The 72,089-nt window shown below is 42.5% G+C and overlaps 1 protein-coding gene and 1 non-coding gene across 3 annotated transcripts; one reads left to right on the forward strand and one right to left on the reverse strand.

The window, feature by feature from the left end:
* Positions 1-7,183: 7,183 nt before the first annotated feature.
* Positions 7,184-38,463, reverse strand: Lyplal1 (lysophospholipase-like 1). Of its 2 annotated transcripts, NM_001105986.3 has the most exons (5): positions 38,329-38,458; positions 35,069-35,168; positions 20,905-21,074; positions 8,672-8,787; positions 7,184-8,022 (listed from the first exon to the last, which is right to left on the reverse strand). In NM_001105986.3, exons 1-5 carry the CDS (start codon positions 38,420-38,422, stop codon positions 7,795-7,797), a joined length of 708 nt encoding a protein of 235 aa, NP_001099456.2. In that variant the 5' UTR covers positions 38,423-38,458; the 3' UTR covers positions 7,184-7,794. The 2 variants fall into 2 exon arrangements, with proteins under 2 accessions (NP_001099456.2, XP_063128253.1); XM_063272183.1 differs by lacking the exons at positions 7,184-8,022; positions 8,672-8,787 and adding an exon at positions 8,800-13,362 and having other exon boundaries at positions 38,329-38,463.
* A 1,072-nt stretch (positions 38,464-39,535) lies between these two features.
* LOC120096370 (U7 small nuclear RNA) lies at positions 39,536-39,597 on the forward strand. The gene has a single exon (XR_005492804.1). It is a non-coding gene; the product is annotated as a U7 small nuclear RNA (small nuclear RNA).
* Positions 39,598-72,089: the final 32,492 nt, after the last annotated feature.

A 72,089-nucleotide genomic window follows, 5' to 3' on the forward strand; every position in this document is an offset into this window, starting at 1 on the left:
GCTGAAATGGACAAGGGTCAGACACTGAAAGGTTTCCACTGAGAATATGGATGTTCTTCCAAGGGCGGAATAGACTGGAAGCTTACAAAGCCTGTTAGGTGGTGGCACAGGCCACTGGCTTCGATGGCACATGGTAAACCAAATAAAAAGAAGGGATGAGGGGCTGGGGATTTAGCTCAGTGGTAGAGTGCTTACCTAGGAAGCGCAAGGCCCTGGGTTCGGTCCCCAGCTCCGAAAAAAAGAATCAAAAAAAAAAAAAAAAAAAAAAAGAAGGGATGAGAGAGCAGAGGCAGGGACCACTGGACTCAGGATATGAGTGGGGACAATGAGTAGAGCTTAGAGGTGACAAGAAAAGGTCTCAATGAACACAAGAATTGCCTGTTAGCTGACATGAAGAAAGCAAGAGAGGAGGAATAGTAGGGGTATAGAGATGCGATCATGAAAAGGCGGTGGAAGCATCTCAAAGAGAAAAATGCTCTAGGGCAATCCGCTAAAGCAGTAACTCTGGACTGCTGGAACATTTTAGTTCAGTTTACAGATCCACCAGAATTCCAATCTTACAACTCTGAGAGAAGCAGGGAATAACATTTAAGAATCCCTTTATACACAAATCTCTACCAGGACTGTAAACAGGGATTAAACCTGTTCTGATTACACTGGGGCACAGGGAGACCAACCAACGCATCCCCTTGGCAAGCCAGCAAAAATCATTGGTCCCCAAAACCATGAGTATACAATGTGTACAAAGGAATGGAAATAGCACCTACTGTAGAAAGTCTTGTTTTCATGTAAACTTTTAGCTATAGTTTCCATCATGGAAGGTAGCATAGTCAAAACAGTACCACTCAGGGGAACTGTGTGCGGGTCCTGCATATTCAGGACCCTGAGCATCCACTGTGCCTCTTTATACCTCAAGTTTCCACCCTTGTAAAGTGATAATCTCTGAATTCCCTTCCAGCAAAGAAATACTCAAGGCTTCTATGGCAGAAGTAAGACATTCTTAAGCAGTTGCCCTAAAACACACTTGACATTTCATAGCATAATTAAGATGCTAAAACAGTCATGTCAGCTACTATTTGAAATTAATAGATTTTCCATTTGCTGTTTAAGAAATTCCTTTTTTGACTTACTACAGGTTTATTGCTCTTGAAAGTATTACAGAGGGCTGTTTACTTGCTCCTGTCTGATACAGCTTTCTCTGGACAGCCCTAGCATTCTTGTCACATAATAGAGAGCAGAGAGGGATACCTAATATCCAAGGGGGTTCCATGTCTCCTGAAAACTTCCATCCCAAAATTTCATCAAGTCCACTGGTAAAAGAAAGCATGCCAGAAACTTCTAGCTGTAACATATCAGGTAGCTAAAATGTCAACTATACTTTTTCTTCTCAGTTGGACATGTGTACGGCTGACTAGGAAAACTGGGGGTTGGCTTAGAGACTGAAAATGAAAGCACCACAGTTTAATGCTTTAGAACTTCATACATGTATGTAACACGTTTTGATCAAATATGCCCCTCATTTCTTCCTGTCTATTCCCTTCACTACTTTCCCCTCCTAATAGTGCATACTCTTATTTTAAACTTAGGTACTGGCCCAAGTGATCCCAGTATGTACATGGATATAGGATGCACCTAGAGCATAAGTAGCTTCTAAGGGGCTGCATTGTAGAAGAAAGCTTCATTTCCAACAACTATCAGTTGCTAATTCCTCCCCATCTAGGGGTGGAGCTCTGTGAACCCCTCCCCTTTCATGCTGGGATTTTTGCTGGCTTGGTTTTATGAACACATGGCTATGAATTTGTGTACAATTGTCCTGTCATTTCTAGCAAATAGTTTCACTGTAGAGCCCCACTACCTTTGGATATTATAATCTAATCTTTCCTCTTCCTCTTCTAACATAATCTCTGAGCTTCGCAGGGAGAGATGTTGTCAGAAGTCATCTAGGTAAGGCTATGGCAATTGAGTTTTCTGGAGGTGTCCAACTGCTTTGCATGACTATGATAATGGGTGAGCTCTGAGACGTGGGGTCCTCAGGATCCCAGGATTGCTTCTTGTTGCTGACGTGCCTTTCCTGCCTTTCCCATAGCATAATGATTCCTGGGCATCAGCCCGCCTTATTGTAAATTTCTTACAGATTAACATGAAGATGGACTTTCATAAATTAATGCTGTTTAGATGAATCAATAACCTTATAGCATTCTTGATTTGATTCAAATAATTTTAGGAAGAAATTTTAAGGAGATGTTTTAGTTGTTTTGCCAGAGAGATATAATGAATTTAGAATCTAGAATAGAATCTGACCTCTCATAGAATAGCAAGTGAAGACTGCATAATAAGAAATACAGTGAGCTTTCAAATTACACTAAGAAGAGAAATAGGCTTGGGACAAATTTGTGATCAGGGTAAAACATTCATTTTAGGTCAGGTCCAAGGATGAAGCCCCAGGTGTGCACTATGATAAAGCAAGGTATGTGAAACTGTTGTTTTAAACTTATAATGAGCTTATAGAATGAAACACTGCTTTGAACTTACTATAGACATCCTTCTGTAACTCCCCTTCTGTGTAACACTTTATCTGTGAGGTAATTTTATAAAGAGCTTTCAGAGAGAAGAAATAAAGTGTGGCCTTTGGGGCTCCATTCCATCCATCTAATGTCTATATGTATGAACATACATAAGTATGTAGGTATATGTGTATGTATATAAGTATGCATGTGTACTTGTGAAACAGGTGGTCAGGCCATACCAGAGAGTCTCTGTCTCTCTCTCTCTCCCCCCCCTCCATCCCTCTTTCTCTCTGTGTCTGTGTGTCTGTCTGTCTGCCTCTCTTCTTCCATTTCTTTTCTCTCTAGCTCACAAAGAGTTAATGAAATCTGAGCTTCTTGTCCTTCAAGTGAGGATCCCTTTGAACTACAGAGAAAAACTAAGTCTTCTTTCTTAATCACCTGCTATCACCAGGAGTTAGTTATATTACCAGAAGCCAGTAGCTTCTTAGACCCCGTCAAGTTACTATTCAGATGTCCCACTTAGAGTTGAGAACTCCACAGTCTCCTATTCTCTACATGCTGGCCAGCTAAGGTTCTCTGCATTCATCACCATTAATTACTTTTCCATTTGTGTAATAAAACACCATGACCTGGGGCTAGGGATTTAGCTCAGTGGTAGAGCACTTGCCTAGCAAGTGCAAGGCCCTGGGTTCGGTCCTCAGCTCCGAAGAAAAAAAGCAAAAACAAAAAAACACCATGACCTAAAGTAACTTATAAAAGAAAAAGTATATTTAGGCTTGCAATTATTGAAGAAGAGTCTGTCGTTTGGGGGAAGTATAGCAACAAGTGACAGACACTGTGGCAAGAACAGAAAGCTGAAAGCTTACATCTTCAAACCAGAGAGAGTGAACTGAATGCGACCTGAGGTCTTTAACCTGAAAGCCTGCTCCCAGTAGTACAGCCCCTCCAGCATTACATGAACCGTCACAAACTGTGCCACCACTGGGGACCAAGTGTTCAAATGCTTGAGACCAAGGGAGATATTTGTTATTCAAACCTCCACAACCAGCTACTGCAAAAAATGTCACTTATGAGTACTGATTGATGCGTTTGTCCAGGGGAATTAAAAAGACTTTAGAGAACAGTTTAATGTTGTGTCCATTTAATAGATTGATGAGTGGTATTAGGTTCTTGGCCTGTGATCGTGTAAGCCATGGCTTTGTGGCTCACTTAACAGTATCAGGCATGAGTCCCATCTTGTGGAACAGGACTTAAAACCAGTGAGAGATTGGTAGGTTTCTATCATGATGTTCATGCCACTCTAGGATACCAGTGAGCATACTGTGCCAGGCCAGATGTCATTCTGATTTGCAGGGAGCAGAGTTGGGTCAGACTGCTTGTTAATTCAACTGTGCCATTCATAGAACCTTCCAGTACTCTGAAAGCTGCCTACTGGGGATGAGGCTTTATGTTGATACAAGGTTGATTTTTCTGTAGTACCCTGTGATAATTATGTGTTCTCTTCAAAATATAAAGTCTTAACATCGAGTTCTGGAGAGCCATCAAGAGCAATAGCCTGTAGGTTGATGTCATTATGCAGGTGAAGGCAGGTACAGGATAGAACAAGGCCTGTCATTGGATGAGAAGAAAGGATGGGCGGGAGAAAAGATTTAGAGAGGGGGAGGAGACTGGAGCGAGGGAGAGCAGCTGGAAGAAGCAACAGGGAAGCAGACGTGAACAATCCTCGCTGCGCATCCTTACATAGGTACAGGTTGTTATGCATGTTCTTAAGGGATGGACGTGCACAGGATTTTGTGTGTCTAGATGAGCAAACTGTATCTTATCTAGGTGGGCGGTTTATATCCTTATCAATTGATTGGAAGTTAGTTGGGTGGATGTATTGTTGTGGTGTGAGGCCACACTAGCACGGCCCACAGAACGCGATGGTAACAGCCTGTTGAGGGGACAGTGAGTGAAAGCAGCTGACAGAGAAACAGCATGAGCGCACAGATCTGTGCAGAGTGGGAAATTTAGGAACCAGGTCGAGTGCCTTTTTTAATTTTACTGCAAATGACTTCAGTCTTTAACAGACATTTAATTTGCCTGTGTTTTCATCTTGGACTTCTTAGTCTCTTTACCTGTGAAATGCAAATTCCGTTCTCTAAATTTCCAGACTAGGACATTTTGTTATACAGTAGAAATGGACTAATGGCGAATACCTAATACTTCATGTGCAAAGAGGGGAGTTCATACCCTTGTTAGCCAGACCAGGAACAACACTGAAGCCACCTGGTTTACCTGATAGTGAGGGTGAGCAGCATATACAATGCCTCCAAAGGAGAGTCATCAACCGTGTCCCTCCTGTCACCTGTCAGGCTAACCAGAGATCATTCAAAGATGGTACCAGGGGCTTAACAGTCTTGCTCTCTCCAGTTCCTGTTATAGCAGCTGTGACCATTTCCTAAGACCTTTGGTCCTTTCAGAGGGCTCTGAGACCGACTGTAATTAGCAAGCACAAATGATGTGGCTGTTTTAGTCAGGGTTCCACTGCTGGGAAGAGACACCATGACCACAGCCACTCTTATGAAGGACGGCATTGAACTGGGGCTGGCTTACAGTTCAGAGGTTCAGTTCCTTATCTTCATGGCGGGAATGCATGGCAGCATGAAGGCTGACATGGCAGGAAGTGACTGAGACACACTTCTTCCAACTAGGTCTCTCCTACTCCAACAATGCTACGCCTCCTATTAGTTTCCGTGCTATGAACCTATGAGGTCCATTCTTATTTAAATCACCACACTAACATTACCCTCTGCCAAGTTTACAATGGAAATGAAGCTGATCTTCTGAAAAGTAAGGGAAACTCACCTCCCAGAGTTGAGTAGTTCTTTTAAGCAGCTGAACCCAGCTCAGAATGAAGTGTGGTTTTCTCCCTGCATGGAACTGCTCCAGTGCCCTGTGCTCCTCATCTGTCTGTCCCTCTCCTCTCAGAAGTTAGCTGTCTGAAGGAGACAGATTATTGGGGACCATTGGGGCACAGGGGACAGAAACAACTTACATCTGTTATAATAACCAAGGGAATGTTGGGAAGAAGAGAGTCTCACTTTGGGGGCTTGCTGGGTACAGGTATTTGTTCCATAGTTCCATGGAGAGAATGTATACCCGTATTTAACTGCTAGGGTGGGGTAGGTTTCCCAGTCAGGGAGAGAAGAGGATAAGTATGCCTGTGTGGCTTCACTGCTACTGCTATGGCTTCTATGATTAAAGCTGGAAATGCTACTGCGGCTTTATGGGCTTCTATCAAGAATATGTATAAGCAACCAAAATGATGTTACTTGAGAAGACCCAGGTATAGCAAAGTGTTGAGACTGCTGGGTCTTCACATCTTCAATGAGTCCCTGAATCACAAAACTCTGCAACTGAGAAAGTTATCAACATGGCAAAGGGAGGAGGCTTCTACTCAGAGGTATCCCATATTTGGACTCTGATTCCCTATAGTATCAGTTATTCCAACTTTTGAAATGAGGCTATCTCTATCTATCTATCTACCTACCTACCTACCTACCTACCTACCTACCTACCTACCTACCTACCTTACTGTTGGGCTTATGCTGAATTGGAGTACCTGACCCCTGAAGAACTGTATCCTACTGCCCAACTAGAAAAATCCAGCTCACATTCAGTGACTGGTAAAGAGAAAAGGATTCAAAGGACCTGTTTATCAAGTGGAACTGGTAAAACTGGTTTTTAATCATATAAAAACCAGCCCTTCTAGATGCAAAAGCTACACCACAATCACATAACACTGAGACTCCATCTCACCCAGGTAAGGGCAGCTGCCATCGAGAAAAGAAATGATCACCGATGCAGGCAGGACATAATCACTCCTAGGTGAAACAGAGACTACTTAAGCCACTATGGACATCAATACAGAGCCTCCCCTAATCACAGAGCTCCCGTGTGCTCCAGTGAAACCATTGCCGGGCCTCTGCCTGAGGGGTCTAAATCACTGCCAGAGAGAGCTGCGCATGAGTGCATCCCGAGGTACCATGCACAGTGGTTAAGAGATGGAGCCAGTGCATAGCCCTGATGGATAAAGGATAAAGGGATTTCGAGTATTATATGGATGTGAAAAGGAATTTTACTAATTTTCCATAAAGTGATAGAAAGTGGCGAGCACGCTAAATGTCACGGGCATGACATGCAAAGAAGAACTAGTGCATCATGTTCTCTCATATGAAGAGTCTAGGTTTACATACAGACCAATGTGAGAGCAGAATGGGACTATGTGGGGGCAAAAGGAGATCCAGAGGGGAGGGTGGAGAACCTGAGAGGGAAAAAAAGATCAGTGTAACATGATCGTGGGTTCTCTTACATGTAGTACACACACAAAGTACATATACACACATGTACAAACAAGGTACACACAAACACACAATGTACACACATAGAAACATGTACATAGAATGAAAGCAGAAGGCTAAGTGGACCAGTAGAAAGAGGTACAAGGAGGTTTTTGAAAAATGAGCAATACACACGTGTGGAAACCACAAAAGACTATTATCATACACTTACCTTAAAATACTTAAAAGATCTTTAAGTGTCTATAACCAGTTATCTAAAACACAATGCACAGCTATTGATCTAAATTAAGTCTACCTGTAATAAGATTAAATTATTCATTATAGGACTAGACATTTTAATAAGTCTTCAAGTCAGTAAATTATTTATTCATACTTTGTCATTATAACATGGCAGTAAATCACCTTCACAAAGATAATTCAGAAAGAGATTGGGGAGGGCAAACTGATTTTCACAAATCTGGGAAAACCCCTTAGTGTAGGATTCTGTACCACATCATTGGCACCAAGCAAACAAAACTCAAAACACTGCATGAACACTACACAACCACTAGAGTGGACAAGATAAAAGTCGGGCAGAACTCGGCATCAAGAGCCACCACACTGCTGCCTGGAATGGGTGGCTTCAGGAGATGCGACAGCGGGTCATCCAGCTCTCCACCCTTAGGGAGATGTTTACACTTCACAACAGCCCTATTTATGATAGCCTCACACAGGGAGTCACCCAAACCTGTGGTGAATGGACAAGCAAATCCCAGTGTGCCCTCTCAATGGCACCTGTGCAGTGACAAAATAAACAGTTGACATTCACTTTGTGATGATTTTCAAGACAATTCTGCTGAATAAAAATAGATAAGCAATTTCATTTGTATAACACGGGGGTGCTGGCTGTTTCAATGATCTTAACTTTTGTGAGGATAAGATAAACTATCTGGGTCAGGACTCATTCACTCTGCCCATCTGTCTCTCCTGGCAGCTTCGTGGCAGTTTAGCCTCTCCAGCTCAGGTCTGCTGAGCTCATGGTAAACATCTGGGAGACTGTGAAACGTTGTGCTCACTCCCAGAGACTTCAGGTTTGAGTTGGTCTCCTCACCCCACGCATGAAGAACTAGGTCATCCGCTGTGCCGTGACACTGGAAGAGCTCGGGGAACGCGCGGCCACCTTGCTGAAGATCCTAAAGGAAGACATGAGACAACCGGGTTAGGCAATCAGTCAGAGAAGAACATGCGTAGTTCACTACAGCGCTGTACGTGGTACAGAGCGAGGTGTGCACCGTACGCCAGTGAGAAGGCTTCTGTGAGGGATGTGTGGGTGTGTGCACTCCGTTTACACCACCGAGGACTCTTCAAAGGCCAGTGAAGCATTCCCATAAGAACTGGATGGAAAGGCAAGGACAGACTTCTTTGTGGGGAGAGTAGGACGAAGAAATAGAGGTGAGCATAACTGGAGAGAAAAGCCACATCCTACTACCCTGGTCAACTTTCAGTCATGAAGCTGTAGCGCATTATAGAGCTGCAGTGGCTTTATAATTGATTTTTGAGTAGACTTGTAACGAGCAAGTCCGACCGTAGCCTTTCCTTCTAGTTTGGTATAATGGGTTCATATAACACTAAACATCTTCCTCTCTGACTGTCCTTTCCATGGTGTGCTAGCTGAACACAGAGGCCTCCTGCACTCGACATGACTCACCTGGCCATGAGTTCCAGGCACCATCGATCTGTGTCAACTAGGCACCACATCTTATTGCTTAATTTCAACTTTAGTTTCATTGTGTTTGTTTCATGTTACATTTGCTTATTTGTTTTATGAGTTCCAGAACTTACCTGGTAAACAGCAGAGGCTTTATTCAGAAAACCAGAAAGAACAAATACTCCTGCCACTCCTGGGTGTTTTCTGTAGGCTAAATGCATCGCCATGCAGCCTCCCATAGAAAATCCCCCTAAAGGAAGGAATACACAGGCTCATCAGAAGAGGAGGGGTGCACACATGGTCCCAAGGCCCTTCAGAGTAAAACAGGTCAGTACCAATCTTTCACGAGCATTTTAAAGGCTCTGGATGTATGAAGGAAAGACTCCTAAAGAGAACTTCAGTCTCCATCTCAGGCACTGCTCTTTGGCTGAAGAGACACCATAGCATGGCAGCTCTTCTAAAAGAAAACCTCAACCTGGCTTAGAGTCCCACAGGTTAGTCCGTTATCGTCAAGGTGCAGAGCATGGTGGCAGGCAGGCAAACAAACATGGAGCTGGAGAAGCAGCTAAGAGCTACACTCTGATCCTCAAGAGGAGAGATGGGGACAGGGTGTGGGGGAGTGTGCCTGGGCCTGGTGTGGACACTTCAAACCTCAAATCCCACCACCAGCCCAGGGATACAGTTCTTCCAACAGGGCCACATCTACTCCTCCTCATCCTTTCAAATTGTTCCACTCTCTGGTGACATAAGAGCCTGTGAGGGTGATTCTTATTCAAACCACAGGTCGTCTTCAGGTCTCAGAACAGGTCCTGTTGTGAGTGAATAATGCCAAGGCTGGTGGTAAAGAGATGTATTATACAAAGAGACAGACTTAGGAGGGAAATCACATACATCAAGAAAAAGCAGACACCTGACTTAGTTACGCTTCCAGTGTCTACTTTAGTTTGGGTCTTATTTATAGGAGCCCTCACACCACACCTGCAGTTAACACGTTCCTCTCTGTACCATTTGCTGTGCTCCACCAATAGTCATGTTTCTGCTCTCTTCCCCATAACAGAGCCTGGTAACGTCTGCATTAGGAATGAATGATGGTTAGAAACAATGGGGAGCTAGCAAAGCTTTTTTGGAATACGATATTAGTTTGCAAACTGAGGAGATAGAATAAAATAAACTCACTCATATGAGAAAAAAATCATTTACTTAATAATTTTACTTGATCCAAGGCCTGAGATAACTTAGCCAGCCCTTGGTGTTGGAACAGAGTCTTATTATGTGACCCAGGCTGGCCTGGAACTCATGCTTCTCCTGCCTTAGTCTCTTTTAGTGCAGAATACTGCACTCGTGGCTTGAACTAGGCAACTTAAGGCACACAGAGACCCTGCTATTTCAGAGCACAGCTGAGGTAACATATGTATCACGGATTAGGGATGCTGTGTTGGGAGTGAGGCCTTGCATGGCCAGAGCTCAGAGCTCCACAAGGGGTCCTAGCCTTCAATGAGAACTGGAGCCATCTCATTTGTATCCTATGAAAAATAAACAAAAGGAAACCACACATTTACAGGCTTTAAAATTACATCTGGTACACAATTCAGTCTCCTAATTTTCAGCCTACTGCCCTACTTCACATAATAAAGTACTATCTGAAACTCATTGGAAACCATTATGTGAATTTATGAGATACTCCCTCTCTACATCAAGAAGACTGAGGCCTGAGGAGGCAGGTATGTAAAAGTACACTTTATCTGCCTGAAGCAACTGTTGTCTTACTGACTCCATCTGCTAACCTAGGCCTAGTCCTGGAAGCGTCTAGTCTCTGTACAATCTAATCTAGGCCTAGAATATTTTGTCTATCTTGTTCTCTCTCTGCAACTGGTCTCCACAACTCTCCCAGTGAAACTGCCTCTCTCTGTGCTACCCCTCAAGTCGCTTCCCTTTCTTCTTGTCTTGTGAGAGCTGGATGTATCTTATTCTGTCAAATCTACCTCTGATTCATCACTTTGTCTGCCACTCAATTGGACATCACTTTCAAACATGGTGTTTCCGTCTACAGATTAACTTTGCTTCACTGTTTGTGATTAAAGGTGTATGCTAAGGGCTGAGCCATACCACAGCTAGAAACAGGTGTTTCCAGTTCACAGTCTCGGGGTTCACAATGTAGTCAAACATCTTGCAGCACAGGTGGCCTGCTTAAAGGTGTGTCCTTAATTTTGGGTATAAAGTAAAGCTTCTGGGTTGCAAATCACTGTGACAGAACTAATGAACTCCCTCTCAGCCTTCGAACCTGTTCTTCCTCTGGGGAAGGCAACTGCCATTAATTAGGGCCCAGGATTCAAATATATATAAGAAGGCTAGCAAATTGCGAAGTTTAGATTTCTCCTAAAAGGCACAATCTGCAAATAATAATCATGCATGATAAGGATGAATATTATGCCTGTACTTTTATTTCTCCAGGAAAAAATGAGAGGAGCTCACCAGTAGCACGGCAGTTTTGAGGTTTAGTGACTGGACCTGCGCAGACAAGAGACACCTTAAAGGATGATAGGACCAGCGCCATCCCCAGATGCAAGACAACAAAGGAAGTTTTCGGAGCAGCTTTGTGCAGGAAGAAGGAATGTGCACACCTCTAGCTGTGTGTCTGTACAAGGCTGCATCCTCCATGCGTCTCCTTTGGACATACAGACTCCACACAGACCTGGTCAGCATCCCCAGCATGTGAACACTCGTGTGCAGAGTGGAGCCAGGGACTTACTACTTCATGCGGTTTGTCGTGGTTCTAGCTTCAGGCCTTGCCCGTCTGAAGTCTCTGCACAGTAGCTGAGCAAATTCTCCTCTGCTGGGACACTCTACTGTGCTGGGGGCTACGAACGTCAGGAGGAAGAGGCATCTCTTTCCTCAAGTGTCAGAATCCGCCTGAGAGTCTGCAACCCACTGAGAGGCATCCCTGCCCTCCTTTGCGTATACTCATTAGCTCTTTAAACACCCAGCCACGTACAGTGCCCGCACAGGATGGCAACTGAATCCTTAAGTCTGTATAACCAAATCCACATTTGGTGGTAGGCCTCCATACTGCCAGCTCAGAGAGGGAGGCAGGATGATCAGGAGTTCAAGGTCGACCTACGCTTGTCTCAGAAACAACCAACCAAACAAAAATGTGATGATTTAATATCTTAGAAAGCTTCTCTTAACATTTTCCTATCTTAAAATTTGGATTAAAATGAGGATTAGATTGAAAAGGTGGGAAACTAACTTCTAGTCTGCCTGAGACATAGCCTACCTAAATGTATGAATGAATTCACTAGAATCTAGGACTTACTTTCCAGGAAAACTGGAGAGCTACAGTACATAGGCTTAACAGTTTCCACCAGGCTTCTACACAGAGTGTGACGTTGGTCAGCACTAACTCTTGAGTCTTCAAAGGCTTCAAACGTTTACATTTCTCTTAACTATACAAATCCATTCTTCGATGGGGAGTGATGATAACTCTCCCTCAGGAGAGAATCACAGCTGTCCTACCCTCATGGACTGATGCTGGGAATGCTCACTTCTAGCTCTTCCTTTGTTCTCATCCATTTATAGATATTGTAAAGGCAAACGCACTGCTAAACACATGCTGTGTGTGTGTAGGGGTCAACAGACACACAGAGATGTACACAGAGAGACAGAGAGGGGAATCTGGTGGGTACACAAGGCTCAGAAGAAGAGGGAGGAGGCAGGCCATCTCATTGACACAGTGGTAAATCAGTCATAGATGGAGGTTTAACAGTTCCCCTCTAGCAAGGCAATATTCCTTCACAGGAGGAACCATAATAAATCATACTAGAAACTGTTCCTAGCATTAAATTTCTTGCTGGAATTTATTAAGTGGATCTTTATTAAACATAAAATTCAAAAGCCAGACATTGTGCACACGGCCACTTCTGCGACTGACACTTTAATAAGGTCTTCAGTAAAGAGCATAAGGACTTAGCATTCACTGGAGAAGAAAGATCCCCCTATGCTTAGAACAGGGCTGGGCACAGCAGGATCTTCATAAATATTCACTGGATAAATGAGGTTCATGTAAACTGAACTTTGAAAAAGATACTTCTGCAAGGAGGCAAGTTTACTGTCAGGAAATGACATTTCTGGCAACTTAATTTGATAGGATAATAAAGCTGTTAAAACTATGTATGGTTGAAGCTGGATAGGAAGGGTGGCCCTCAGGTAGAACTGAAGCACTTGGGAAAGGGCAAGGGAACTGAATTTCACAGCAACTTGAACAACAATGCTCACAAAAGAAAAGGAAATCTGGAATGGGGAGAAAATGACTAGACTGGAAAAGTAGACTAAAGATAAAAAAAAATGAAAAAAGAATATGAGACTCAGTCATGGACCAGTAGAAAAATCTCATCACATATGTCTGATGTCTAACACTCTTTAACCATGAATTGGATATTTGGGGACCTCAGCTGTCGGTGAGTAATTCCACACTAAGCATTATGGGTTAAGTACAAACATGGTGGTGACTGGAGAAGGATCAGTCTTCTGTGGACAACAGGACTACACCAGGGCTAAGCAGCTGTTCTTTCCTGAGAAACACAAGTCCCTGAATCAAATTTTTCCCCAAACACTGTTCATGAGTGTTTCAAAGACAGCCACTGTGGCGTGGGAACCAAATTTTTGTGTTTAATTGTTAGGTAGCTTAAATGTGAGCGTAGAGAGCCATGGCCGGCGGTGGCAGCTGAACGTTACGAGGGATAGCATCTAACTGTACCAGAGAAAACAACCTTTTTAAAATCCAACTCACCGATTCATTAAAAGATAATCCCGAGCCTAAGATAAAGATCTAGAAAATAAAATACAATAAATCAAACAAAGAGGCCCAAATATGCTTTAAAGTGATTATAAAACTTTACACATTAGGCCCCATTGACAGTTCATTTGCATTAAGTCAGAAATCTAGTGAGTTTGTGTGACTTCAGTGTCCTTTGATGAGACTGAAAAAGAACAACCAAAGAAAGAGGCTGGGGTGGGGGTGGGACAAGAGGGGAGAAGAAGAAGAAAAGGGGGGGGAAGCACATAAAAGTTTCCTCTGAGCTTTTCACCCATGTTTCTATTTATCACAATGGAGAACATATGCATATTAAAATGTCATTTTAAGTCCCTAACCCATTTAACTGTCCAGTGAGGTAATCATAGCTCCCCACTTGCTAGCTTTGACAACACTGTCACCTTTAGCGTGGGTCCCTGTGAAAAGCAACTTTGTATATTTTCTCTCAAAGAAGAAAACTGAACACAAAGGACCGGTTATGTGAGTCGATTTTCCATCTAGAAGTCTAAACTCCAGCCCACAATATACTACTCAGTAAATAGAAAATAGTAAATTCATTGTCGGTAATGGTTATGGTGGGTGTTTATAGTTGCTGGTGAAGTATTTAAAGTAGTAAGAGGCAACAATTTAACAGAGACTTACGATTAACAAGCTGAATAAAACATGTTAAAAATAATAAACTTGGCTTTATGAACTCTTTGTATAAAATAAAACAGAAACAATCTATAAAAAACTCTATACTGGGAAAATTAACATGTTCTATCTCAAAGCAAATTCCTTAGGACAAAAGCATGAAGTTTGCTATTAAGGGGACAGAGTTTTTTTTAAGGTAATAAAATTCTCAGTCCCTCTATTTCATTTACATGGTACTCTGCAAACACGAAAAGGCTCAAACATCCTGGGAACCGACATCTCATGGTCACCGTCTTCCTTTCTGCACTCCCCCCTACAAAGCTCCCACGTTCTGACACTTCCACTCCTCTACAGACGCGTGCTAGGGCGCCAGTCCCAACTAAGCCGTTGGAGGCCTGGTAAATGTTGCTAGAAGATTCTGAGTTGTTTTTAATAAGTAAAAATACATTTATCCGCACATATATAGAATGAACAATATTATCATTTCACATGTTTGCCCCAGGAAGGCCTTGGGGGCTCAGAAAATGATGTTGCTAGGCTGTATCCTGGGATTCCAGATGCCCCTCTGTTTTAATTTTATTTAAAAGCCTATATTTTAAATCCTATTATAATGTTAACATCGAAACTACAAGTCATTCTGTAATGTGTTTCCTCCATAGACAAAGCAAAAAAAGAAACCAATCCTGAGATTCTTAGTATCCAGGAGGTTTTCTAATGTTTTAACAGCTGAATACGCTCTACATTGGATCCATAATGTGAGAAGCCTTTGCACGTGATTACGAAACCTATGAAAGTTAAAATCTAAATTCATAATTTGATGAACACTCGTTGAGTGACTTCTATGTGTAGTGAATTTATGCAGTTTTATGATTGGACCATAATTATTTAATTGTGCCATTCATGGTGAGTATATAGGTCACACATGTAACATATGTGTGGTTATGTAAGAACATACTTCACCGTACTGTGAAATTTTGATCATACACTTATAGTACCAAAATTCTGGTAAGAGTCAGATTCTATACATCCTGGATCAAAATTGAACCTAAATTATATCAATATCTTCTCTTAACAAGTTATCACCACCTAGTGGCCATAAACAGATTCTGATCATGGTAGAAAGCGCTTGACTAAATTGTGGGGCTTGGGTTCTAGGTTTCCTCTGTGCTGCCCATAATCTCTGAATTTTAATCCCTTCCCTGGTGGAATGGAAACAATTATATCCTAATTTCCTCACTGCAAGGCTAAGCAGGACAGCTGCATATGGAAGGAAAGCTTATGAAGACCTTCCGTACAAACAAGAGTGTCTACGACGGCTGCTATGTGCTAAGCTGGAGTCACCATCATCTCTAGACTTGGCAAGCATAACGGCGCACACTGGAGACTCTCGCTCTCCATTTTGATTTCTCTTCTTCAGTAAAAACATACGAAGTCCACGATGTAAATCTGAGAGGTATGGCCTGGCTATGAAATGTGCTTCTATTTTACACATGGGCACTCATGGTGGATGTGTGAGAACTGCAGAAGGCAAGCCGCGCTCACTGTTGGGCTACCTCACGGTACAGGAGTTAGAGCTGCTTCTACTGAACACATCTGGTCAACTTTCAGAAAGTAACTGGGAAGTTCAGAGCTGCACGCTTGTGCTTCTTCTAAGTTTCATCATAACCTTTATAGACTCATATGCTAGATATGCTAAAAGCGAGCAAACTAAACACTGTCTTACATCCTTAAGTCACCCGACGAGGATCTGTGAATGTCTCCAGAGACCACTCTTGCACTGACGTACCTGGGTATGCAGATGTGCACCCCTGGCAAAGCTTTATCTACTTCCTCCTTTACAACGGAAGCTTATTCATGCTTCCTGTTAAGGCAGTAACGCGGGTCTTTGCATAAAACTTGGAAAACGCATCCCTCATGGCTCATTCCACAGTCAGCTGAAACCTCCTTTGGAGCCATCGTTCTCTGTCTTCTCAATGTTCTGGTGTCAGTTCATTGGTCCATGACTCCTTACCTGGTTGTTTCCTTTCTGCTGTCCTAGTAACCTGCACATGTCACCTCCACATTATGGTTGGTATTCCTCTATAGTGGACATCCCATCACGGCTGACATCCCTCTGCAGTGAACATCCCATCATGGCTGACACCCCTCTGCAGTGAACATCCCATCATGGCTGACATCCCTCTGCAGTCAACATCCCATCATGGCTGACACCCCTCTGCAGTGAACATCCCATCATGGCTGACACCCCTCTGCAGTCAACATCCCATCATGGCTGACATCCCTCTGCAGTCAACATCCCATCATGGCTCACATCCCTCTGCAGTCAACATCCCATCATGGCTGACACCCCTCTGCAGTCAACATCCCATCATGGCTGACACCCCTCTGCAGTCAACATCCCATCATGGCTGACACCCCTCTGCAGTCAACATCCCATCATGGCTCACATCCCTCTGCAGTCAACATCCCATCATATCATCCTTTCTCTATGTCTCACTTGGTGATGATAAGTCCTAGGGTACATGCCACACTTTTCCTTTCTTCCACAAACAGGTTTCTCTTTTGTTTACCAAATCCTTTCCTGCTTTATGATCAGGTAGAGGTCTATTTTTCTAGGAGGAAGATGTTTTTAACCACTAAGGTCTATTTGCTGCCTCCGTACTACCTGCCCCACATCTTCCACTCATGTCGCCAATGATACTTCTACATTCGAGTGTTTGACTTCTGTTCCTAGCCCATTAGAGTTTCTGAGAAATGTTACTACTCCAACACTTAAGTTTTATGAACAACCTGGGCATAAAAAGTTAGTCTACATACCACTCCAAGGCAGATGACTCCCTGGGAGAAGCGGCAGACCACATACAGTACAAAGACCTGTTTCTAACTAAGCTCAACACAATAAGATAGCATCAATCAAAATGACACACGAGGAAAGGATGGACCTTTCCTCACCTCCTCAGACCTGGAGCAGCATTGGTTACAAAGTGTCAGAGGTTGAAGCTATAACCTCAGAGACACATCTGATTATACACATTATCCCATACATCAGAACCCTGGCCATTGTTACACAGGAAGGATACGGAAGCCGTTTTATAGCTAGTACTTCCTTTTTGTATCGAAGAGATTTCCTACTGTACAACTACCTGCTTTGACAACATAACTTCAATTTTCAATATGGAGTGTGTATGTCACCCAGACACAAGTGAATGCATGCTCACTTGACTATATTTAATAAAAATTCTTTTGAATCAAAGTGCACAGTCCTGATTGCCCACTAAGTCCTTCTACCACAACGTTACAAAAAGCACTGAGATTTCAACAGTTGGTATACACTCTAACAGATACATTAGAGTAAAGCTAGCAGAAACACATTTTGTAGTGATTTGTGTTTAAATGATCACTGAACAATGACAATGGTAGAGGGTAGAAAAGCACGTATACACCAAGGGACAAGGAAATATCCACAAGGAAGAACTGGTGAGCCATCTCCAGGTCTCTGAATGGCAGGCAGTGTCATGCCAGGACAGCCACTCAGGCTTCTAATGGCCATCAGAGTAGGTGGTTAAGAAGGACAGACAGACAGGGTCCTATCTGCACTTCTGATATCCCCCACGCGCTCCCTCTCAAGCTAGGAAAGCAGTTTCACGGAAGTTGACTGGCTCGTGTTACAAATTCTAACAATGTACTCTTTCTGTTTTAGATTTTCATAAGTTATATTATTCTACAAATGTTATGCCATCATTATAAACTTTAAATTTTATAAATGTATTTATAAACTTTCCAAAGACATTTTTTTCTTTTCTCATAAATTCTATGGAGTCCTGATGAAATACTAATTTAATCACAGACTGTCTTATAATTATATATGAATTAACTTTTTAACAAATTTCTCTTTCTGCTTCAGGAAATAATAAAAAAAATCATTCTATGGAGGAAAAAGAAACTAAATTCCAGGTAAATCAAGTATTAAATGTAAAAATAAATTACAGAAAAATAAAATTAATTTGAATGAATGTTCATTAAGTTATAGAGAACGAAAGAAAAAGGTTATAAAATGGATAAGCTAATAAATTTTGTTAAAAGTCTTTTTTTGTTAAACTAAAGCAGAACTGAAAGTAAAATAGCAAATTAAATGTAAATTAAAATTAGTTATTAATACTTATTTAAACTTCTTATGGAAAAACCCACTCAAGACTGGACCCTTCAATACAGATGTAGTAAGTAAGAAAGAGTTCTAATGTAGATGGTGGAATTTTTTGTGAAGAGATTTTGACAAATACTATGAAGTTTTAAAAAAATACTTGGGTTTTATGGAAGAATTATGGCCTTTAAATGTTCTTCTAACTTTTTTTTTATCATGGGGCATTACATTGAGTAATAGACATAGATTCAAAATATTCCTTGTTTCTCTGACCTTAACAAAATTCACTGTCTTCATGGCACTGAAAAATGCCAGAGACAGGCTACTGGGCTCAATGGCGCATAGGAAGGGCAGCCAAGTGATAACCGGCAGAGGTGAGCATTTGATGAGACATGCGCTCCAGCTGATGGCTCCCCAGAAGTGCGCAGGGTATTGTTCTAAGTTTCTCCTCCCAGAGGTTCTGTGGTCTTATTTTACAACCTAATATTCTCAACCCAACGTTATCCTCCGATTCCATTACTAATACTGGTAAAGTGGAGGACTGGTTCCGTGCTTAGTGTAGAATGCATATCTAGTATTATTTAACGCTGCACATGTGGGTGCTTTGCCTACATGTGTGTTGATTGCTATGTGCACGCCTGGTGCCCATGGAGGCTGGAAGATGGCACCCAATCCCCTGGAGCTGGAGTGGCAGATAGATGTGAGCTGCCATGAGGGTGCAGGGAATTGAGCCAGCGCCTCTGGAAAAGCAACCGGTGCTCTTTTAACCAATGAGCCACCTCTGGCACCATACCTAGCTTGTCACTGCTTTGGAGAGAACATTGTCTAATGCACAGAATAGTCCTAAGAGGACCTACTAGGAGTCAAGAATGAGCCAAATACGTCCTAAGTGCCATTTCCCTACCAAATAGTTGTGTTCTCTCCACTTTACAGAGAGCACAGGTATCTACAGTACTTGTGGGCTGGTCTAGCCAGGCACGTTGGACTTCAGTCTTGGACACATCTGTGTCATTCCTATCCAACTATACCACTTCAGACTCTTAACCTGGCCCAGTTGGGCAGCTAACTTCGTTATGGTGGCTTGTGTCCAAGACCTAACCAGCAAGCCTGACCTTTTCCACTTGCTATTTACGGACTGCCTGGACTGAGCCTGGACTGCACAGTGTAATGGCTAAGTTTTAACAACTGACACACCTCCTGTGTCACTGCCATCATCCTCTGGTCCTCACCTAAGGTCCCCAAGTGCACGTGACCTTTCCTTCATCTAAATTCCTACAATTATAATTACTCCAGTCAGGAGTTTGCTCACCAGTCATCTATGGAGTATACATTTGTAATGTACTCGGTGCTAGACCTCGTGCTAGATGTTCAGGGCAGGGAGTGTGATGGGGCACCGTCCCTGACCATTCCTTTTGGATACCTGTGGGTCACAGCGGGCCCGGGTGCTCATCACAGACAGCGGGATCTGTTACTTCCTTAAGTAACTTAGAGGAAGGAATCTGTGATACCCAGCTTGCTTTATTTGTCTGTCTGTCCCTTTATGTATCCAGAAAATGTCCTGCCACCATGGTAGGGACATAGGGGACTAAGCTGAAGACCGGATGGTGGGTCTGTGACTGCTCCCTGCTGTTTGCTGAGGTTACAGGCTGAGTTGTGTCTCCTCCGTGCCCTCCCCAGGCTTCCCTCTCTTCCCTGTGGGATACTCAGTGCTAACCACGAAAACACAGGAGAACACGGGCTAGGAGCCTGGGGGTTAGAGAGATGGAGATGCTGGCCTGGATGCCGTAGCCATTCTTAAACTGAAGTGGAAAGCAAAGGCAGGCGAGGGATCGCATCCCCTGTGCTATGGATGCTATGCATCCCCTGTGCTATGGGGCCCTGGCTACTGACTGACAGCTCGGCACCGGGAAGGCTTCAACGGCTGCCGAGGGACTTTACAGTACGAAAACTGCTCTTTTTGTCTAGTCTCTGGGAGATTTCTCGGTATATTTTGATGTTATTTAGCACATGATGGACATATTTAATTTATATTGTACTGGCTACAAGTTTGTACACTGTGCAAACCATTTGTACAACTGACATTCTACACATCTTGTCTTACGTTTGCACTTATTAGAGAAGTAGAGAATTTTGCAGGTTTGCGTATGTGATAAGTTCAGACAGGGAAAGTATTCGATATGGAGTTTACAAGAAGCTTTGAACGCCCTTGGGAACGGGGCCCACTGTGACATACTTAACACAAGGTTACCAGTGTCTTCTGACGCCTACCGAAAGGCTGTGCTCATGAGTCTGACGGCACACTGTCACCATGCGCCCTATTTTATCTCGGTAGGAGCGGTTTAATCTTATGGGCATGAAGTCCCAACTGCATGAAAGGAAAAACTATAATGGTCATGGATAATCTCAGATGAAAATTAGAGAAATCGTTATCATTAAAACAACAGTGAAATAGCTGGGGTGTGCTGGTACATTCCTGTAGCCCAGCACTCGAGAGCTGAGTGCAGAAGAACTGGAATGTTGATGGAGTCTTGGTTCTATAGTAGTACCTTGTCTAAAACAAATAAACAGGCCAAAGAGAGTTATTATTAGAAATGAAAATCAATGAAAGATTCATGAGCTGTTTTTTATGACTCTAATATGTTTGAAAGCTGCACATGTAGCTTATCCAAAGCTGCGAATGGGTCAAGCGATATTCACGCACTTGTAAACAATGCTACAAACACAACTCAGAACATATAATTGGTCTACAGTGAAATACATTACCAATGTCGTAAAGTCCTCACCTATTAATATCCTGCTTTTCTCGATGCCATTTTTTACTTCGTCATCAATCAATCCGGTGAGCACTTGACACATGCTATCGATTGATTCGAGGTGCTCTGGGCAGTCGTTAGATATTTTAAATCTGTCAAACCACACATTGGAGAACCCTCCCTTCAGAGGAGTATATGGCCTGATTAAAACAAAGGAAAACAACAGGAACAATTTTAAAAGTTGGCTTAATTTCTGAAGGATTGGTAAACGATTTTTTTTTTTTGCTGAACCTTAAAGAATTTATATGAAAAAATGCCCTATAAATATGTCATTAACTTTCTTTTCTAAAGCTGGTTCACCATCTTTACTCAACTGTCTACTTGGTGTACTTGTTGACTTGGGGGAGGTGTGGGATGGGCTATGTGGAAGTCAGAGCACAACTGGCAAGGGTCAGTTCTCCCTTCCCACCTTGAAGATTCCAGGGGTGGAACACAGGTCTTCAGTCATGGTGACAGTGCCTTTACCTTTGAGTCACCTCGCAAGCCCATTAACTATTTATTTTTAGGAGAAAGAACAACTATGGTGCCATAATTCTTTGTCCATTCATGTACATTAATGCTACACAATGAACTTCATGTTCTATACACATACTGTGAGCATTACAAATATTCCAATTATAATGTGGTTAAAGATTTCAGGTCTAAGTTCTATGTTAGCAGAGGTTTAAAAAGTGTGTGTGTGTCTGTGTGTGTGTGTGAGTGTGTGTGTGTGTGTCTGTGTGTGTGTGTGTGTCTGTGTGTGCTTGTGCATGCACGTGCATGCATGTGTGTGTAATGAAGACAATTTTGGAGATGCTGTGTTGTGGGTCTAAATGCTCTTCGGCCATAAGGTCCACAAGGGCAGTAGGAGCAGAGAGGACAGCAGTGGGGTTCAGAACCCTGTGAGCATGAACAGGGAATGACCACAAGAATGACCACAATGGGAACAGCTATCAGCACACAGATCAACTTTACTTAGGGTGATTCAGGGCTTATAAAGTTTTCGGGGACTAAGAGTAAGAACATCCAGGCTGGGCAAATGTCATTGGCTGAAGGTTTAGGGTACCGAAATGACTCCTTAGCATGGGGAAACATTTCAGGAATCCTAGGTGTTGGTTAAATTGATTTTTATAAAAAAAAAAATTAGTTCTGTAATCTAACTAAGGCTATGGGAAATTGCTCAGGTAGACACATATGTACAGGCTTAGAATTCCCTAACAGACTGGATATGTAAACAGGACACAGCATTTTGCTGCATACAGGAAATGCACCTCAGTAACAAATATAGACACTACTTCAGAGTAAAAGGCTGAAAAAAAAAAATCCAAGCAAATGGTCCCAAAAAACAAGGGAGCAGCTATTCTAATATTGAATAAAATTAACTTTCAACCAAAGTTATCAAAAAAGAAAAGGCAGGACACTTCATACTCATCAAAGAAGATGAACTCTTAATTCTGAACATCTATGTTCCAAAGGCAAGGGTACCCACATTCATAAAAGAAGCCTTACTAAAGCTAAAAGCACACATTGAACCACACAGAATAATAGTGGGAGATTTAAACATCCCATTCTCATCAATTGACATATCATGGAAACAGAAACTAAACAGAAACACAGAGAAACTTACAGATGTTATGAACCAATGGATTTAACAGGTACCTATAGAACATTTCATCCTAAAACAAAAGAATATACCTTCTTCTCAGCACCTCATGGTACCTTCTCCAAAACTGACCAGATAACTGGTCACAAAACAGGCCTCAACAGATACAAGAAGACAGAAATAATCCCATGCACCCTATTGGATCATCAGGGACTAAGGCTGGTCTTCAGTGACAACAAAAACAAGAGAAAGCCCACATACACATGGAAGCTGAACAATGCTCTACTCAGTGATAACTTGGTCAGGGAAGAAATAAAGAAAAAAATGAAAGACTTTTTAGAATTTAATGAAAATAGATGCATAACATACCCAAACTTATGGGACATAAAGAAAGCAGTGCTAAGAGGAAAACTCATAGCTCTGAGTGCCTCCACGAAAAAAATTGAAGAGAGCACACACTAACAGCTTAACAGCACATCTGAAAGCTCTAGAACAAAAAAAGCAAATATGCCCAAGAGGAGTAGACAGCAGGAGATAATCACAAACTCAGGGATGAAATCAGCTAAGTAGAAAGAAAGATAACTGTAGAAAGAAGCAATAAAACCAAGAGCTGGTTCTTTGAGAAAATCAACAAGACAGATAAACTCTTAGCCAGACTAACCAGAGGACACAGAGAGAATATCCAAATTAACAAATATTGGAAATGAAAAGGGAGACATAATGGAATCTGAGGAAATTTTTTTAAAAAAAACATCAGATCCTACTACAAAAGCTTATGCTCAACAAAACAGGAAAATCTGGATGAAATGTATAATTTTCTAGACAGATGCCAGGTACCAAAATGAAATCAGGATCTGATAAACCATCTAAACAGTTCCATAACCCCTAAAGAAATAGAAGCAATCATTAAAAGTCTCTGAACCAAAAAAAGCCCAGGACCAGATGGGTTTAGTGCAGAATTCTATCAGACCTTCAAAAAAGACCTAATACCAATACTCTTCAAACTATTCCACAAACTAGAAATAGAAGGAACACTAGCTAATTCATTCTATGAAGCCATAGTTACCCTGATACCAAAGCCAAACAAAGACCGGGCAAAGAAAGAGACTTTCAAACCCATTTCCTTTATGAATATTGATGCAAAAATAATCAATAATATTCTCACAAACCAAATCCAAGAACACATCAAAATGATCATTCACCATGATCAAGTAGCTTTCATCCCAAGGATTCAGGGATGGTTCAATATACGAAAATCCATCAATGTTATCCACTACATAAACAAACTCAAAGAAAATAACCACATGATCATTTCATTAGATGCTGAAAAAGCATTTGACAAAATTTAACACCCCTTCATGATAAAAGTCTTGGAAAGATCAGGAATTCAAGGCCCATACTGAAACACAGTAAAAGCCATATACTGCAAACCAGTAGCTAACCTCAAACTAAATGGAGAGAAACTTAAAGCAATCCCACTAAAATCAGGGACTAGACGAGGCTGCCCACTCTCTTCCTACTTAGTCAATAGAGTACTTGAAGTCCTAGCCAAAGCAATCGGACAACAAAAAGATACAAATTGGAAAGGAAGAATTCAAAATATCACTATTTGCAGATGATATGATAGTATACTTAAGTGACCCCCACAAATTCCACCAGAGAACTCCTACAGCTGATAAACAACTTCAGCAAAGTGGCTGGGTATAAAATTAATTCAAACAAATCAGTAGCCTTCCTCTACTCTGCTTAAGGATAAGCAGGCTGAGAAAGAAATTAGGGAAATGACATCCTTCACAATAGTCACAAATAATATAAAATACCTCTGTGTGACTCTAACCAAGCAAGTGAAAGCTTTGTATGACAAGAACTTCAAGTCTCTAAAGAAAGAAATCGAAGAAGATCTCAGAAGATGGAAGGATGTCCAATGCTCATGGATTTGCATGATTAATATAGTAAAAATGGCCATCTTGTCAAAAGCAATCTACAGGTTCAATGCAATCCCCATCAAAATTCCAACTCAATTCTTCACAGAGGTAAAAAGAGCAATTTGCAAATTCATTTGGAAAAACAAAAAACCCAGAATAATGAAAAGTATCCTCAACAATAAAAGAACTTCTGAGGGAATCACCATCCCTGACTTTAAACTGTACTACAGAGCAATAGTGATAAAAACTGCATGGTATTGGTACAGAGACAGGCAGGTATATCAATGGAATAGAATTAAAGACCCAGAAATGAACCCACACACTTATGGTCACTTGATCTTTGACAAAGGAGCTAAAACAATCCAGTGGAAAAAAGACAGCACTTTCAACAAATGGCGCTGGTTCAACTGATGGTCAGCATGGAGAAGAACGCAAATTGACCCATTCTCATCACCCTGTACAAAGCTCAGGTCTAAGTGGATCAAGAACCTCCATGTAAAACCAGATAAACTCAAACTAATAGAAGAGAAAGTGGGGGAAAGGCCTCAAGTACAAAGGCAGAGAGGAAAATTTCCTGAATAGAACATGAATGACTTATGCTATAATATCAAGAATTGATAAATGGGACCTCATAAAATTGTAAAGCTTCTGTAAGGCAAAGAACACTGTCAATAAGACAAAATGGAAAACAACAGATTGGGGAAAGATCTTTACGACTCTCCATTAGATAGAGGGCTCATATCCAATATATACAAAGAATTCAAGAAGTTAGACTCCAGAGAACCAGAGAATCCTATTAAAAATGGGGTACAGAGCTAAACAAAGAATTGTAAACTGAGGAATATCAAATGGCCAGGAAGCACCTAAAGAAGTGTTCAAACATCCTTGGTCATCAGGAAAATGTAAATCAAAACAACCCTGAGATTCTATCTCACACCAGTCAGAATGTCTGAGATCCAAAACTCAGGGGGCAGAAGATGCTAGGGAGGATGTGGAGAAAGAGGAACACTTGTCCATTGTTGGTGGGATTACAACTTAGTTCAACCCTCTGGAAATCAGTCTGCAGGTTCCTCAGAAAATTGGACATTGCACTACCTGAGGACCCAGCTATACCACTCCTGGGCATATACCCAAAAGATGCTCCAACATATAACAAGGACACATGCTCCACTATGTTCATAGCAGCCTTATTTATAATAGCCAGAAGCTGGAAAGAACCCAGATGCCCTTCAACAGAGGAATGGATACAGAAAATGTGGTACATCTACACAATGGAATACTACTCAGCTATTAAAAACAATGACTTCATGAAATTCACAGGAAAATGGATGAAACTAGAAAATATCATCCTGAGTAAAATAACCCAGTCACGAATGAACACACATGATTATGTACTCACTGAGAAGTAGATATTAGGAAAATAAATCTTGAAATACCCACGACACAACTCATAGACCATATGAAGTTCAAGAATAAAGAAGACCAAAATGTGGATGTTTAGGTCCTACTTAGAAGGGGGAACAAAATACTCAAGGGAAGTAGAGGTTGAGAGGGACTTGGGAAGAATAGAAGAGGGGGAGAGGGAAAGGGGGTGGGGGCAGGATCAGATGTGGGAATAGACTGGGGAGATATACAGAGGGTCAGGAAATTGAACAGAGGTGTGTAGCAGTGGGGGATGAGGAACTGGGGGTAGCCACCAGAAAGTCTCAGATACCAGGAGAGCAAGAGGCTCCCAGGACCCAGTGGGGATGAGAGTAGCTGAAATACCCAACAAAGGGGAGAGAGAACCTGTAGAGACCAAATCCAAAGGTCCCGGGTTAGACACAGGTGAGGGATGGGGCCACCCACCCATCTCAAAAATTTTAACCCAGAATTGTTCCTATCTAAAGGAAACACAGGGACAAAGAGTACAGCAGAGACTGAAGGAAAGGCCACCCAGAGACTGCCTGACTTGGGGATCTATCACATATGCAGAGACCAAACCCAGATACTACTGCTGATGCCAAGAATTGCTTGCTGACAGGAGCCTGATATAGCTGTCTCCTGAGAGGCTCTGCCAGAGCCTGACCAATACAGATGTGGATATTTGCAGCCAACCATAGGACTGGGCATGGGGGCCCCAATGGAGGGAGTAGTTAGGGTAAGGATTTGAAGGAGCTAAAGAGGTTTTCAATCCCATAGGAAGAACAATGATATCAGTCAACCAGACCCCTTCAGATCTCCCAGGGACTAAACCACCAACCAAGGAGTACACATGGAAGAACCCAAGGCTCCAGCTGCATATAAGCAGAGGCTGGCCTTGTCTGGCATTAATGGGAGGGAAGGCCCTTGGTCCTGTGAAGGCTCAATTCCCCAGTATAAGGGAATGCTTGGGTAGTGAAGCAGGGGTGGGTGGGTGGGTGGGTGAGTGGGGGAGCTCCCTCATAGAAGCAGCGGGGAGGGAGGGATGGGATTACTGGTTTGTGAAGGGGAGACTGGGAAGAGGGATAACATTTGAAATGTAAATAAATAAAGTAACCAATAAAAAATTAAAAAAAAAAAAAGAATTCCCCAGATAAGGTCAGAGAAAGAGAAGCCCTGCTAAAGAAGGGAGTCTCCATATTGTGTGGAGCCCCAAAGATATCCAGTCATGGTAGACTTCGACTTTAATTGGCAGGATTTTCCCACACTTTGTGGAAATCATAAAATATCTTTGGTAAAACATGGAGAAGGAAGGGCTGCTTGAGACTAGAGACAGGCCGCTGCCCATTCCTTAACAAACTCTCATTTTCTCACCTAAACAGCAAAGTTTGTAGTTTGCTTTATGTGCAAAAATGCCACAGACGAGCTAGACAGCAACACCAGGACTGAAAAGCATCTCAACCAATCACAGTGACTCTCATCTTACCTCTTCCCGTCCTCTCTTAACTCAGTTGTGCACTTGCTTTACAAGCCGTGTAGGTAAAAGCATGGAACTTGTAGCTTAGAGAAGTGAAAGGCAGGGACAAAAAGACACCAGCCAGACCAGGCCTGCTTCTTTGCCCTCTCTGAGACCACCACAGGTGGGGACAAGCCACCACTTCCCACGCTGGTAACAGCACAGCAGACAAAGGGACCTTCAACCTGGAAGCCTGGTTGTATTTAAAAATTTCCCGGGAAAAACTGAAAGAAATCTAGAATCAAGGAAGATGCCTGACTAAAATGTAACAAAATCCCATAAATGTAACAAAAACCCATGCACCTCTAAGGTAACAAAACCCCACACACCGCCTTCGGATTATTAACAGAGCCCTTCAGTAGATGCTGCTTTGGAATGAGCCTTCTTGTATCATGATACATGCACTGAACATCCCTGTCAACGCAGAATACCAAAGTTCCCCTGCCTTCTGCATGTATGGAATTGTTACTGATATGGGAGTGTGTTATTGTATATTACTAAGTGTATACATACATATTGTTTCAGTCCCTATATATGATTTTGGTTTCTGAGAAAACAGATTCAGTTTGATTTTTGCTCATTTCCTCACCTCTGCTCTTACAAGACCCTTTCTCCGTGGTAGCAAACAATCTTAGCCAATCGGAACTACACCCTCAGTACTTTCACATATATACTAAGACATAACCTTTCGACACCACTCTTCTCCTGAGCACTATGGCCTTCATCCCTCTGGACAATCCTCCCTGTGCACCTTCTCGTGGTGAAGGCTGATCTTCCTCAATTCCATCGGAGTCACCGGGCATTTTGGTCCCTGCCAGCCCGACCAGCCCCCTTCCCTATGTATCAAATAATTACATAAATAAATGTTGTTTATGCTCACAGATAAAGCTATTTGACAATTGAATTGCTCTTTCTCCCCATAATGTAGATTCCAGACTCTGTGGACAGGGTCCAAGCACCACCTCTGGGATGACAAGGGGCGGGGCACTCCCTTTCCTAATTGCGCCCCCACCTCCCACCCACAAACCCATTCAGACAGCAGAGTGCTCCCATCCATCAGTGCTGGTTAACCTTGCCTATGCTAAATCATCATATCAATGGAAACAATGACTGATACCATTCATTCTTTTTTTCTAGCAGGATTTAAAGTTTTTCTCATTAATTCAGAAGAGCACTTCTATATTATTGGCAAAGACTTGCCTTCTGTTTCAAGAGATTTTTTTCCTAAATGTATTTTTCGCATTTAAAGTATCCTTTAAATTATTTTATAATTTAATTGGAATATGATGACATCATTATAAAGTATTCTTTTTATCAGATAAAAGAATTCACACTTGAAAGAATTAGAAAGGTCTTCATTAAAAGGTTCATGTTCTGGTTTCCCTGATTTAAATGCTTTTTCCAAGCACACAGATCTTCACACAGAAATAGTCTTATCTAAAACAGTCTTATCTTGATAATCTTGTGTTTCTATTTTTCACTTTTCAAAAGTTAGGGAAACCTTTTCACATGTGATATGACTCAAATTCAAATTCATTTTATCCAATTTGGACAGGTAACTGTGTAGAGAGAGAGGGGGAGGGGGGAGGGGGATGACGGAAGGAAGCAGGCACCATTCTTAGACAAGTGGAACCTTATACCTAAGGTACACTCTATATACAGGGAATGAACTACTTGTTTAATCTGCTAGGAAAGTACAAATTCTGTACTAAGCTTAGGAAAGTCTATAAAAGCATCTCTCAAATAAATTCCAGCATTCCGTGACACCGCAAGGGCAGACTCCTCTGCTGATCTATGCATTTGTCCGTGGGTGCTTCCTGTCCCCTCTTCTTACCACCATCACACTGGACGTCATATACTTACTACATTAGGCAGTCATTCTTTATTTAGTCAAGAAGTCATTCAAAACATTTAGAAAGTTTAAAATATTCATAAATAACTCCTTTTTAAATGTCTCTGGAGATTTTTAGTTAATCTACGTTATTATCCGAGGTTAATGTTTTAAGAGAAAAGCTACGGCGGAGCGCAGGCTCCTGTAGACCGAGCCCTTGGGCTTCTCCCGGCTGTTCTCTATCCAGGTCCTCACTTTCTGTGGGAGAAACAAAAGTGCATAGCTCTGCTCTCACCCCACTAAGTCACCTGACCCCCGAAGCTGCTCCGCTCCGCTCAGGAGACATCTCAGGTACAGTGAAGGCAGAAGGCATCCAGGCCTTCCTCCTCCCAGCCCACTGCACAGGAAAGCAAGGGTTCTGTTCTCAGTCACTGTCACACACGGGGAAGCACCCGGTTCATTGAGACTGAAGTCACAGTGAAGCCCAATTCTAGAGCTGGTACCCAGCCCTCACTCTGGAGTTCCAGTCCGACTGTTGACCTCTAGAGTTCCGTCGACTTCTCTCTCCATTCCCTGCTACTTCCCTCACTGTTTGTCTGTCTGTCTAAGCACTTAAATAAGGATGATATCATAGGCTAAACTGTGAATCATTCTGGGAACTCGGCCATTAATGGGAAAAAATGATACTCGCTAACTCTGTCCCCTTTGACAATGCTTTAGTTGATTAATCTAGGTAGATGCTCCACTGGGTAGAGCCCCGTGTAAATTCCCATATACTTGTCTGTACAGCTTCGGGACTCTCATTTCTCTAAGAAAAAATTAAAACTTTCTGTTTAAATGGGATCGTTAAGATAATTTAATGAGATGAAGAAGACTTTAGAACTCTTTTTGCTAAGAAAACAATCGAGCGTACATAAATCTCCAAGGATGTTAGAATAACCTTTAAATAAAGCATAAAAGATTGTTATTTAAACAGCTAAAAGACTTGGCACATGTGTTATATTCATTCACTTTCTTCCTCAAATAAATCACTTTATTAGCTGGTATAAAAACAGTTCAGACATTACCACAATAAACAAATATGTTCGGCAAAGAACATCTGTGCGGCTCCTAAACCAATCAATCAGTCAGCCCGTCACACTGGTGAAGCTCTGGACTAGAATACATGTCCAAAGCTTTTATTTTTTTAAATAAAAAGGCCCTCAATTGAATACCCACTTCTGTTTTAATCTGTATTCCCCTAAAGTTGTAAGAGCCAAAAGATTATCTGCATCCTTTAGGATAGCAATCTGGCTCTGGTCTCTCTTTGTCCCCATTTCTGAATTCCCCCAGCATGCTCTAGGCTTGAGTGCCATTGGACCAGCTCGGCAGTGACTCGGGAGCATTACATCAGTGTCCTCGCCCAGCCAGGAGCTCCCCATCATTCCCTGTGCTGACTCTAGGCTCCAGTCAGATGACGTCATCAGACATCCTCTCCCGGCCAGGTGCTCCCCATCATTCTGTGTGCTGAGCTCCCACCGACTGAAAAGTCAGCTTCTAAAGGGATCCTTTGACTCCTCGTTGTGGCTTCTATTCTGCAAGGACTCTGTCTCACTAATGTCACCGCTCTTCACAGCATTCATCCCTATCTGAGATTATAATGGTTGCCTTGTTCAATTCAGTCCATACATGAGCAGTGGGCCTCTGGCCTCCTCATGTACACAAATACAGCTGCATGTGTATACCCTTATATGTGCATTCCCCTTGTGAGCATGTGTAATAAATAAGTATCTAAATCTACTGTAGAGTATACGTTTACTGAAAATGACACGCACTCGTTTTTAGGTGGGAAAATGAACAATCCACATGTAGAGGCACACGCAAGTCTGACGGGTTTTAGGATTTTTTCAAATTATCAACAGAATTTATATCATAAAAATTATAAATGGACTATAAAACATTGTTATTTTTTTTAATGGAAGTTCTGTTATTAAATCCAAACTAAGAAAGCCTGTGGTTGTAAACACAGTTAAAATTATGCCATGGAGTAAAAATATTTATTGGGTACTTCCAATTAAAGAGTACAAATCAACATAATGAAAAATACTATTCTAGTTTTCCATTTTAATTAATACAACAAACTATTGTGGACTTGCATTTAATATACTCCTGCCTACCAATTTATAGCTAAGGGAAAGGAGCACTTACGAACAAAAGTGTGACTAATGATTTAATGAAAACACAAGGATAAGCCATTAGAGGCTACGCTGGACAGCATAACAAACAACTATTCCGCTCTTAGATTCTCGGTGGCACTTATGACTATGAAAAATAAAATTATACCCTTGTTTGCCAGCGTTCTGAACATATGTAATGAAAGACATGAGAACCGTAAAAGGGAAGGGAAATGAGGACCTTGTAATTGGAAGTTCTAAAGTTCTGTTAAAGTGGTAAATATTTGCTCTAAGACGGAGAAAAGTCTGTAGTTTGTATTCTGCCTTACTGCAATCAGGGAACAAGATGATTAAATTGAAATATTAAAATGTTTAAATAGTGCAAAAAATGAGAAAAATTGAACACAGGAGAAAAGACAACTGATTTGTAGTCAAGCCTATAAAGTCAATGTTACATTAAATATAAATGGCTAAACAAATCATTTAAAAGACAGAAACTGTTAAATAGATTGAAGATATAAACAAAGCCCAATTGCACGTTGCCTACAACAAACACATTCTAAATACAACTGATAGACAAGCTAGAGATAAAAAGACTGAAAGTTTTCCGTGAACACTAATCAAAGTAGCAAAGTGACAGAAAATAGAAAGTAAGTGTAGGGAAGCTGCTGTGCAGTATACAATTGTTATACAAATTACGCTTTGGGTCGTTATGAGAAGAGTGATGGTTTTGTAAGAAAAAGGTGATTATTAAAGTCCTTTGCTCATGACTCCCAGAACCACTTAAAAATAATTATCGACCATATATAAAATGTACGTTAATACTATCAGCCACCTTACACTATCCCAGTATTTTTAAATGCTGTAAATAACAGCATCAATGAAGAGTCACCATGGTAAAATTTATGAAAAAATTCTTGCCATAAAGTCCTGGCGAGAAGCCAAAGACTGGAATTATATAGGATATTTTATCTGATAGGAGTGAAATGAAATTAGAAATCAGCAACCGTAAGACAACTGAAACAACCCTCAATGTATGAAATTACCAACAGACACCTAATAGCTTCCTGGTTAAGTGTCCGGGAATTTTTTTTTTTGGGGGGGGGGGGTCGAGTTAGAACAGTAACCACACAAGCCCTTACCATAGTCACTGACATTTGCTGAGAGGCCAAGGCCTACACTCTTCCTTTGCATCCAGGCTGCCTTCTGCGTTAGCTCTACAACTGTTACCTTCCTTACTCTCCGAGGATTATCTACTCTGGGAACAAGCTTCCAGGCTCCTACAGAGCCCGAGACTACAAACGGTGGGCTGGAGAGATGTGTCCCAAAGGTGTGTGGATCTGAGTGCAGGAGTGTTGGCCCTTGTCTGTACACCCAGGGCTGGGAGTTGGGAAGAGGTCAGAGAGGGGCTGCTAGGGTCTAGAGCTTGCTGGCCTCAAAAGCAGTTTAGTCAAATGGCTGAGCTCCTGGTTTGGTGAGAGACTGAAAAGAAAAGGTAGAGAGCCTTTAGCCTCTAGCCTCCAGGCACACACACGTCAACATGCACACACACACACGTCAACATGCACACACATGCAGCAATAAAATAAAATGAACTCCAAAGGGTAAAGCCCAATGGAGATGTCCCAGTGCAGAGACTGCAGGAAAGCCCCAGCCACGACCAGCATCAGCTGTTGGCTGTGTGACTAGGCCCTCAGATGAGGGATCCAGTCCCCAACAGACAAGTCAGGAGCCCCACCCAACCTTCAAGCTTTTGCAGGAGAAGCCCCAAGAACAACAGAATGCGATTGAGTCACCACTGTCGTGTCCTCTCTGAATTCCTAAACCACGAAATTTGTGACCTTAATAAAAGTGTTGCCTGGGGGTAATTTGTTACACAAGAATTACACAGGGAACACGAAGGTGATAGAAAACCTTCCAACAAAAATAAAACAGAAAAAATAAAACATTGTGAGATTTGGCTAGAGTCGTGATAAAATTACTGCTCTGATATAAATGGGAGGGAAAAAGAAAATGGGCAGACATAAATGAGACAGAAAATGAAAAGTAAGAGAAAATGGTGCTGGGTAAGATGGAGACCACCGGCCATTCCAGCACTCAGGACACAGAGATGGGTTCCAGGCCAGCCTGGGCTACATGAGACTCTTGTCCAAACTAGAACCAATCAGAGAAAAGAACCAAGCCTAAACTGGCTCTAAAAAAGATTCATGAACTGGTGACCCTGGCAAGTTAAAACATACACACACACACACACACCCCTACTACTACTACTACTACTACTACTACTACTAATAATAATAATAATAATAACAATAACAACATCAAATATTACTATGAGAACTGAAATGAAATACATGAGCAGAAATTTAAACATTAAAAATAAGTATCTTGAAGTCAGTGACAAATTCCAGCAGATACAAATCACTGACTTGAAAATACATAGAAAATCTGAAAACGTGGATTCCACAAAAGAAAACAAATTCATTGCCAATAACTCACCCAAGAGGACCTGAGGTGCAGGTGAGCTCTCTAAGTTCTATCAAACATTCAAAGACGAGGGACACAGGCCTCTAAAGACCGGGACGGATGAACTTTCCAGACATTGGAAGAGGCAGCACAAGCACCACCGGCAGCCCCGAGCACATGACAATATGGAGCATAAAATACTACTGGTTTAAAATTTGAAGAGCAGGGATACAGAATTCATGTTACAACCAGTAATGCGTGAGAGCCAAGGCATGAAAACCATTACATTCTTAGCAAGAGATGCAAACAGACAGATAAGTTCTTAGAATCATGTCCCTAATGTCTTTCTTATTATTTAATCACTCACATTTATGATTAGCCTAAAACGGTCCTTCCAGTGTCCACAGAAATGTCAGCATTCCCTTTTAACGCCCTGGAAACTAACGACAAACGAGCTCTTTTGGAACTTGAGGTGCCAGGGTTAGGGAACACCCAGGAGGGCCCCACCCTTTCAGAGGAGAAGGGGAGAAGGGATGGGAAGGGACTCTGTGAGGGGGTGACTGGGAGGGGACAGCATTTGGGATGTGAATGAATGAGTGAGTGAAGCAACAGAAGAAACAACAGAAGCAAAAACAAGACTAGACTATGAGACATCAGACTTGGTTGCATGACACGAGACAATATTTGGTTATGCAAGAAATAAATTTGTAAATAAGGCCATGTGGATGGTTATTTGATATTTATAAAAAGCAGTTCATTGCCTCAAAACTCCTTCACTCCTGTCTTTATAATTTCCATTAAATGCACCTGCAGGCATCCGTGCCTCATGTCTATCCCGGTTCACTGATTCAAAGAACCTGGGTACTTAGTTAACATCCTTTGAAATTTGGAAACAATGTTACAAAGTTCCTTTCCGGGAATGGGAACCCAGGTCAGAAAGACTATCTTGGCCCAGGTTATTAAGTTTTGGGGTGTGTGAGGTGGAAGGGGGTGTCTGAGAGATGAGCTTTATGCAGACTCACGGGAAGCAGGGTCAGTCAGAACAGCTGAGTTATTCCCAGAGAGGAGCGGCCGGCCACCTGGGAAAGCTTGGCCAATGAGGCCAAGATCAAAGTAAAGTCTGCATTTTTACAGGTGGGAGGTGAGGCCCCCTAATTTAAAATCTCAAATACGGAGTCAAAGGTAAAAACATCAAGCTGGCACACTGATATATTTCATTCCATGGAGTTATACCTCGAGGCCAAATTGAGCGTAGCGTACCTGGAGGGAGCCGTTGGATAAATAATCTTTATGTGCTGGAATGTTAGGTCTTGGTTTAGTACCTGCTTGATCCACTGTCTCAGTCCTTGGCCAGAGTCACCTGACAAAATTACAAAATCCACCGTCAGATAAACATCTTCACAGCACAACGCATTTGAAGGTACTGGACATCTCAGGTCACTGGAGGGCTGGGACAGAGAACCCAAAGAATCCCCACACCACAGGTCAAGGAGAGCTGCTCTTACAGCGGAATGAGTTGACTAAGCTCACAATCTTCATTACTACACGTCTGGAGGCCATGTTTATCAGTTAGAAGGCGCTCCTCATGCTGAGTTTCATTTCTCCTTGTTGACAGTAGACATAATAACTTCTTAGAGAGCGGAATTGCTTTGAGCTGTTGTTTGACACTCTTTGTTTCTCATCTTACCCTTAAAAAAGAATCCCAATGTGACTTACACCGCTGTAGCCGGCATGATCTACAATTTTCCCGGTGAAAACAAGTCTTCAAGGGGGTGGGTAAGGCATTCACTGTACTTCAAATTTAAATGTGAAGGAATCGGATTTTTAACTGTGCAAGACATACTTACATAACCTAATATCACGAGTCTATATTACTCAAGGCCGGAAAGGAAATACTGTAAGAATTAATGTATGCTTATCTGCATGAAGACAGGGAAAGAATCTAAGTGAGCCTTATGTATCACTCAGGAGAATGGGTGAAGGGAGGTGGAGAAGGTAGTGGTTACTGGATGAGGCTTCCACTTCCTGGGGTTTAAGTTCAGCAAGATCTGACTGAGCCCTCTCATAAACACAATATAAGGAGAGAAAGTGACCAAGACACACACAGAACGACCTTTATCAGCCTTAAGGATCAGTGTGGGGCGCAGACATCCATTTAGGAAATCACAAGTATGAAGGAAATAATGGAGCTAAGGGACGCATGTGGGAGGCTGAAGCCAGCAAAGGGACGACCATCCACATCCGTCACCATAAAAGGCACCGTCCCCCCCACCCCCCCAGTTTGGAAGTAGAAAAAGGTTCAAGTACACGTGGTGCAAAACAACATTCATCTGTCCACTCACAAAGTTCTCTTTCTTAAAAACTCGTACGCATTCTACAAGTAGGAAATTCTCAAGAAAAAAATTAAAATGACAAAAAAAAAAAGTTTGTAACCTTATTCCAAAACCGTGGTAAAACTGTGTAATTAGTTTGTTTATATTTGGATTACCTAGAAGCCAAATACTTCCTATTCCTGTAACCCGGACACAGGCTCAAGGCCACTGTAAAATTGTTACCCCCTAATCTAGAGGGCCAAGGCCTTATTCCAGCGAGGTCTCTGATGCTGTAATGAAGCACAGAACCGAACCAACTTGAGAGAAAAGGGGTTAAGTTACTCTCCTAGGTAAGAGTCCAGGACCGAGGGAGGCCGGAAGTTAAGTAGGAGCAGAGGCAGCAAGCACAGAGCACAGCTGACACTGGCTTGTCCCTGTGGCTCATGCTCAATCAGTTTTATACAACCCAGAACCATACGCCTAGGGGAGGCAATGGTGGAGCCTCCTAGTCAGTCAAGACCATTCACCACAGACATAGCCACAGGCCAATCTGAACTGGGCAACTTCTCAACTGAGACTCTCTTTTCTCAGGTGACTCCTGATTCCAGGTGACAATAAAAATTAACAGAACAGGTCAACTCCTAAAAATCCTTTTTTATACATCAGCGGAGATGCAGTTATATAAGAGTGATATACCTGAACATCTGGAAGAATTATTTAGATGAATTTTCTTCCTAATGTACAAAAGCAAGTTTTATAGACACACACACACACACACACACACACACAAAGTATAAAATTCAGAATGGATGACTTTGATTTCAGACATGCATTATAGGTTATAAAAATGTCAGGAAGCAGTAAGTAAAGTGGTCCTGAGGGGGAAAAAGAACAAATTCTAGTTCTTTCTAAAGACACCAAATTAATTACGGGAAGGAATTACAATGTGGGACTTTTGGATGCTCATCACTGAACGCTCTCGGGTCCTGAATCAGTAGCCAGCTAGCTATAAAGGTGTAAGTCACCAGCCAAGTCTTCCCCGCTACACAACTTTTATTACTCTATTTCTAAAATGATACATCCTAGTTGAGGGTTTCCCTCCCCCTCCCACCCAGAATATTAATTCCGAGTCAGACATTTGGGTTTAAATCCAGGCACACAACCAAACAGCAAGTAAACATTTCTAGTCACGTTCTTTCAAAATGAAGAGAACGTCTCACAGTGTCGCTGGGAAGACTCCCCCATCCCCTCGTGTTCTAGTCTGCCATTCCCTTTAAGCCTACACGCGCCTCAGTTCAAATACGGTGTTCCTGAAAAGCTCTGACAGGCCCTTCATTCGCAAACACCTTACTAATATCCAAGTCCATCTTTTCCTTTCCTTACTATTCACTTGGCAGTAGCTCCTGCATCATCTTGTGATTTCCTATCCACTGCTGACTCAAACTAATTGAATTGTTTTTGTTTTTAAATTTAGGTAGGCCCCTTGAGGACACCGGCTGGATCTCATTTCTTTAAAAACAAGTTTTTCCCCCTTTCCTGGGAACTTACCCTGGCCAAGGAGCACTGTGAATGCAAGGATTAGGACAGGAATTCTTGTTTTTTTTTTTTCTCTAAGGGTGCTCCCTAAATGAAGCCGACTTTATACTTACCTCAGAGATTTCATGAGAGGGCAAAAGGGGAAACCAGGGAGGAGGACCATCAAGGATAGGTGGGAGGCGTATGGAAAACCCCGCTGGTGGTGCCAAGCATAAAGGACACAGTGTAAATATGATCCAAGTTCACCGTGAGAGTCAACCTTTTCTATGACACAGGGAAGGCAGACAACAGCTTATGACTCTGTGTGTGTGTTGGGGTGTGTATGTCAGATCACTGGTGGTCCACCCTGAAAACAGTGGTTAATCCATGTATCCATGTGCCTAGAGAAGGTGGTGTGCCTGAACCTGAACCTGGGGGTGGGGTAAGGACAGCCGGGAAGGCTATGCTGTGGGTGGAGAGGTCAAGGACACCAAGGAAAGTGAACACCCTCGGGGAGGTGGCACAGGGAAAGAGAACACCCGCGCGCAGGTAGCACATGGAAAGAGGACTCCCTCTGAGAAGTGGCAGCCTCCTCCCGACCCCGGGCGCTGGCACTAGGGACCTAGGGGACCGAGAAGAGGGTGCTTCCCCAGCTGTAGCGAACGGGGCGGAGACCACGAGACTGTAATGCACCTGAGCCATGCAGGAAGATCAGCGAAGCACTGTGTCTCCCGGCTGGGGACACCACACAACGCCGAAGGTGCACAGCGCTGGGTAATGCAGCCATGGCGGAAGAGCGAGAGCAAGGCGCCCGGCCACGCCCCTAGCGTCACGGGGCCGCGCACGCAGGCGAGCTGCGCCGGCATGGGTGTGCGCATGCGCTTCGGAAGGCGTTCTGCCCCTTTATCAGGCCAGGAGTGAGCTGCCCTGTGTTCTGCTGTGAGATGCATTCCATAGGTCAGGTTCCTCCATTGTAATAACTGAGAATAAACTTCTGCCCCGAGAATTCGCAGCAGGTTTTAAACTGCAGTTCTAAAGCTCAGGATCACCCCGTTTGGGGAATATTACTGCCTTTAAATTTTTACAGATATAACCATATTTTATATAACCATCCACTTTGGGGCTTGCACCAGATGTTCGTAACTTTTTGCACACAGGGTGAGCCAGCCATATAATAATTTTTTTGTGCGTGTGTCTTTATTTTTCTTTTTTCTTTTTTCCTAATAGTTAACAGACAGATCTAATTGAATGAGCTAGAACTTCACATTCCTTGGCATGGCTGTTAGCAATAATGTGGGTAATGACTGGTGGGAATGAGTACAAGCTGGAGATGGTTGTGCGTGGCTGATGGGAGCAGGAAGTAACGTGAAAATAAGTATGGGATCAAATGACCCACAACTTCAATTTCTGGATGATCCCCTCCCTAAAGAGATCAAATCAGGCACCTAGAGAGAGGCTCCTACATCACTGTCCGCCCTGGTATTCACAGTCCGCAAAGGATAAAGTAACCTCCGTGCCCATCTACATAAGGGTGGACAGGATACATGGTATGTGTACCAGTAAGTACTGGTTGGCCACTGCTAAAAAGGACAGAATTCCAATTTGTGTACAAAATAGTCTGGCTTTGAAAATACTGTTGGTTAAAGGAGCTAGATAGAAAAGGAGAAATTAACTGACTCTGTCCATTTGTCTTATTAGAGTGGGCAAATTTATGAAAGACAGGCAGTAAATGAAGGCTTTCCTTGCCCGGGTTGACCACAGTGGCGTGGGGGGTGGAGGGGTTTGCAAAGCTTCTGTTTAAGGTATTGACATCTTTCAGGAAATGGACAGTGGTGATAGTTACCTGAATTGTTGAGTTATTTAATGCCACAAAACTTTACCTTTAAAAATGGCTACGACCAAGTGTTACAGCTCTTTTAGAATTTGTCTAGCAGGTTTTCTGACTTTGGTCGGAAACCCCCCCCACCCCCAAAATGGCTATGACCGTCAATTTTATTGTAACTTTTCACTAAAAGTCTAATTATAGGCAAAAGAATGAAATTATCTCTTGCATAAACATTAAAAACAAAATTTAATAATAGGACTGCAGCCCCAGCGAGTAGTTCTCTTTTTTTTTCCATGCAAAATTGGACAAAGCAACCCCGGAGAGAGTTTATCGGACTAAACTACATAGTACTATCTAGCATCTTTAAGCAATTATAAATTACATCTTACTTTTTAAGGTATTTGCCTGCTCCTGAGTAACGAGCCTGCTTACTAGCAATCCCCAGTTGCTAGGATACACTTGATGCTCTCACGATTCTGTACTGTACCCCACCAGTGCTGTTGTGGGGATGCCCTATATGCCATTATTGCTATTAATCAGCTAATTAGAAAGAACCTGAGTCGGTTCTCTTTATACCACAGATCTGCTACTGGGAGTAAGAGAGTGAAGTCTTTTGAGTTCAGAACAGGGCCAGCTCTGCTCTGAGAGCTGGGTGGAAGAGAACTGCTGTCTCTAGGCCTGCACTCCTTTCAACAGTTCCAGAGAGCACTCAGCAGGCAGGCAAGAAGAGCAGTCTGGTACACCTCACACTCCATTCACTCCTGCAGAGCCTTTCTGTGACCTACCTTGTAACAGACAAATAGTCAACTAAGAACAGAACAGTTTGGTAGCCGCCATCATCGTCGTCGTCTTCTTCTTCTTCTTCTTCTTCTTCTTCTTCTTCTTCTTCTTCTTCTTCTTCTTCTTCTTCTTCTTCTTCTTCTTCTTCTTCTTCTTCTCCTCCTCCTCCTCCTCCTCCTCCTCCTCCTCCTCCTCCTCCTCCTTCTTCCTGTTACTAAGTAGGCCTGTGTACCTAGTCCTTACGAGGTGCTGAACCATGACATAGGTAAATTCCCACAACTGAACTGTGGCTACTGACGCATGACAACGTAGCTCACTGGATAAGGAACTTGTCCCAAGATAATCCAGAGTCGTTGTTAGACCCTGGGCTAACATGTGTGCTCCACCAGGACCCTGGTTCTTAATCCTTACCCACACTCTCCCACTGGCCCACAGAAGTAAGCCAAAAAATACCCTAATTGTCTTCCTTAGTTTTAATGGTCAATTTGAAACAATGTAGTGAGTCACCTGGAAAGAAGGAAACTCAATTGAGGAATTGCTTAAATATCTTTGGCCTGTCAGCATGCCGGTGGGAGATTTTCTTCATTGCTAATTGACATCAGAGGACCCAGGACACTGTGTGCCACTGTTTCCTGGGAAGGTGATGCTGGGCTATGTAAGGAAGTTGGCCACACATGATCCCAGAAGCCAACCAGGACACAGCATACCCTCCTGGTTTCTGCTTCCATTCCAGCTTGCATCCCTGCCCCTGGCTTCCTTGAGGATGAACTATGACCTTGAAGTGAAGTCCTTGCTTCAGACTTGCTTTTGGTCAGAGTGCGTCCTCACAGCCACAGGGAGCAAAGGAGAACACAAGCCATCATTATTTTTTTTTAAGCATTTCTTTAGTTCTCCTCGGATGTCTTGGTGCTAGTTGCTGCTCTTTCTCCAAGTGAATGACTATCAGTCACAACAGGTAGGTAATAGGGACTGGATTCCTACCTGCAGGCTAAGGGTTGGCTCCTTGCCTGCAACTTGACCCTTCCTGGAGTCCCAGTCACTGTTAGACGGAGCCAGATTCTTCTGAACCTAATCACTGCTCTCTTTCGTCTTTCCTCGATTTGAATGGCGAGCTATGGTTGCTGTCCCTTTCATCTATAGCTACAGAACAAACAGAAGGGTTTCTATTCCTGTATTTAGAGATGCCATCTGGTAGGCACACTGTTGGGGCTGTGTATCTTTCAGGTCCTGTCAGACTTTGAGACGTAATTAGGTTTCAGGCTGTCTGACTGCTTCTTTCACCACAGATCTTTTGCTCTGTTGCATTGGTGATGGGAAAATCTCTGGAGGGTTTTCGCTGCTACATTCTTTCCCTCTTCCCACATCTTCTTGTCTCTTTGTTGCTGCTGATACACTTTTAGCCAATCTGTTCATACCCCGTATGATAACAGCAGCAAGACCCAAACAGCCAGCATAGAGCACACAACTAAAGCAAAGAAAAGGAGCTGGGCATTGTGGCACTCACCTTAGTCCCCCCACTGGGGAGACACAGCAGGCAGATCTCTGAGATCCAGGAGCAACCCCCTGGTGGTGGTGGGAGACACAAGGTCAGGGTTTAATTTCCTATGCTGTGTTTAGGAATTCTTTAAGGTGAACATGTTATCTTTACAGAGCATGGGAAGGTCCGGCCCTTGGAGTGCAGCATCTGATGTTTTAGATGGTGGCAGTTACATGAAATTCAGTCAATCACACCTTTACTCATTTATGAGCCTGACTTTGTCTTTTCTGTGGGTTGGGGTTTTTAATTAATTAGTCATTAATTTTACTTGTTATCACTGAGCGCATTATGTGAATAACATTGTTGGTGTGTACACATGTGGAGGTCAGAGGACAACTTTGTGGAGTCACCAGGCATGCATAGTACGTGCCTTAACCAGCTCAGCCCCCTTGCTAACTTGGTTGTTATTTATCTACTGCTGCATTTTGCAAAAACACAAATATATATAATAAATACACATTTCTCAGGAGGCCCCAGACACAGGTGACTTAATACATTTATAAATTGGCAAAGCAAATTCCCTTATCCATCTAAGAGGGAAACTAGGAGAATCTTAAAGGTCCCGATCCTTATCAAATAATAAAGCATTTTCAACCTTTAATGTAATCCTGGGCTTCACTCTAGGGGGTTTAAGCTTTAGAGTTTAGGCCTTCTAGATGCAGGTGTGTGGACTTCCCTTCCTGACCACTGTGGCACTCTCTGGAGGTCTCTTTCTCTTTCAATTACCCAGGGCATCATAAGCTGGGCTGGGAAGCATTGGTAAAGGAGAGAGAGAGAGAGAGAGAGAGAGAGAGAGAGAGAGAGAGAGAGAGATTGCTCACACAAAGCATAAAGCCTTGGAGTGTTTCTGGTTTTTCCTGTTTGGTTATTAACAGAGTGATCAATGCTGAAGCAATGCCCTGACTCTTGGGGAGGATTGGAAATGGAACGTTTGTTCTCGTGTTAATTGTTCTCTCAGAGTCTTACTGCCTCAGTCTGCAAACGTAGCCCTAGCCTTAAAAGCTTCTAGCCTCTGTACAATCTAATCTAGGCCTTGAAGGTTTTCAGCCCCTGAGACTTACTACTGAATAAGCTCACCCTTCTAGTTCTTTCTGAGCTCTAGCCTCTCTCTCTCTCTCTCTCTCTCTCTCTCTCTCCCTCCCTCCCCCCCCTCTCTCTCCTCTCTTCTCCTCTCCTCTCCTTCCTTTCTTTTCAGCCTGCATTACTTTCTTAAGTAGCTTCCCTTTCCTCTCTCTTCTCACGAGAATGGGGTATATTTTATTCTGTCAAATCTTTCTCTGATTCGTCACTTTGTCTACCCCTCAATTAGACATCACATTCAAACATGGCTGCTTCCTTCTGCCAACTAACTATACCTTCATTGTTTGGGATTAAAGGTGTGTACTAAGGGTGTGTCTGTATTCCAGCCAGAGGGATTAAAGGTATTGCTAAGGGCTGAGCCACAACTAAAAACAGTTTTTTTTTTCAGTAACTAACACAATCTTGGGGTTCACAATGCAATCAAATATCCTGAAACAGAGGACAGTGGACATTCCCAATCAGTGCCCTTAGCTCAATCAGTGCCCTTAGCTCAATCAGTGTATAACCTGGGCTCTTCACCTTGCCCCATGCCTCTTCTCTACCCATTTGGTCACTTCTAGATTCCTGAGTTACTCCTCTAAGTCCACCTACCTTCCCAGCAACCTCTGCATCTACTGTACTGTCCTACATAGTTGAGGATTATTATTCCATCCCTAATGACAGCTTTTGGTGGAACAGTCAAATCCAGAGGCAGACTCAGCAGAAATTACTAATCAGGCCCTGTCCCCTTGAGGGAAGGAAATCTCATCCTACAAATCACTGAAGCTGTAGCATCCCAGAAGTTAAATATAAGAGAGAAAAGCAGAAGACGTATCACTGTCAGTACAGTTTGGGCTCCCACACTCTGCCTGATTTGTTTATTAGTTGTGTAAGTCCATGAATATTGTAATGCTGTGATGGGAATAAGGATTTCCGGTCCCTCACAGGGATGACAGCTGTGTGCCATTAGACAGTCTACTGCGTCTCACTGGACGTGTTCTCCAGCTGCATAGTAAGGGAGCCAGGCTTAACAACCTCGCCAATTCAGTGATTTCAGGACTGTGAAAAACTCACACGTTCAGCTGTCTCCATCGCGTTCCCATGGCGATGTCTACAAGTTTAAAAGAAGAGAATAGAATGATGGCTGATCTGAAAGTATCTTTGCTGTTCATTTTATTCTAGCATGGACTACTTTCAGAGAGGTGGTGTGTGTGTGTGTGTGTGTGTGTGTGTGTGTGTGTGTACACCATTGACCCTTAGACAACAGTCGATGTGAGGATATGATAGTGGGTTTCCTGTATGTACAGCTATGAGCTCATAACTGTATCTTCAGACAATAAAGAAGCTTTGAAGCTATTGCTGACTCTCATTGTGAAAGCAAATCAATACCGCTCCTCTTTTAAATGACTTGCTTTCTTGTGAAGTGGTGTAATGTCAGTCTTTAAAAGCAAGTAGATATTCTTGGGCCAGTGAGATGGCTAAGTGTGTAATGGTGCTTGCTGTCAAGACAACTAATTTATGTTTGATTCCTGGAACCCACATGGTGACCAAAAAAAAAAAAAAAAAAAAAAAAAGTCTGCCACAAGATTTCCTAGGTGTAACCCCTGGTATGCATGTATCTATACCCACACAGACAATTATTAATTAATTAATGTGATAAAATATATTTTTAAAAACAAGCAAGTAGTCTTTGGGTAGATTGAAAATAAATGTAAGGCAATATGTCTAAAAGAATTCAAGGGAGGGTCTTTGAGAAATATGTATATTTTCATATTTACATACCTAGTAACCAAAGGCTGGAAGGAAGCCAGAAGTTCACAAATGAACAGAGGAGAATAAGAGTGAGATGTTATTTAGCTTTAAAAAGGAAGTGAGTCAGGGTTGGGGATTTAGCTCAGTGGTAGAGCGCTTGCCTAGCAAGAGCAAGGCCCTGGGTTTAGTCCCCAGCTCCGGGGCGGGGGGGGGGGGGGGAGGAAGTGAGTCTTGTCACATGCTCTAATAGGGACAGATTTATAAAGTCATTCATTAGAGGACAGTTTATACTGTGTGACTTTTTCTCTCGGGTATCGGAAGTAATAAAATTCATAGAACACACAGAGTCTCACAAGTCCAAGCACAGAATGGAGAGGCTATGAAGTCACTCTCGTGGGAAAGCCTTCTTTTTTAAGAAAACATAAGTGTCTCCAATGTCTAACCTTTTAAGACTCACAAGTTATTGTATAACATGAATTTTATTCATGTACTTCTTAACTTTCCTACACACACATGGGACATTTTTTGTCTTGCTATTGCTAGTGTCCAATTTATATGAAAAGATTTGTACAGGATTACATTTTTAAAATATGCCTTTGCAATGCCTCTGCTGCCAGGAACCGATGCCAGTTTTCCAAATGTTCTTTAGGAACAGCCCTGCTGATCTTCCCTGTTGTGTCTGCAGCCCTGTCTCCTGTCTTCTTGCTACATTGTACACCAACCTTGGGCCAGATACAATGCCCTACCTCCAGCTTTCTGCTCCCCTCCATCTTGCTCTGCCAGCTCGCTAGCTCGCCAGCTCCTCTGTTTCCCTGGCTGGCTTGAAACTTGCTCTGCAGACCAGGCTGATCTTGAACTCACAGAGCTCCTCCCACCTCTGCCTCCCGTGCTGGAATTGAGGGTGTGTACTGCCACCCCCAGCCTTGTCCATTTTCTTTATGGTCTGCATTCTGTGCCTGCATTGGTCCTCTTTTGTTTGTTTACCAACATGTAGCTACCTGAAAGCATCACGGAATAGGCAGTACACAAGCAGCTGCTGAAACCTCTGAGCCTTACTGCTTCGGGATGAAACGTAAAAAAGAAAAAAGAATAAGAAATGCACCGCTCAATAGGTTTATTTTTGGATTTTTACCAAATTAATTTTTACCCAATATAGTGTTTTTATTAAGTATTTGGGAATCTTATACAATGCACCCTGATAGAAAATCTGAACACCAGCTTTTGGAACCTTAACTAGCAAGCTCAACTGTTTGTTTCAGCTTGTATCAGTGATGGTTTTGAAAAAAGAAAATAAATGAGATCCTACCCTCTCCTCCTCTCTGCCTCGCATCCACCTTTCTCCCCTCCCCTCCCCTGTCCTGTTCTCTCTTCTCCCCTTCTCTTAGATCCTCCCCAACTCTTTCCCTCACTCCATCCTTCCCCTCTCTACCCCCTTCCCTCTCTCTTACCTCTCTCCTCTACCTTCCTCTCTCTCCTCCCAGTTTTCTTTCCTCTTTTGTTTCCTCCTCTCTCCTTCCCTTCTCCCTTCCCCTTCTTCCTCTTTTCGTCTATCATTTTCTGTGTGTTTCTATGTGTGTATGTGTCTCTGTGTGTGTCTGCGTGTGTCTGTGTGTGCCTCATTCTGTCTCTCTGTGTGTATCTCTGTGTATGTCTGTGTCTCTGAGGGTATGTCTATGTATCTCACTCTGTGTGTCTCACTCCATGTGTGTTTGTGTGTGTCTTTGTGTGTGTCTGTGTGTATGTGTCCTTGTGTATATCTGCGTGTGTCTGTGTGTGTCTGTGTGTGCCTCACTCTCTCTGTGTCTCTCTGTGTGTCTCTGTGTATGTATCTGTGTGTGTCTATGTGTCTCATTGTTTCATGTCTTCCTAGGAAGAAATGCCATCCCTGAACTACCCTAATATTTCCTGCTTTTAATAGTAGGTCAAGAAGGTCATTAAAAAGTAATTTCATTTTCATGAGCATGCAGAATTGAGTTTTCTTAATGGTAAATATGAGCTGCATCCATGTTTTATCATAGCTGAAAATAATTTGTTTATTTTGACTATATTATATAAAGAGCACTCAAAGAACTGTCCATCAATTAGCAGAGACAATAAGATATAAACTTGCTGTATAGACCAGGTTGGGCTTAAACTCAAAGAGCTCCACCTGCCTTTGCCTCTGTCTAGATCAATGGTTTTCAACCTTCTTAATGCTGCGACCCTTTAATACAGTTTCTCATATTGTAGTCATCTCCCCATCATAAAATTATTTTCATTGCTAGTTTATATCAATAATTTTGCTATTCCCTGAATCATAATGTAAATATCTGAATTTTCCTATGGTTTTAGGTGCCCCCAGTAAAAGGGTTGATAGACCCCCCAAAGGGGTCATGAGCCACATGTTGACACGGTATTTAAAATACGAAATACAAAAATCATTAAAGGATAAATTATAATTAGTTTTTGTTCATTTATTTGTTTCTTCTCTATTCAAAATAAAGTGTTACTGTACATTTGATAGGTTTAAAGCTGGCTTTCCCTGCTGGAAGGTACCTTACTTGCATAGCTCACATGGGAGTTTCACATCACATAGGTGAAGTTGAGCATTGGAGCAATGCTGGTGATCATTGAAATAATCATATATGTGAATAATTGCCTCGCTGCTCTTGTTGGAGACTAGTTCTGCCAATTGCATGGCTAACATCTGAAGGTCACATGAGGTAATAACTACCAGCAATCTGAGGCATTCAGACATGCTAATAGGAGAGGAGAAGGTAAATTCCATGCCTCCTCTAAAACTCTCAGATTTATGGTCTCATCATTGCCTTTAAGTCATTCATTGGGCCATTGAAAAGATTGAAAGGTTGATAATATTGTGATAATTTGGTACAGGGAGTGGCAGTATGGGGAGGTGTGGCCCTGTTGGAGTAGGTGTGTCACTTTGGGTGTGGGCTTTAAGGCCCTGATCCTAGTTGTGTGGAAGCCCGTCTTCCGCTAGCAGCCTTCAGATGAAGATGTAGAACTCTCAGCTCCTCCTGCACCACGCCTGCCTGGATGCTGCCATGTTCCCACCTTGATGATTAATGGACTGAACCTCTGAACCCATAAGCCAACCCCAATTAAATGTTGTCCTTTTAAGACTTGCATTGATCATGGTGTCTGTTCACCGCAGTAAAACCCTAACTAACAACTATGTTCATCATCACCAAGCAAACCTGCAGAGGACTTCAATGAAGTCTCACCAAGGGCAAAGTTTCCAGGTTGGCCCTTGATGCAAACTCGGATACATCTTTCATTCCTACAGTCAGAGCTTTGCGACAGAGCACCTTTGTTTCTCAGGAATGTCATTTGAGGCTTATAGTCTGTTTCTCTGGCCTTTGTCTCCAAGGACACTATTGGTTTTAATTACTGTTTTTCTTTTTGTTTGTATGTGCATTTCTGAACATAGAGGTAAAACAATACTGTGATAGAAAAAAAAAGGTCAGCTAGACTCTGACCAACCAACAGCCACTGTCTGAGCTGAGCTCTGCAGATCTCTCTGGTATCTCTGATATCATCTATCAGAGGTGTCTCTCTGGGGATTTCTCTAAGACACAGTTTGCTAAGGATGATATGTTCTCAGTCTGTCCTTATGGTCCTGTGGTATTTCAAAGGTGACTGAGTGAAAGAAGAGAGTGAGATAGAAAATGCCTAGCCGTTTTCTGTCCCAATACCCAGAAGGGAGGAGCTTCATGATGTAAATACTGAGGAAACCAGTCTAGAGGTGCATCAACAATTTAAAATAGAACTGCTTGTGTTAGCCAAATGGCTCATGGGTAAAGGTTCTTGCCACCAACTTGGTGACCTGAATTTAATTCCAGGAGCCACATGGCAGCAGAAGAGAACTGATTCCTACGTGTTGTTCTATGACCTCCACACCCAAGTCATGGCCTGTAGTCCGCTCCACACAGGCACATAACTGTACAGGTATAAACATAGGCATATACCCTAATAAATAAATTAACATTAAGTAAAGAACAACTGTGTGATCAAACTGTACAACTGCTGAATATATATATATATTGCAAGGAATCAAAGTTTATACATAAACACCTGTATGCCCATGTTTGCCCCAACAACCAAATTGTAGCATCAGGATAGGTGCCCAAGAATAGACATAGGCATGTGTATGCATTTGGCATATGTATGCAACAAGATACGGAGACGCAAAGAGGAATTAAATCATGTGGTTTCTAGGAAAATGGATAGAGCTAGAGTCCATCCTGTCAAGTGAAATAAAATAAATTCAGAGAGACAAGTGTCATGTGTTTTCTTTTATAGAGCATGTCTGAAAAAATGGCATAACCATTGAAGGAGGCGATTAGGGAAGAAAGGGGACCAGGGGCATGGGCAAGGAAGGTGGAGGGGGATAGGATTTGGCCTGAGTTTATTTTATGCGTGGATAGGACCAATCTGGTGAGAACTAGCATTTACTACATGTATTACCGTGTGTGTGTGTGTGTGTGTGTGTGTGTGTGTGTGTGTGTGTGTGTGTGTGTGTTTAAGTAAGAACAAAACCCAGTTTTTCTTCTTTTAATTGGTAGTCTCTCTTGAAGGTGAATAGACTGTCTTTTATGGTCAGAGATTGTGAGGGTCATGTCAGTTATTTTTGAATCTGAAGAAAGGCTTATAGTCTGTTTCTCTGGCCTTTGCCTCCAAGGACACTATTGGTTTTAATTACTGTTTTTCTTTTTGTTTGTTTGTTGTTTTTATTTTTAACCTATGGTTAACTAAATCCCTTCCTCACAGATGTCCTTACATTGCCCATTGTGAAATGTCGAGGTCCCTGTCTTACACACCTGTCCCCCCATTTCTGCCCCCACTCCCTGGCCATTCTTGGCCAAACCCTCTAACAATTGCCTTAGCAACCCTCTCATGCCATTGTTTGAGGAAGGAGCTCTTTTCCCATCTCTTTCTGGTCTTGCTGTTTACGGCTGGATCCCACAAGCTCTCTAAGGTCAGTGGAATTGTGTAGCTATGAATGTCACCTGATTTCAAATGCGAGAAAAATCACCATTGTAGTGCTTCAACATTGGCACTTGCACAATGTAACCAGAAATGCAAAATTTGTCTCTGTGGGAAGCCTTGTTCCCAGTTGAGCTTAAAACCCTGATGATCCTGAAGGGATGATAGGCACTTTGCCTGGTTCCCAGGCACCAGGCTCCTGTCACTAGCCACAGCTCCCATAGATTTGTGGCCTTCAGTCACATAAGTCCCAAGCCCCTCCACAGGTAGAGGACATGACCTGTGGTCATGTAGGCTTAAGACAGATCTCCATTTTAATGAAGTATCTAAAGTCCTGGAGGACTTAACCAATAAACTCTCCTTCTCAGACTTTCCTCCCTGCAAAAGGTATTTATTCTCAGGCCCACCCTGAGAAGTGGGGTATGGTTTTATTCATCCACTTTCCACCATGACAATAAATGCCTTAAAACTATGGACTGCCTCCTTTCATCAGGATCCACAGTGGAGAGCCACTGAGAAAGCCTCTGCCTACAGAGTCATCTAGTCTCCCATAGAAGGCCTCTGAGTGCTCCCAGCCACGACTGCCAAGTTCAAGCCTGAGCTCAAGCCAACCACTGACAAGCCAAGAACTCATCCCATGGAAGCCAGAGCTTCCTCTCTTTTCCCACTTGGCCCCAGGCTAGATCCACTCCATTCCTAGCTCTTCTGCATCATTCAGAGGTGCCTGGGCATTCAAGAGCCTGGGAACCAGACTTCCCCGGGCTCCTTGCATGCCTAGGGACCCCTGAGTCTGCTCCAGCTGTCCCGTGCTTTGGGCTGTGCTTCCCCACCCCTACATGATGTCCCAGGGCTTCACTATAGCCTGACACCTGCCCAGTGATGGGGTGGGGTAAGCATGGTCAAAATTTCACTTGTCCTGCATCCCTGAATGGCCAAGCCCTGTGGTGGAGTGGATGTGGGACCCCAAAATTCTATAACTGGCACCCAAAGTGGGGCCTAGGTACAGGATGGAGGGGCCTGCTCTGCCGTGCTGAGGCTGTGTGTTCTAGCAGGCAGGTCTCCTTGTTTTTCTCGTTTGTTTTTTCTTGATTGGTATACCCTAAATGTAGAGCAGAAGGAGATGAAAGATCAGCTTCGAAGAAGAGCTCAAAGGAAGAAGCATAGAGGCTTGATACCAGGGCTAGAGGGAGTGAGGGGCAGTACCCATAGTTGTGTTCTGTCTTTGTTTCTAGCCCCAGGGGCAGCAGCCCCCTGGCCAGTGCAAGAGGGTCAAGGTGGATCTGGCTTTCCGGCCCGCAGGGAAGGCTGGGTTGGATTGCTCCCTGTCAGGCAGGGTAAGAAGAGAGTTCAGTGCAGCTGTCCTGTTAACTGTGTAGAAGCCCTTGTTGTGGGCCTGAGGGAGGGACAGAGAGTGAAGGCTAGTGCCCATGATAGTAGAGTGAGTTAAGTCCAAAATGAGATTTGGAAAGTGAAGCTAAGAGTCAAAGGGGGTGAGGGAATCTGGCCAGGGGCATGGGGGAGGATGGAGAGAGAGAGAGAGAGAGAGAGAGAGAGAGAGAGAGAGAGAGAGAGAGAGAGAGATCAAAGGAAGGACTAGGTCTTTTGGATTAGGTCAGGAGTTACAGTCTGGAGTTCTGTTGTGGGTCTCTGTGGTCACCAGCTGGGGATATACTTCAGCTGCATTTCTGGGTTTGTCCTACATTGGTAGCACCAGTCATAGGGTTTATTTACAATCTTCTAAATGTGAATATCCCGTGTTAAAACATATTAACTCATTAACCATTCCTTCTGGCAGAAAGTTGGGATCTGGTATTAGTGTTCTTGAGATGACATGAAAGCCTAGTAAAGCGGCTCTCCTGTTGTCTCTCATTTGTTCTGTGTTCCCACTGCATAACTAACCTTATCATTACCTGAAGATTGGTTAAACTTAAATCAAGTTGGATAAGCTGTTAGTAGAATGAGCTGCTTCCCAATTATGTCCTGTGTTGTACATTAAGCTATAATTGAAAAGTATGCACTCTTAAAGGACTTCTATTGATTTTAAGTCTTTCTTTATAGTGTGGAGAAAGCTAAGGGAGAATCACTATTCATTGGAGACCAAGCTATGAGAAGATGGTTCCATGGATGTCCCCACCCATCTACGTGCATATGAGCAACACCAATCTGACTCAAGGAGAATGTGAAGTTGGGAGGATGCTGGGGTTAGTGGTCCTAGGAGGAGATGGAGGAGGGTAATGGTGGATGTATATGATAAAATGTATGAAATACGATGATGGATAAAATGCTATAAATGGGAAAAGAAAAAGAAACTTCATGATGAGAAAAGGGCAGGATCTGTATTATCTCCTTAATAGTTGGAAATTGTTACAGACACCAAAATCATTATGTTTACCATTTCTAGGACACTTTATGCAACATTAAAATAGAGCAGTGAGAATAGATTTGTCCCTGAGAGGCCTCCACCATGTGCAGGACTTGCATCTGTATTTGTGGAGAAAGTTGTCTAGCAATGCGTGTTATTAAATTAAAGAGAGATAACAGGAGAGACAGTGTCACACAGTTCATGTCCCTGCCATCTTCAGTTGCACACTCAGATTCCTCTAGGAACTCAACAATGGCCGCTGTGCAGAGACTTCTTCTTATCATTTGTTGTACTCAAACCTACGGAAATTAATTAATTAATTCCAGCATGGAACAGGAATCCTCACAGGATTTGGACTACCCAAATGCCCTCCATGCAAATGCTGGTCATACCTTTCAAATTTTCGACTACACATCCCTGTAATAAGTAATGCTATGGTACAATGAGTACTTGGTGATGCCTCGCTTGAATCTGTTGAAAACTTTATTCAGTCAATGAACATAGACTCTCCACTGTTCCGATGATTTGTGTTAAGCATTGTTGGTGAGAGACAGTTATGGAGTTTGTATTCAACAAGGAGACAAGTGGTGAGAAAAGCAGTGTGGTGGGAATAATAAATACTAAAGGAGGGGACAGGGCAAGTCTTAGAGGTTCTAGGAGACATACTTTGTTTATAGCCATGGAGAAGGGTGTGATGCAGTAAACACCACAGAGCTCAGAGTCAGTGCTGCAGTAGAAGTTCTCAGACAGTGGAGTTTCAGAGAGCAGGGCTGTCCACATGCCCTCTTTCCACTAAAGCTTGGTGTTTCTCTATGTCACATCAATGTGCCTAGCAACTCTGTTGTCTCTCTTTGCCTCTTTTCCTTATTCTGGCTCTGTCTCATTTTATCCCAGGCCCAAGAATAAAGCAATCCCATCTCTAATTAACTGGTGAGATCTTGCTATGATATATTGGGGTTGTCCTCTTGGATTTATTAGGCATGTGTGGCTTAGAGAATGTGCACTGGTCTTAGATGTGAGATGACTGGATGCTCACTGGTTGACTCGTGAGGGACTGAATGTGTCGAGTGTCATCAGTTAGGAAACATAGCAGCCAAATTAAACAGCGGGTACTGAATGTACAACTTCATGTCAGTTAAGGAGTGTTCTGAGCATAGCTATTTGAGTGTTGAGAAGCTGAACTCAATGTTCCTTGGAAGTCTCAAGCCCTGTACTTGGGTGCCAGTATTTAGATAATTAGAGAGAGATCAGTCACTGTGTGGAAGGGACAGTCCTTGTTCTCCATGGATAAATAGAACATTGTGTAGCGTTTCCAATAACTTTCCTAGAAAAGACCCCTTTGAGGTTAAAAACAGCAATGGAAAAGTGATTCCATCTTATAAAGGCCTTACCACTTCTGCCTACGTATACTACTCGTTCACAAAATGAAAGAAATCCCACACCACAGCTCTCTGTGCCTCTAAGTCTGCTACTCTGGAGCCCCCCCTCACAGTATTTGCATCCCGATGTTTGTAGGCCTGGGATAGGTTGAAAGACCACTTTGCCAGTTTCTGAGATGCTGTGAGGCAGAACTTTCACTTTTCAGCACTGATTAGCTCAGCTCCCCAGCTGTGCAGCACCACACCCTGCGGTGATACTGAGAGGGAGCACCCAGACACGTTAATATTGGCTTAAAGGTGTGGCTTTTATTTGGGAATTTTAGAAATTACATTATGATGGTGTGACTTTGCCATTATAGCCTGAATAACACGAACAGTAACTTAACTGGCGTGTTATGTTTGGCTCCTTTAAAGAAATGTTAACAGTAAAGAGAGGAGAGGTGAACCGCAGCAGGAAGTGAATTAGCCAATTATCTAATGAGTGAGTTCACTGACTCGGATTCCTGAATATATCAATGAAAAAAAAATATGTTCAAAGTTGTAAGCCAACAGATAAAAATGCAACAGAGTCAAACTCCTCTGAACTTTTAACACACTTATCCCTGTAATCAATTGATTCAGAACTCCATGTCAGTTTTCAAACAGGAAAAGCAAGTTCAAAAGGATAAAACTAGGGTGACATCACAGACGTTTGACCTGTCTAGAAAGAAAGTGGATAAACAGTTACCATGGTGTGAGACCTTTCAATAACTGATGACAAGTTCACAAATTTAAGATGAAAATCAAATCCTCGGCTTCTTCTCTGTTTTTAAGCCCACTGTAATATATGGGAAACAAGGAGGAGGATCTTAAAACCATGCGTTCGTCTCTCGAGGGAGGTAGGATGGATACGTTCGGGTAACACTGTGGCTATGTGTTGTGTGAAAGGCTTACAGTGGGAAGGTAGAGCTCTTTGTCAAGACTTGCAGAAAGCCCCTGCTGGCCCTGAAAGACAGGAAGCACCTTTCAGTCTGGTCAGAATTAGCTGGAGTTAGAGTTGATTGTCTTGAGTGATAGTTTGCACATGTGCAATGCACACTAACAGTCAGAGATCTTCGAAGGTTCTCTTGAAAGTCCAGGTCCTATTTAGTTAGGGAATTGTTTTGATTGTAGTAATCATAATCTTTGTCTAGGGCAATGGTTCTCAACATTCCTAATGCTGAAGACCCTTTAATATAGTTCTTCATGCTGTGGTGACCCACAAGCATAAAATTATTCTGTTGCTACTTTATGACTGCAATTTTGCTACTATTATGAATCACAATGTAAATATCTGATATACAACCACTGCAGAAGGATGGTGACTCACAGGTTGAGAACTGCTGGTCTAGACAGAAAGACAAGACACAAGGTGGTTTGGGAGACATTTCCCAAAGCATCATTAATTTTTTTTTTCCGGAGCTGGGGACCGAACCCAAGGCCTTGCACTTGCTAAGCAAGCACTCTACCACTGAGCCAAATCCCCAAACCCCAAGCATCATTAATTTTAATGCCAAATGAAAAGACTATTCTTTATAAATAAATGTGGAATGTTTAATAAAGTGTACAGAAGTGTGGATTCTATCTCTTGACTTGGTTGGTAGCTGTAAGAAAGGGTAACCAGAGGCAAGAGTAGCTGGTCTCTTAGCTACCCTGAGAGGTATAGGTTTGTGTTTGAGCAAAAGACTGAATGTGGAAAGATCAGAAAGAGGCTCCCAGGTTACATAGCACTTAGCCAATAGAAACAAATAAAGGCTACTGCCTCAGTTAGGGTTTTATGCTGTGAACATACACCACGACCAAGGCAACTCCTATAAGGACAACATTTAATCGGGGCTGACTTACAAGTTCAGAGGTTCAGTCCATTATCATCAAGGCAGGAACATAGCAGCATCCAGGCAAGCATGGTGTAGGAACCGAGAGTTCTATATCTTCATCTGAAGCCTGCTAGCAGAACACAGACTTCCAGGCACTTAGGATGAGGGTATAAAGCCCACAACCACAGTGACACACCTACTCCAACAAGGCCACGCCCCCTAATAGTGCCACTCCCTGGACCAAGCATATACAAACCATTACAGCTACTTCTCAATGAAATGCATGTGGGCCAAAGTCATACGTGGACTCTTTAACTAGTTTTCAAGTCTATACCATACTTGGGAAGACAGAAAAGCAAGCTAAACATTGAAATTTTCTATGAAATCAAGCTGCTTTTGTTTTTAATACAGGGGTGACATGTTCATGCATCTAATGAGCTAGCTTGTAGAAAATAGAAAATATATTTAAAGACAATATATGGGTGTTGCAGTAAAAACAAAAAAAAAATGGCAGAACCAGTTCCCATGCACAACCTGGTGGTCTCACTCTCTTGCTAGCTCTGGCTCCAACAGGCCAATGGAACTAGCACTAATTTATCTCCGTGGCTCCACGCTGCACACATCTACTTTCTGACCCACTGTCCATGAGCCATTACAATAAGGCACCCTGTCAGACACCCCACCCTCACTCACAACTTTCTTGGTTGGTTTCACTACACCAGACATACACATCCCAATTCCGTGGTGGACCCAGTATATTCTGCCACCACACACTCTCTTGAACTAAATTAAGTTGCCACATGAAAGAACACACCACACAATATCCTCTGATCCAATTGATAAGATATAATTTGCCCATCTACACAGCACAAAATCCTGTACACATCCATGACAACCTGTATTATGTGCAGAGAGGAATCTTAACATCTGCCACCATGTTCTCTTGGCTGTCTCCTCCTTGCTCTGGCCTCCTCTATCTCTCTGAAACTTTTCTCCCACCCATTCTTCCTTCTCATCCAATGACAGGACTTGTTCTATCCTGTACCTGCCTTCACCTACATGACCTCAACCTACATATGGGTGCATTGAAAGAAGCTGTGAGAGAATCATTAGAATTCTGTCTCAGCAGACCAGAGGGGAAAAGAGAAGGTGCAGATGGAAAAGGCCGAGGGATGGTAGGACCCAGTGCCCTTGGGGAAATTTAGAAATTAGCTCTAAAAGCCTGTCCAACAAGTTCTGGTAAAGGAATCAACAGGCCATAGTGCAAAAAGAGAAAGAAAGGACAGTATGGATAGCATGCATTCAATTGTTGTTGTATTGTTTGAGATGCCAAAGAGCAATTGAAGGTAAGGAATAAAAGTTGGAGCTTAGATTAATAGTGGAAATAAAATGTAGTAGTTATTAATCTCATCTGAAGAATGTAGGAAGGCAGAGGGGTTGGGCTGTCATGAAAGCAGACAAGTGTCTTGACAAGTGGGGAACAGCTGGTAGGTGCTGAAAGTGGGAAAACTGGGGCCATTGGGATTGGGAGCTGGAAACAAAGTGACCTAGAGAGCTGTGAAAAAAATGATTAAGTACAGCAGTCAAATGGCAGCCATTGCTAAAATCTGTGAGCAAACAACAGCAAATACAATTGAGGCTTCAATACACATAAATTCAAGAAATCGACAAGACTGTCATGTTAGTTATTCATCTCACTGCTGGGACAAAATATTCTACAGGAAGCAAAGATAATGAAGAAAGAATTTGTTTTGGCTTGCAGTTTGAGGGTACATCTCACAAAGGAAGGAGCTTGGTGGCAGGAACTTGAGGCAGCATTGCATCCACAGTCAGAAGGAACAGAGATGAATGCTTGTGGCCAGCTACCTTCCCACTTTTTATTCAACTTAGGACCCAAGTACAGGGACTGATGCCACACTCCTTTAGAGTGGGTTGTCAGTCCTAAAGGTATTGGTCCTACCTATCAATCCTTCATAGGATGCAGAGAGACTAACATAATAAAATCAACCCTGGCATCTGGGCTTGAGGCTTGCCTCCTAGGTGACTCCAGATCTTGTCCAGGTGACAATAAACACTAATTGTGGCTGGGGAAAATGGATACTTACAAATATGATTTCATCAAGTAAATTGTCGGGAGAGTTCATGGAGTAGAGAGAAACACAACAGTGACAAGGAACAAACCAGGGAGCAGCAAGCAAGGAACTGAGAAAGCAAGGGGGTTTCTAAGATGCACACACTGTAAGTAGGCTGTAGCTCTCTTACGTGTGAGATCAGCATTCAAGAGGCAGAATTGGAAGAGCCATGGGTTCAAGTTAAGCTTGGTCTATCTGGCGAGTTTGAGACTAGATTAGGTTATATACTAAAACCCTATTAGAGATAGATGGAAGATGGCTCTATCTATCTATCTATCTATCTATCTATCTATCTATCTATCTATCTATCTGTCTATCTTTATCTATCTGTCTATCTATCATCTATCAATCTATTATCCTCATCATCATCTATCTAGCATCTATTGACCTATCATCATCATCTATCTCCCTATCTAGCATTTATCTATCTATCTATCTATCTATCTATCTATCTATCTATCTATCTATCTATCTATCTATCCACCCATCCATTGTCTTTTCTAGGAAGAAAACGAATGGAAAAGAGGTTGATGACTTAAGAAAAACAAAGGATTGAAGAAAATAGCCAAGAGAAGGAACCACTTCTGCTTAATCAGGAGTGTATATAGAAACCGCAATGAAGGTAATCTACATTGCCCTCAAATTCATAATGAAAAGAGAACTTGAACCAGAAAGAATGCAGGATTTGTAGTTCTCGTGTTGGAGATTGTAGATGTGAATGCTGAGAAGAGGCGAGGTGCTTGGTTTACATGGGTAAGAGTATCATTAATGTGCTGTGGACTCTACACAAGGAAAGGGTTAAATAAAAAAATGACAATTATGCAGGGCATATTTGAAACAGTTTGGTGGGGAGAAGATATTGAGAGAAGCAGAAGGACAGGAAGTGAGGTGTGAAATAGGACATGAAAGATCAGAGGAGGGAGAGTCAGGGCAGCATCGAAGGCTTCCTCAGAGACGGTATGTGTGCTAAGACTCAAGAACTGGTCAGATTAATAAGGGTGGGATAGGAAGATGATCTGTGCTTCATACAAAAGAGGAGGTAGACACTGAAAGAGTTTTCATGAAACTCGAGAAAGGACATCTGGATTTAAAGCAAGTGAGCTGAGCAATTGCGAAGCTGTGTGGTGTAGTGAAGGGAGATGGATCTTTCTCACTAAGAGTAGACCATTCAAATGGTCTCATAGAATGACAGCCTTCATCTATGAACCAGTCTGGGAACCACAAGAGAACGCTGAACTGGGAATGTCACAAGGTGCATGGTGCTTTTGACAGTTACCTAGACAGAGACCCTGGTAGTCATTGCAGTGATAATCATCAAAAAACTCAGGCAGTGAGGTAAATGGAGAGAGTTTCAAGCAAGAGATGGCAGCACGAGGGTATAGGAAGATGGCTCAGTCTTTAAAGTGCTTTCTGGACACGCATGACAATTTGAGTTTGGACCTTCTGCAGCCATGGAAAATGCTGGATACAGGTCATCCCAACACATCTCCAGCTCACTGGCCAGCTGTTTCAGCCAACAATAAATTACTGGTTCAGTGAAGGAGCTTGTCTCAAACCATAAAATGGGGAGATAATTGAGGTAACATCTGAAGTGGATGTCTTTGTCTCTGTCTCTCTCTCATCACCACCACACACAAAAACCCACACACAAACACACAAACACATCACCAGACACATACACATACATACATACACATACAGTGTACACAAATACACTACACATGGCATGCAAATACACACTATACATTCACACACACACGAAGGGGGGGGGAGAGAGAGAGAGAGAGAGAGAGAGAGAGAGAGAGAGAGAGAGAGAGAGAGGAGTTGTAGAGTTTACAAGACAGCAGAAAAAATCTTTTGACTGAAGACTGAAGAAACAAGGGAGGGTAGAGCCAATGAGGGAAGGGCTTTCCCCTGATGCTGCTTGTTTATGTTGTGGGATGGGGGGGAGTCTCATAGGAAGTCACAGGATGTGAAAAAGCACACAAACAGTTTCTGCCATGTTTTCCTTTAGTAAACTGACATGTAGAGAAGCCTTAGGCTGTGGAAGGAGCATCAGTAGCTGACTTTCATAAGGCATGGAGAAGACGGGGCTTGGTCCTTTGAAGTAGTGGCCTCTGGTGAGTGGATTCTGTGAGCAATGGCTGTGCTCCAAGTGAAGACTTTCAGGAGATGGTAACAGGAGAGACCATTTAATCACCTTGAGCTGTTTTCAGCCACAGCCATGCCTGAGTAGCAGACACCCTGCTGAGGGAACGACCCTTGATTGCCAAGCCCAAAATTTTCAAAGGCATTTTTCTTCTTCCTAGTAAGTTAAAAACCAGGGTCTTTTCCTGTGTTTATCCAGGAGAATATACCCAAAAGCATATGAATGGACCTGATGAAAACTTTTAATTAGTTAATGATTCCTACTTACTTAGTTGTGGATTTGTGGATATTTTAAGTGAAATTTACTGTGCAGTAGGTGTATAACTGGACCAGGCGAGGTAGACAAGCGGTTACTAAGAACAGGGAAGACAGTTTCTGAAATGGTTACTTCATGGAGGAACTATGAAAGAATTTTATGATATTTTTCCTAAAATATTTCCTTTATTTTCGTAGAACTAGAATGTGACCTTGAAGAACAGTTGCTTCATAATTATATGAAACTATGCTAGGGGAGGGGGGTGCTGTGCTTTAAGACAACTTTGCTCTAATTAGTAGATGACCTTGCATCAAATGCAAGAGTGGATGGATGTCCGACTGCTCTTGCTGGTGTTTTCCTTGGTTACCGCATGATTCACACTGGGTTTCTCTGTGTAGAGTGTGATCTACCATTTTACTTTGGCCCTACGTTTGCATCTCTGACCCTTAAGAGGATTACAAAGTCTGTGAGCGCTCCTCTTTACTTTTTTTATGTAATAAAGCAGTCTTGCTAGGCCTTAAATTCTTTGAATTGCCTTAAAGCATGACCCCTGGAAGATGCCAGAGTGACTTATGCGTTTGTTCATAGACCCAGGGGACTAAAACTCTGAAAGCCAAGTGTCACCTGGCCCCTAAGACCAAATGTACAGAACTATGCTCATTCTTTGCACAGGTCATGATACTTTAGGGATTGTATATTACGGCAGTGGCTGGATCTGTTCTCATATCGTGTTCTTCTTCTCTGTATCTCTGGTTCTCCCGTGTCTCTACGCCAAAACCTTTACTCTCCTTTTCGAAGGACTCCAGTTGTCTGATGAAGCTCCTACTCTGAATCCTAGATCATTTCTACTTAAGATTCCCAACCTGATTCCATGAGCAAAGACACTGAATCTATCCAAATAGTGACTGATTTGGGGGTATTTGGGGTAGAGGCATCCATTTGGAAGAAATGGGCAGGATTCAACTCAAAACAAGTGACAATTAAATGTCTCAGGCATGTATTATTTTAGTTTGAAAATTGTCAGCCAGACCAGCTGTAAAGGGAAGGGCTTACTGAAGAGAGAGGCCAAAAAATGTGGAGGCCTCAGGATGTAACACAGGAAGTGGTCTGGCAGGGGAGTCCTCCCTTAGGATCTTTGTGTCCCAGAGCGGATTTACGGGATGACTTTGCAGCAAGCCCCTTGGCCTCGTGTGTCTCCATGGTCTCCTGACTTTTCGATAAATGGGAAAGGATAAGGAAGCCCCACCCTGAGGGCTAAAGCATAACTTTCCATCCTCGAGACTGGACCAAAGAAAGGGTACAATGAGCGTTCAACGTTCTACTCAAAAGCTGTCATTCACTAGCCAACATGTGAACAACACATAACACTAGTGTCACGTGAATGCATTTGCTCACCGAGCCTTACATGTGCCAGCAAAGCCAGCAGGTACACAAGGACTTGGACATTTGTGGAAAATATGTAGCTCAAATTATCTGTGACTTCCTGAGGATAGTGAAGTATTTTGCAAACATCTGTTTGGTTCCAGGCTCTGCCTAGGAAGTCACTGAACCAGGAAACAGAATTTTTTTTTGCTGATCACTGGCTCAGAAGTCATGACCAAGCCACACACTTGGTTATTCTTCCTGTTCTTACCGTGAAAATTTAGTTGAAGATGATTCTTTAAATTCTTTTATTTGCTTATGTGTGTGTGTGTGCGTGCACACATGCGATCTTATCCCGGCACACCAGGGAGGGTAGAGGACAACCCACAGGACCTGGTTCTTTCCTTCCACCACCTGGGTCCACAGAGAGAATTCAGGGCATGTGGCTTGGCAGCCATGGCTACTGCCCACTGATTCTTAATCCCACTGGGGAAAAAGTGGTTCTTATTAATAATACTAATGTATTTGTACACTGTTTATAATTTGTAATCCTCTTAGACATCTTTTAAAACCTCTTCAATTGACCCTCCACATAGTTCTAGGCTATGAAACTGGTTTAGGAAAATTTATCAATAAATTTAAATCCATGGTGGCCAACTTGTGGACTCCAATTTAAGCTTTCAGTCCTACATTACTTGCTTTATCAGTGAAGGAAAGGGGAAAACATTGGCAGGTACAGACTAATCATATCTCAGACTTCCGCGGTGTGGAAGGCTGAGCTAGGCATGCAGTGCAATGGGAAGCAGACTGATCTCAAAGTCAGAGACCTGGAAGTTCATCCCTCCTCCCTCATTCGAGCTGGAAAAAGATGCTGACGATTCTGGGAAGTCAACAGTGCACGGAATGGGCCCCCATTCTTCATACTCACGTGCTATGTTTCAAATGAAGGAGCTCTGAGCTGTAGCACACAGATCGTACTTGGTACGATTCGATTGCCTGGAAATCAGCCGACTCAGGCTCGTGGAGCACGCACGTTTGCATAACCTGCTGGTTGCCATGTGTTTGGGAGATGTTCCCATGTGCTATTGTTGACACAACAGTGATGTGGCTTTCACATGTTGAGACTATGAGAATGTAACATGATTGGACTTGGACAGGGGCCTGAAACAGACCACCCATTGTATTTATTTGGCTGCCAGGCAGGACAAACAATTTCACTGGTAGAGCTTTGAAGCTTCTTGATAGGAATACCTCACCTTTCACTTTAAATATGTGTGGAGTGGTGCCGAAGTATCCATCTTGAGAACTCGATTCCTGCTCATTTTTCCCCACTTTTGTCAATCATATTTTAAGGATTTATGTTGGAAAATAATGCATTCTATTGGGGGAAAGAGGCTTGGTTAAAGTTTACCTCAAGAATTTAGTCAGGCCTCAGTCTGTCCCCCGGAAGAGCAATGGATTTTATAACCTGAGTTTGTTCACCAGATCTCATGGCTAGAATCTGCCTTGTTTCCTTTCTTCTTGCCCAGTTCCACACTCCTTCCACATGTCTTACAGACCTACACCACACGTCAGGGATTATCCTGATGTGTGGCATGAAATGGGCCTTCAGGACGTGCTTGAAGAAGATGTGAAGTGTGTGGTCCATGTCAGTAACAGGAATGAAACTCCTTTCTCAATTGCTCCATTCTCTTGGTTGCATACATAGGCACTCCTCAAGTCTTACTGAGACCAAGTAGATTGTAAAACACACGTGGCATGTCCCCATGTGTGTTAACTAGGTGTCACCATTGTAGCTATCATGTGAGTTTCTGTCAAGACGACAGGCATCTCAGGTCATTTTCTTGAAGAAAAAGAGGTTTATTTGGCTCATGATTTTGGAAGGTTCGCCCATGGTTCCTTGACTTTTTTCTTCTGGAGAGGTGATGAAGCACAATCCCTCATCTCATTGCCAGGAAGCAAAGCAAGAAAAGCACAGTAAAAGATAAAATGGCTGCAAATGGAAGGTACTGTGTCCCCCTTGTCCTCTTCCAAGGCCTCTCAGCCACTCACCTAAAGACTTCTCAGGCTACACATCTTGAAAGTTCCATGATATCTCAGAAGCATCACCACAAGGACTAAGACTCTGGCAGATGAAACTCTGGGAGACAGATAAGACCCTGGTGTATTCGAGAAAAACAAGTGAATGGAGCACAGTCCTCCCTGTTCAAAAAAGAGAAAGAAAAGCCCCTGTCAGCGGTGGGCCTGGCTGTCCTTCTAGCCAAAGCCTAAGAGAGTGAGTTGCCCTAGTGCCCCAGAGATCTCATAAACCCGATTCCAGGCCCATCAAGATGACACAGTATGGAGTCACATTTTTTAATTTCCTTCTGTTTTGGTAACTCTCATAACCTGATTCAGCACTCAGATGGATAAGAAATTCCTTGTTCTGACACTCACTCCCATAGCCCACAGAGAAGAAGAGCACAACTGACTTTTCTCACAAACTGCCATCTTTCTATATGAAATTCTCAATTTGCCTCATGAGTCTTCCAACTCAAATCCCCAGGCACTCCAATTTCTGTTCACTTCTACACTGAGACTTCAAATTCTTCATGTGACCGTTTGTGCTAAGATTTACTAAATATGCTAGCTCTAAGAGCTGCCATTATGACTGGAAAGTACAGATGAGTACTACTGGGCAATGGCTGTTCAGGGAGAGGCTCTCAGAGCACCAGAAATGTCTCAGAAATCTTTTTTAAAGATGGCAAAACGGTCTTTTCCCCCACTGAACAGTCTAGATATCCTTTTATTTTTCTCATGTCTTTGCATGGTGTGTGTGTGTGTGTGTGTGTGTGTGTGTGTGTGTGTGTGTGAATGGTATGTGATTTTGGTACATATATGGGTGAATATGTGTGTGTGTGTGTTTGGTGTATGTATGGGTGAGTGTATGCATGTGCATGCCTGTGTGTATTTGTGTGTGTGCATAGTATGTTTGTGTATTTAATGTATGTATGGGGTGTTATGCATGTGCATGTGAATGTATGTATGTATGTGTGTTTGCAGATGTGTGTCTCTGTGTGCATGTGTGTTTGCAGATGTGTGTGTGTGTGTTTGTATCTGTGTGTGTCTGTGTATATTCGTGAAAGTGTGCATGTGTGTATATGTATACACATGTGTAATATTATGTGAGAGAATGTGGGTATATGTCTGTATATGTGCATATACATATATTTGTATGTATATGCATGAGTACGTGTATGCATGTGTGTATTTGCTGAGTATGTATATGTACATGTGAGTATGTGTATCTGTCCATGTTTGTATGTGTGTGTGTGTGTATGTATGTATGTATGTATATCTCTGTGTGTCTATAGATGAATGAATGCATGGTGAGTCGTGGTGTGTGTGTGTGTGTGTGTGTGTGTGTGTGTGTGTAGGCATGTATGCACTCAGGTCAACCTATGTGTAGTGGCTAGAGTCCCACCTTAGGTTTCATTTCTCAGGTGCAATACATTTGTTAATAGAGACAACATCTCCTATTGATCTGGAACTCTCCATGTACACTCTCCATGTACACTGGCAGGCCAGTGACCATAGGGATCTCTGGTCTCTAACTTCTAGCACTGCGATTGTAAGTGTGTGAAAGGACCACACTTAGTCCTTTCACACGGGTTCAAGGCATTAACGTCAGGCTTGCACACTTGCTTGCTGTGATGGCTATTTTCGCTTGTCAACTTCACTATATCGGCACTGAACTACAGTCCAGAAAGGGAGGGCACATAAAATCTGGATCTGAAAGCAGGGGGAAAAACAGGTTTTGTTCTGGATCAACACATACCTTTAATCCAAATCTTGATGCATAGTGGTCATGCTTATAAAAATCTATAAAGAAAAGGAATTAAAGAAAAGCTTAGGTCCATGCGTGGTAGTACATGCCTTTAATCCCAGCACTTAGACATAGACATGCAGATCTCTGAGTTCAAGGACAGCCTGGTCTACAGGGCATGTCATGACAGCCATGCTGGGGGAGTGAAGGAAACCACTGAAAACAGAAAGCTGAGGAAGATATAATTGAACAAGGAAACCACGTTGCAGCCCCAGCAAACAGAGAACTTGGCCGCGTCAGCCATGTGGTTCTGACTTTTTCAAGAAATCTTCCTCTGTGACTAAGGAAGGTTGCTGAGGCCAGATGTATGGCAAGGGCGTCTCTGCGTGGAGGCCAAGAGACACCATTTCATGAAGTAGTGAGAGCGAAGTCTGGGTTTCACTGGGGACCTCAAGATGTTAGAGATGCCAGGGTTGTGGGATACCTGCTGCTGACAGGGAAGGGAACCCGCCAGAGAAGAGAGCTGCAGTCCACAGAGCTGAAAGGCCTTGCAGGTCCGAAGAGCACTTCAACACCAGACACGCGGAGGTGGAGTTTGGAGTTTGCTGAGCTGTTCTTCAGTCTTGCTTTGGTCCAGTATCTACTCCCTGTGCTTGCTTCCTTGCTAGGAACATTAGTGGATATCCTGTGCCGTGTATGTTGGAAGTATGTGATTGCTCTTTGATTTTGGGTATTGTTTTAGGGGATCACAGTTAAGAGATTGCATGAATCTCAGAAGAGACTTTTCACTTTGGACTTTTAAATGTTCCTGAGACTGTGGTAGACCATGGGGACTATGAAGTTGGACTACATGTATTTTGCATTAAACTGTGGATCCAAGCCTGTGGGGGCTGGGGAGTGGTTTGAATAGACATGGGCACCACAGACTCCTGTGTTTGAATGCTTGACCCATTGAGAGCAGCACTATTAGGAGGCGTGGCCTTGTTAGAAGAAGCGTGTGACTGTGGAGGCAGGCTTCGAGGGTCTCCTATAGATGCTCAAGCCACAGACAATATTGAAACAGTTTCCTTCTGCTGACTTCAGATCAAGACACAGAACTCTCAGCTCCTTCTCCACTACCACATCTGCCAGGCCTCTCGCCATTATGATAACGGACTAAACCTCTGAAACAGTAAGGCAGCCCCAATGAAATGTTTTCCTTTATAAGCGTTACCTTGGTCACAGTGTCTCCTTACAGAAATACAACCCTAAGACGTATATCAAGTACTTTACTGACAGGGCTATCTTCTCAGCCCTGATGTTGCAATTATTAATAAGCATGTATATAGCTCTAACTGCCATCCCTGTGATGGGTAATGCCTTCTTGGACCTTGGTATAAGAAAGCAGATCTGGAAATCTAGATTAGGGTAGAGTGCCTGACCAGTATACACGAAGCCGTGGTTTAATCCCTAGCACTTCAGTAAAAGAAGAGAGAAAATGGATTAGAAATCAAAATAAGTTGTGCAACAGAAGGCAGCTGAGTGGTGAGAGGTCTGAGTCCCCATCTCAGGGTTTCAAGTTCAGGGCACTTTTGGACAGGTTCTGTAGGTGGGTCTCAAACCTGCTCAAACCTGCTCAAACCTGCTCTGACATCTCTTCACCAAAACCTAACAGAACAACCAAAAGATTCTGATGCTGCCTTCCCACTACTGTGTGCCACGTGTATGATATTCACGTGTGCGGTGGAGTGATTTTAATCACATTATACAATACATCTTTAAAATCCTTTTGTAAATGACAAAGCTAATAACATAACTTATCAATGTTCTAGAACTCTCTTCTCCCTATTTAGAAGTGGGGCCTCACAGAATCTGATTTTAATGGGGTGGAATGATTTACGGAGACAGGAAATAAATGTCCTCAATGATTATAAATGGAGGGTAGTATACATCCATCCATGGTGCCTTAGTTTTGGCAACACCATGGGCCAGGAATGTTTACTACATGAGGTGCTCTGGCCTGTTCCCGCAGTCTCCACTGTAATCACACACACAGCTCCCTCAAGCCCTTACGTCTTCCTCTCTACTTTGATAAAAAAGGAACGATCAAGACCTTCCTTTGTGAAACTCAGAAGGTAGGTTTTATCCCATGTATTGAAAAGTGGCTTCTTCTTCTGGTCTTTGTCTACATAGCACAGATACCTGGTTCATCTTTCTTTACTTCCTGGGAGAGTTGATGAGAGTTTCCTTTGGATTATTCTCATTCAGTGTGCTCATCCTCTGTTTTTACATTTCTTGTACAGAAATTACATACACAACTAAACCAGTGGCTTGATTTCTTTTCTTTCTTTTTTTTTTCTTTTTTTGCCTCTGATCTGCAGAAGCAAAGGAATGCTTTCAGACCCCAGATCTTGTTTCCAAGGACTTTTCGGAAGCACCAGAGACAGGTTGCAGGTCAATCATGGAGGAGGTAGTGGGACTGGGCAGAGAAAAAAGCAGATATCAGTAGAAGCAGATGTTCCTTACTGTTTACAGGGTACAGAGAAGCTGAGATCTATAGCTGTTTGAGGAATGTCCATGAGGAAGAAATAGAAACAGAAGTGAGTTCTAATGGTCTAACCACCAAGGTGCCAGCCATCTTACTGAGAGGAATAAAGTTTTGCAAAATGGTAGATGGTAGAGAATGAACAGCCATGTTCATCATACCAGGCCATTAAACACCCAGACATGGATCTTAGGGTACTTTCTCCAAAGCTGACAGAGAAAGGAAATAGACTAGTCCCATGCCACGTCAATGATGTTGAGTCAGACGGGAATAATCAACTTGTAAAAACAGCCATTAAATAATTTTCTACTCATTCAAACAGACACCAGAGGAAGCCAGGTAGTAATTTTTGTCTCTGTCCCCTTCTCTCTGCACACACAAACAGACTGGAGCGGGTAGGGCATGACCGCGATTTCTCACGTGCTTTGCTTGATTCTCTGCATTGCGGGCGGAGCAAGCCGAGCAGGTGCAGCATTTATCCGTATAAAAACAAACACAGCTGACGGGTGTCGTGGAGCTCCGACTCCACAAGTGCTACAACATCAAAGACTTACTTACATTCTCTAAAGCGAAAGTGACACGAGCAGAGTGAACTATCAAAATAATTTCCCCCAGCTGTGAGATTTGGAGCAAAGCTCTGTCAAAAGCAAAGTGTGCCTGGTCCAGTTAAAACCTCCCTTGTTCTTGATGGCCGGCGTCTGAGTATTAAATGAAGACCCAGGATCTCTGGGTTCGGGTTCCAGTTGTTTACCGTGAAATGAAAGAGCGGGCAGAGAGTGTCGGGAGGCTTTTGTGCTTCACATTATTCTCCCCAAACATGTTGATGAGTTAAGTATAAACGAATTCGAAGCATATGGTTCAAATTTCTGTGGAAATCCACAGGGCATATTAAGGGAATTAAAGGGAAACGTGTTAGGCCAAACATATTTAAGAATTTTACAAAACCCAAATCCAGCAAAATATTTTAACATTTTTCTGGTCAACCTGTTCCAGTTTATTCTTCTGTAACAGTGTGTTTTCTCAATTTCCTTACTCTCTCGTTTTGATATGCTGTGTAGAGCCCAGATCATTGTAACGTATTACAATGAGGTTACCAGTCTAGCTCTTTAATCTCAAGTAATCAAATTCATCACAGAATAATTCAAATACACTTAAAACCTTAGGGAATTTGGACCAATTACAAAGAAGCTAAACTCTGAAATGTTGAGGTTGAAGCTATTCAGTACATTGAATTTAGATCATTTTAAGGGAACATATTCTTTGGATTCATTTATCATTATTTAGTTTTGTTTAAAGCACTTTTCTTACATGCCTAGGGTTCAGGCAGATTGAAAAATAAATAAAGTATGTGGTTCATGACTACGTGGAGCATGCCCCTGAATTAAATTATTACAAAATTGAATGTATGTTATATTTTTTTAACCACACTTTAAATATATGTAGTACTGTAGAGATTTGGTTTTTGGAGTTGGTTTTCTAAGGTAGAGAAGACTCTATTAGAGGACATCTGTATAAATGATGTAATTTACACAATTAGTATTCAGCTAACAGCATATTTCAGAAGCTAATCATGTTCACTCTCAATATATTTGGAAACTATCTTCCCTATAAATTCTTGATTCAGCATTCCTACTAGTAGTCCTCCATGGGGGGAAAAGAAGTCTGGGTTAACTATACTTTGTAATTGGTAATTTACAGTTTTCTGGTGACTATTTCTAATTTCACTAAAGCCTATGAGGTGACCACACGAAGGTTTGCTCAGCTCTAGCACATTCTGACTAAGCATGTGGGCCTGAATTAGGTCCCAACACCATTGAAAGGGGCGGGGGCAGGGCTCTGAGATGACTTTATATGTAAATAATAGCTTAAGGGTCATAAAGACTTGAGTTTAGTCCCCACGATCCTCATAAAAGCTGGGTGACAGTGATGCTCCCTTGGGATCCCAGAGCTTGGAGTAGGAGAAACAAGCGGATCCCAAGGGCTTCCTGCCCAACCAATCCAGCCGAAATGGTAATCCCAAGCTCAATGAGAGATCCTGTTTCAAAAACTAAGGTAGATAGATAACTCCTACAGTGGACAGGCCACAGAATCAACATGAAAAAGTCAAGTAGCCTTTCTGTGTACAAACAACAAATACATGGAGAAATAAACCAGGTAAACATATTCATTCACAATAGACAAAAATATGTACTTTGGAATAAATATAACAAAGCAAGTTGAAAGACTCTCCAATGAAGATGTAAAACTCTGAAGGAAGAAATTAAAGAAGACACTAGAAGACGAAGGTATGGCCATGGATTTAAAGAATCAATATCATGAAAATGAACAAACTGGCAGATGTAATTTACAGATTCAGTGCTATCCTAATGAAAATTCTCATGATATTCTTCCCAGAAATATTAAACAAAACCCCCAAATTCATATTTTAGAAGTACAAATGACCCTGGTTGGACAACACTAGATCGTGCAAGAAGAATGCTAGGTCATCTGAAGCTACGTTACAGAGCTAAGCTTTGTGATGGGTAAGAGAATCTCATTAGTTCATTCTTCCATGGGTCGCTGTCCAACTTTCCCAACACCATTTGTTGAAGATACTATTCTTTATCCAATGTGTATTTTGGCATCTTAAAAAAAGAAAATAAGGAAAGAAAGATGAAAGAAAGAAACAAAGAAACAAAGAAAGAAACAAAGAACGAACGAACGCACGGGTGGCTGTGGTTACATAGGTTAATAGCTGAGTCTTCTATCTTAGTCTATTGATCTCTAAGTCTGTGTTTGTTCTGTGCCATGTTGATTTTATGACGATATCTCTGTAGCAATATTTCTCTTACTGAGTACTGCTTTTCCATTTGGGATCTTTTGTGTATCCTTATGGACTTAAGGTTTTTATTTTGAAACTGCTAAAGATGAAGGTACAAGACATAGGAAAAAGTAAAGACTTTTGGAATAAGATTCTGGTTGCTCAGGAAATAATACTGACCAACAATAGACAATAGGGTACATTATGAGAATAAAATGGGTTGTATAGCAAAGGAAATAACTGCATGGTGTGGCTGTCTACAGAATGGAAGGAAATCTTCACTAGCTTTATGTCTGACAGGGAATTGATATCTAGAATATGCAATGGACCCCAAATCTAAACATCAATAAAACAAATGTCTCAATAAAAAAATAGCCTATGGTACTAAACAAAGTGTTCTCAACAGAAGAAGTAAAAGGAGTTACTAAACACTTAAAAAATGTTCTACATCCTTACCATGGAAATGCAAATTAAAATTACTCTGAGATCCCCTCTCACCCAGGAAGACTTAGTTTATAAATTAGTTTCTATATGAACTTTTCATCCATCTGTAGCTTTCTGTGGACTTCCCTCAACCCTTACTTCTCCCTGCTCTTTCTCTCCATCTCTCTGCCTTTAGACCCTTTCTTCCCAAGTATTCCCCTCTTTGACGTCAATATTAGATGTGGTCTAGTATCCCCTCCCTTTGGACTTCTCCCTGCAAACATATATCTCAGCTCCTCTCTTGCTATGATGTGAGCATAGGGAGGGGATTAGTTGGGAAAAAGAAAGTGGGTCAACAGAAGTGCAAGGGGGGTTAGAGGTCAGTGGAGGGTGAACAGACTCACAGTGCACTTTGTTCAAGCATGGTGTTGTCCAAACTTACAGATAAGGTGGTTTAAACACAAGGAAGTTGTACTTGACTCCACACAAAATCCAATGGTCCAGGAGTCCTGGAAGGACCAACTTCCTTCTCATCTCATACTACATTTTTCAAAAGCAACACTATAGATTAACAATTTCCACCAGTCAAGGGCCTATGATAGAGAACAGCCTCTGCATCTGAATCCCTTTAGGTGTGTGTATGTGGTAATTCAATCACACAATGGGTGTGGGAACTTTCTCTGGAAGAAAACCAAGGCATGGGTAGTCTTCTGTGGAAGACTGTGCTGTGAGCAAGGACAAGGTTAAATATAGAGTGCTGTGTTAATAGGCCTAGAAAGCAGGAACGAAGAATGAACCAAAGATTTTATTCTCCAGATTTACAGCCTGTGGGGCTTACCTTATTAGGTTGGGGACTTGTTTAGAACTAGCTATCTGTTTTCCTTTCCTTTTCTCCCTTTTGGAATGGGAGCATTAATCCTATGCTTGCTGTCACCACCCTGTTTTGGAGTCACACAATTTGTTTCACTTCACAGGCTCATAGCTGAAGATAAATTGTGTCTTAGATGAATCATGCTCTTGTGCTATTCATGTCTAATTGAGGTGATAGAGGAATGAGAAGCTGGATTCAACATGAGCATTAAAGTCAGAGCTGGTGAGATGGAATAGATGTATTCTGTGCATAGAAAACAGTTGAGTTTTACTAGACAGTGGGGGATTCAGAACATGTGTCTATATCCTACCAAGTTTCACAGGCAGGATTGGGATATAGCATTAGTGTAATAGAGTTACAGGTTAGGAATAGAATGTAATAGATAGGAAGTAATGTGATAAAGGAGACCTGGGAGAGCCTTTTCCTTGCCTTTTCATCAACCGTAGATACAAGAAGACACTATGAACCAACATGCAGAGCTTTGCCAGGCAACAGATCTTCCGCAATAAACCACTGAGTTCATAGTATTTTGTTATAGCAAAACTGCTTGACAAGATCTGATCTTTGTTGACATCTAGGCAAACTGGTGGTCATAGAAGTCTATGTTCTGACTGGTTC

Source organism: Rattus norvegicus, chromosome 13 (genome assembly GCF_036323735.1).
Source record: "Rattus norvegicus strain BN/NHsdMcwi chromosome 13, GRCr8, whole genome shotgun sequence".
NCBI lineage: Eukaryota > Metazoa > Chordata > Mammalia > Rodentia > Muridae > Rattus > Rattus norvegicus.

Coding starts and splice junctions, on each gene's coding strand:
- Lyplal1 (NM_001105986.3), bottom strand. CDS start 38,422: ATGGCTGCATTACCCAGCGCTGTGCACCTTCGGCGTTGTGTGGTGTCC. Junction 35,169..38,328: donor GATCTTCCTGCATGGCTCAG/GTGCATTACAGT, acceptor TAATTTTGTCAG/GTGACTCTGGCCAAGGACTG. Junction 8,788..20,904: donor GAAAAGCAGGATATTAATAG/GTGAGGACTTTA, acceptor TCCTTCCTTTAG/GGGGATTTTCTATGGGAGGC.